Here is a 70292-nt window from a genome sequence, read left to right on the forward strand (position 1 = left end):
CTTGTCTTCTATTGTCGCCCAGGTAACCTGCCTGCGGTTTCCCAGCTCCCTGACGTCTCCCTTCTGCCATAACGGCAGTCAAAATTCTGGTCAGATTCTTATCTTTTTGTTTCTGCCTTTTCTTCTCCATCTCCTCCCTCTCATTTCTCTCCCTCTCCTGCTTCTCTTCCTCCGTTTCTCTCTTGTGATATACTTTCTCGGCCTCTTTAACCACATCCGGAGGGTATAATCTTGTAACCCCTCGATGTGTTGTAATTTTCTTTTTGTATCCGAGGCCGATTGTCCAATGAAGGACATGATAGCAGATGCCCTCTGTCCCTCTGACGTTGGGTCAAAGGGAGTGTATATTCGATAGGCTTCCATAAGCCGTTCGAGAAATACAGAGGGGGGCTCGTTCGACCCTTGCATAATTTCTCTTACCTTTGCCAAATTTGTGGGTTTCCTTGCCGCCCCTCTAAGTCCCGCTACCAGAGCCCGGCAGTAGATGGACAGCCGTTCCCTACCTGCTGTAGTATTATAGTCCCATTGTGGTTGCGTTATGGGGAACAGCTCATCGACTTCCGCAGCCGTCAGCGCCGGTTGCCCAGCGGGTTCACGAACTGTCTTTCTTGCCTCTGTGACAATCCGCTCTCTCTCCTCGGTAGTAAAAAGGGTGTTTAGAAGTTGCTGGCAATCATCCCATGTGGGCTGGTGTGAGTACATTAGTGACTCGACCAAACCTGTAAGGGCGGCAGAATTCTCCGAAAAAGAGGGGTTATTAGCTTTCCAATTATATAGATCAGACGAAGAGAAAGGCCAATATTGCAATACCTGCAACTCATTTTGATCGGCTGGAGGGGGCCCGACCGCCCGAAGGGGTAAGGCCACAGTTGAATCAGGCCCGTCTGCTGATGCCCCCCTACGACTCCGGGTGCCGGCAGACGGCCCTGCAGTAGGCGCTTGTGGAGGGGGGTGGTGGTAAGGAGGAGGTTGGTCAGGTTCTGCTGGTAGGGGCCGTTCGAGGGCCGCCGGCTCCGGTTGTGGTGTCGTTGGCCATTCGGGGGGTCCCTCTGTTTCAGGATATATATGTGTCTGCTCTTTTTCTTTCAACTTTTCATAGTCTCGGTCCCCCCCTTCTCCCTCAGTTAGCGTTAGAGTACGGGTCTCTACCTGTGATTCGATTAATCCCCGGGATGGGAGAAAAGGTCTGATCCAGATAGGGGGGTATTGAGCCAGAACCTCCCATACTGAGATATAGGGTTCCTGGTCCGGATGACCCCCTCTGATTTTCGTATAGATAATGGCGCGTACGGCCCGGATAGTGTGGATATCGAAGGTACCAGTCCGCGGCCATCCCACCTTAAACATGGGCCATTCACAATAAATTTGCCACTTTCCTCTTTTAACAATTAGTGACAAATTCTGCCCTCTGGCCTTAACTTCTGACCAGTGGTCTAAAGTCAGGGAGAGGGGGGTTGATGTCGTTTGTCCCATTATGCTCAAATAAAACTCGATGCTCCCTACCAGTAAAAAAAATGACAATAGCCGCTGTTCCTATTTCTAAGTGCCCTCTTTTTTCCCTAAACGGCAAGGACCGATACAACACTCCAGATGGCAAAAGACTCCTCCTACCCATCCACTCTCATACTCTCACTATCTTAATGGCAACGTCCGCGATAGAGACACACTTGAAACCTCCGCAACCCGTGACCACAGGTTCACTGATCCTTGGGCAATCAGACTCCGCCGATTCCCGTCCACCCTGGAGGCGTCCCTTCAGGGCTGCAGTTTGTGGTTCAGGGCACGTCTGCCCCCACAGGGACTGCCAATTTAGTGGGACTGGAACCCACGCGTGAACCTCACAACTCGAATGGGACTCTAACCCACGCAGGTAACTAGTTTGTTATGGTTTCAGTGTTTTCCCTACAACGCTCTTGACGCAATATCACTCGTATCAACCACCAAATTACTTGCAACATCCAGATGATACCCTCAATTAGGCATTCACACAAACACGACTGGTCCTCTAACACCAACACAAAACAGACGCCTAAATTAAAACCCGACAAAAATGCTTATTGACACAGAAATGGCACAAATCAGGCTTCCAGAACTTATAAAGGCACTAAAAGACACTTATAGCGACAGCAAAACTTACAAGGATACTGAGAAAGACACTAATAGCGTTTGTAATATAACTCTTATTGTTTAGCAGCATTAATTAAACCGCATTCACTCATGTGGCGCCACTCAATCTCTCACTCACACATACAATAGCTCACCTCCAAGGGGTCGTCGTTTCCTGAGGTGGTCGTCGTATCCCGGACGAGCCCCCAAATGAAAGCTGCAGGCTTTCGCTCCAAGCCCAGACGGCGATCACCCCAAGGAAGACGAGAGACCGGCTTGTTGCAAAAGCAAGAGGTGAGCTTTATTGCGGAGCTCCGGGCCGTCTCGTATCTCACGCAGGAGATAGAGGAGGCGGCCCCGAGGCTTTGCAGGTAGGGGTTTATATATGCTGGGGATGAGGGACGGAAAATTCCAACACACGCACACAACTTCCCCTTAACCCAGGTGCCCTGCTGGCAAGGTGGGGACAATGGATCCAATTTTCTGAGAAATGTTTCTCAGCCCCTGCGGTTTCTGATGCAATGGCCAGGGTTGGTTTCATCATCCTTTCTCGTGGCCTAGTCGGCCTTGCTGTGACTTAGCCTCACCGACTCCATTTTATTTCATTTTATTCTTTCAGCTGTGCCTTGGGAGCTCTGGCAGCTGCTCCAGGCCTGTTGTAACGGTGCAAGCAATATTCATCCAAAGATGTAGAGAAGCCAGGTAATGCACGTGCAGAGACACACAGGCAATGTAATGCCACCAACAGTGTTGACTCAAACCCTTCCTTTGCCAGCTACTTCCTTAGATGCTGCTTTCACCCCTGTGATCACCCAGGGCCCAATTGATTACCTTGCAGCAGCTGTTTCTGATAATTGGAAGTAGCTTGCCAGCTGCATTAACTTGTCCCTACCATCTTTATTCAAGCTGGCTGGTCCATGTCACATTTGTGCCTACAAACCCGCTGCTGAGCTGCTGTTCCCACCACGCTAAAGAAAAAGAATATGATTTCTATTTGCTGGTGAAAGCAACACAGGGAATGGGTTTGTCTGTGTTGGGTTCCCTTGGTCAAATCCCTTCCTTCGGATTCCCCGGAGTTGGGCAGAGAGGAACCTCCTGAGGTTCAACAAGGACAAGTGCAGATTTCTGTAGCTGGGAAGGAACAACCCCCTGCACCAGATCAGGCTGAGGATTGACCTGCTGGAGAGCAGCTCTGCAGAGAGAGACCTGACAGTGCTGGCTGGTAAGAATCTGAATATGAGCCATCAGCATGCCCTCGTAGAGAAGAAGCCAATGGCAGCCTGGGGGCATCAAGCAGAGTGTGGGCAGCAGGGTGAGGGAGGTTCTGCTCCCCCTCTACTCTGCCGTGCTGAGGCCTCATCTGTAGTCCTGTGTCCAGGTCTGGGCTCCTCAGCTCCAGGGAACTTCTGGAGAGAGGCCAGTACAGGGACCACAAAATGATCAGGGAACTGGAACATCTTCCTCGTGAGGAAAGGCTGCGGGACCTGGGGCTGTTTAGGCTGGAGAAGAGGAGACTGAAGGGAGACCTTGTTAACATTTACAAGTATCTAAAGGATGGGTGTCAGGAGGTCAGGACGTCTCTTTTCTCTGTTGTGGCTAGCAACAGGACAAGGAGTAATGGGATGAAGCTGCAACACAACAAGTTCCATTGAAACAAAAGAAAAAACTCTTTTACTGAGAGGTGAGGGAGCCCTGGCCCAGGCTGCCCAGGGAGGGTGGGGAGGCTCCTTCCTTGGAGGGCTTCAAGACCCACCTGGACACGTTCCTGTGTGACCTGATCTAGGTGGGAGCTGCTTCTGCAGGGGATTGGACTGGATGATTTCTAAAGACTCCTTCCAACCCCACCATTCTCTGATTCGATTCTATGATTCTGTGAAATCTCTCAAGTCTGGTACCTGGTTCAGGCATTAAAGGTGTCCCACCTGGGAAGCCTGCTTCCCTTTTCCTTGCAGCTGGTATTTAGAACATAGACAGTTGCTTTTTGAAAGCAAAACCATCACAATAAAACCCCAAAGAAACAGCTGGGTGATTTCCCTTCCCCAGGGCTGGCCACTGGACAAGGTGCTGGTCGGCAGCACTCTCAGGGTGCAGGGCTGGGCCCAGGACACGCCTTTTGCAGGCACCACACTTCTGGAGGCTCCTGCTAATGCAGTTCCTGGGCAGTGCTCAAGAAATGAGGGCAGTTGTCCATAATTGCTAGTTTTGGTGTCCCCCTGTCACTCGGTCTGGCTCCCTGCCCTCATCTTTCACCTTCTCCCTCTCGGTCTTTAGCCCATCACTGTTTTTTCTTTCTCTTTCTCTGTAGGACTCCTTGTCTGTATTTTCTAACCCCTCCCTGTGTGTCCTACATCCTGTTGCTGTTTTTCCTTTCCCCTCTCCTGCTCCCTGTCCTTTGCCTTTTTCTATCACCATGTTGTGATTCCTGGCCTTATTTTCCCTCTCTCCCCCACAGCCTGTCCCCACTTTCCTTTCTATTTCTCTTGCTCAGCTGGCTGGAACTTGTCTCTTCTCTCCGGGCCTCCATCCTGCTCCTCACCCCCTTTTAGCTCTTCCACTGACTCTCTCAGGCCATCCCTGTTCCACCCTCTTGAGCCTCCTTCTGCTGATCCACATCTCTCTGGTCCTTGCTCTCTCTGGATTTTGCTTTTCCTCCCCTCCCTTTCTCTGTCCTTCCCTTTTCCCTTCTGTCCTAATCCCTGTCCCAATTCTCTGGCACTCCACTCTCCTGCTGCCTTTTCTGTCTCTCTGCCCCCCTGTCCCTCTCCCTGCCTGTGTCTGTGTATCACATGTCCTCCTTTCTGCCCTTCCAATCCTCTCTCTGTCCCTCTTTCCTGCTCTTTAGTGTTCTTTTTCCTCCTGCACTCCCTGTCTCCTTAAGCTCCATCCCTTTCCTGCTCTGTCCCTCTGCCCTGCTCCTCCCCCGTATTTTCCTCCTCCTCCGGGGAGGAGGCCATGGGGCTGCAGGGTCAGGCAGCAGGAAGGAGGCCCCGGGGCACGTGGGAGCTGTAGGCCTGGGGCACTGGCTACCGGCCAGCCATGTTGGCTCCTGGGCCATGTGGGAGCTGTAGCCCTGGGCAGGGGCTGCCAGCCGTCCCGGTTCATTGCTGGGCACTCTGGGAGCTGCCGCTGCCCCCTCAGCTGCCCACAGCCGTGTCGGTGCTGTGAGGCACAGGCTGTGCTGCAGCTGTGGCCTGGCTGAGGTGAGGGCTCAGGCCAGCCAGGCCCTTGGGCAGCTGTGGGGGTGTCTCCTGCCTGCTGCCCATCCAGGGCTGGTGATGGGAGCTCCAGGCTGGAGCTGGGCCTGGCTGGGGCAGCCCCTTGGTGACCCGAGAGCTGAGGAGGGGCAGGAGATGGAGACAAGGCCCCGGGCACAGGCCCCGGGTGCCCCAGCTGCCAGAGCCCCCGGAGCCACCCCAGCATTTCAGTCTGACAGCAGCAGTGTGTGGTGCTGCTCACTCTGGCAGGGCTTTCACTCCATTTCCGTTCTCCCCACAGGTGCTGCACCAGAGGTTTCGCAGGCACAGCCCGGCCAGGAGCTCGCCGTCCTGGCTGTGCCGCTGCTTTGGCAGCCGCCGCGGGGTAGGAGGGGACAAAACTCTGCCTTGCTGGCTGCAGAGGGGCAAGTTGACAGACCCAGGTAGGGACCCTGGCTGTGACGCCAACCTGATGTTCTTCAGGAGTGAAAAACACAGTGTAGTGTTGGCTGGGGATTGTTGTTGTATCTCTGGGATTGATGTGACCTTTCAGAGGCAGTTGTTGGGATTTCAGCAGACATTTCCAGTTCAGCCCATGCTGACTGCTGCCCTGAGGTGCAGCTGCTGAATATGAATATGATTTCTATTTGCTGGTGAAAGCAACACAGGGGATGTTTTTGTCTGTGTTGGGTTCCCTTGGTCTAATCCCTTCCTTCGGATGCCTTCGTTTCCCTCAGTCTTGTGTGTGACTGATCCCAGCAGCCCAGTGACTCTCCTGAGTGGTGTGTGGAATCCAGCTGTGCATTTGCGGAAGGGAGATGGGGGACACATGCCCTTGTAAACACGGTCATAAGAGGCATCAGGAGTTGATTTTCGGAAGTGATCTTTACAACTTTCCTGTTGTTCCTTTTTGGATCTTTTTCTCATGATCACTGTTCACGTGTATTCGACATGGCATTTGTAGTGCTGCGTCTCTTCCTAACCTTGGGGAATTTCAGTCAGCTCTGTTGGGAGTGTTTTGTTTGTGTTCCATTGACCTTGTGCAGGAAATCTCAGGTGATTTTTTTTTTTTCATATTACCATCTATAATTACATTTCCAACTTCTACAACAAATTAGTAGCTTCTACTCACTGTAGCAGCCATTCTGGCTCTTTTCTATGGCTCAGGAAAGGAGAGGTGAGTTACCACAATTAAAACAGTCAGAAGTGCTTGATGTATTCACAGGATGGACTTCCTGGGGTGTTTGCACAGCCTGTTTGAGTTTATCTCTGACTGGGACGTATAGTCTTGGAGAAAGGAGCATGGCTCAGAAATGTGTTTCCACCTGAACTCACTTGGATCATTGGTGCTGCAGAGCCCAGGTTGTGGTTTTTGGGTCAGTCCAGTTCCTGTGTGTGTGAGCCAACATCCAGGCCTGACAAGGTCGTAGTGGTGAGGCACAGTGCAGCTGGAGCTCTTAGCCAGGCTGGTAATTCATCTGCAGAGCCAAGTCTAAACTACCAAGGTGTAATACAGAGCACTGTGTGGAGAACTACTGCAAATGCCTTCCAAAGCCCATGACTGAGCAGCAGTCTGAAGTACTTTTGGGTTACTGTTTGTGTGTTGGCAGTCTCCACCTGTCGTTTTGTGATTGCCTCTTCTCTCCATTTCTCTACAAAGAGGGTGTTTCTGCTGAGAGTGCCCCGGTGGTGAAGCACTCCGGGCCTGGCAAAGATCTAGCTCAATGCCGTCATGACATTCAGCTCAAAGTCAGCAGCAGCCTTGCTATTTTCTGTCTAGTGCATCTAAATCCCCTGGCATCTCTTGTGTCAGCTTGTTGTATGAAGGTGAATTTAAAACAGGGACGCTATTTTCTTTACTTTTCCCGCTACTGGGTGTTTAGTCAGTGTGTGTAAACCATTAGAATTAAATGCAGGGCTTCAGGAGCAGGGATTTGACCCATGGTGGAAATGAGTTTCTGGAGAGCTTTTCCTAAGGATTTCAAATACATGATTTTCCTCTCAGAGACAGAGGTGTCACAGATGCATTACCAGCCGTTGTCCTCAAGATGCACTTGTGATCCTTGTAATGTGGTCTGCTGTCCTCAGCAAGACACCCGCTTGCTCTTGGTTTCCCTTCTTCAGTTGGTAATGCACAAGACAGTAATCTCCTGTTCTGAGGAACCTTTCCTGTGCAACAGCAGTGCTTTAGTATCTGTGAAATGAGCTCATAGTTCTAGTCTAGTTCAATTCTCCTCAGTACCTGTTTGTATGACAACAACCTGTTCTATTGCAGGTCTGGTTTAGGGTGCACCCCTCTAAGTGGGATTGCAGTCAGCTGCTCTTGCCACACGTGGGTGTGTGAGGCTTTTGGGTCTGTTGCAGTTTTGTTCTCTTTCTATTCTAGTGAGTGCTTTGGGGGCGGCGGGCGCGGGACCTCAGGGCCCTGCTCTTTGGGGCTCATCTCTTGGGACAAATGAAGGTTTTGCTGCTTGTGTTTGATTCCCAGACCTGAAGATGTCTTGCAGCCTGCAGCTCGTGTGTTGAGATGAGGAGTGCACGATGTTAGATGTAACATGGGGCTGTCCTGTCTGTAGCAGGGTTCTCTGAAGGGCTCTGACACTCCACATTCAGCCACTTGCTCACAAACTGACTGATAGTTTTTTCTGTGCTGACTTTGCTTTCAGAATACACCAATGAGAATGCCTTGATCCCTAAGAACTCATCGGTTATAGACAGAAGAATCCCGCCTGCAGGAGTTAAAGCCACCAGCCAAACGTCTGCTCTGTGAATATCCAAGAAACGTCACGTTCTTTGGGAGAGGTTTCAGTATGTTCACCTTTCTTCCTGGCTGTTGGTTTGCAGAGGCATTCAGATTCTGTCTGTCTCCTTACAGCTGCTGTTAGCTTTTCTTACCATGGAGTAGATGTGAATGGAGCTGACCCACAGCAGAGTTACACTTTTAGGCCTGCCGGGACGTAGGGTGCAAACCACAGCAATGGGAAGCTTTCAGATGATGCGCTTGGGCTTGTTCTTGCTGGTTTTCAAGACAGCAGCCTGATGAGTTGTTCTGGTTTTTCTTTACAGGGCTCCCGAGTCCCAGGACTTTGGGCTGAAAGCCTTTCAGCTGCACTGAATGTACCACGAGAGAGCAGTGTCTGTGCACAGAGAGATTTCCACAGTCACTGGACTCTGAGAACACAGCATTTTGATGTTCAGGCTTTAGAGTCTAGCTGCAAGTGCTTCATTTGAAGTTCTGATCCCTTGTGATGCTGTTCCCAGAATGAAAAGGAGCACTGGAATTCCCAGGAGTTCCATGGTGGAGGTGGATGATCCCAACACGAAGGGCGCGATGCTGACAAGCGACGGGAAATACGCCATCCCAGCCAGTAATGCGTAAGTGGGGAGCTAATTGGACTGGCCAGAGAGTGAGCGAGAGGAACCATGTGTGTGTGTGAGAGAGAGACGGGCCAGCATCTGTCCTTCTGAGGGAGGCAGCAGTGTCAATGTATCTCAACCTTCCCATCTGTCGTCCGTTCCAATATGAAGACAGTGCAGTCCTGCTGTTGGTGCCCCTGGAAGTTGCTTCATCTTGTAGTGTGCCAAGAACCTGCATTTCTGACCAAGAGTTCAGCGCTGTTCCTGGGGAGTCTTTCTCTTGGAAAGCTCCTTTTGCCTCTGGTTTAAGTTTCAAAGGCTTCTTGTCAACTTTCACCACTGGCCGCTGGCTGGAGATTTCCTCTGCCTTTGATCAGATGGCACGTGTGAAACAGGCTGAAGTTGTGCTGTTGCTCTGAACTGAGCAGGTGCTGCTGTGTGCTGACAAGAGTGGCTGTTTGAGAAAGGGATTGGGAGCACTTGTGGTTTTCTGTCATAGGGCTCCTTTTGCAGAAGCTGTTACAAAGACTTCCTCCTTCTCTAAAATGTGATGACTCGGAGACTAAACTCCTCGTGAGCCTGCATTTTGCACTGACCCTCTTCCAGAGCAGAGGTGGGATTCATTCCATGCATTTCCAGCTGTCAGAAAGGGATTTGACTAGTCTGAGAGGATGACTTTTCCTTTCCCAGTCTTTAATGTTTCTCTTTCCCCACTCTCCCTCCCCCCAGGGCAGCTTAGGCTCGGAAGAAGAAGGAAAAGCCTCCCTTCTTGCCACAGGAGCCATCCTCCTCCTCCTCCTCTTCAGATGTTCCTGTTCCTGAGGAGCTGTTATGTCCCCTGTGTAAAGAGTTAATCACGGATGCAGCTGTTATTCCCTGCTGTCAAAACGGTGACTGTGATGACTGTAAGCGTTACTGCCGTGTTTGTTAACTCCAAACATCACATCTGATCTTGTGAAAGCTGAAATAGATGACACAGCGACTCTGTTACCTGTTCTACTGAAAACTGAAGTACCCTCAGAACAGCAAAGGGCTCTTCTCGTGCTAAAGACAGAAACAAAAGGCAGCCAGCTCTTTTTTTCCCTTGGAACGTCTCTGCTTAAATGATCTCTACAGGCAGAAGGTCGAGTATGAGAAGAGAGCATAATGGTGCAGGTGAATTCCAGATTGGATATGGGAGGCATTTAGGCTGCCCACAGCCCTTTTGTCTCCCACAAAACTATACAGCTATTCTGATGGTTCTAATTCATCACAGGTATTAGAACAGCACTGCTGGAATCTGAGGAACATCAGTGCCCAACGTGTCATCAGACAGACATTTCTCCTGTCTCTTAGGAGGCCAACAAGTCCTGCGCAAGGTAGCCCCATTGCTCGGGTGGAGAGGGTTTGTGAGGAAAGTCTGTTTGCAAACAGCTGGAAGGGAAGGAAATGTTCACTGAGGTCTCCTTAGGCAAGGCTCAATGGGCTGAGGCCCAACTGGCTTCTCCAGGCCATGATCTGTTGTTAGAGAAGCTGACAGCTCCTTACAGACAATGTGGCCAGTTCAGGTCACGCTTGTTCCACACAACTGCCTCCCTTTCCGATGGGCTGTTAACACTCAAGTGCTTTGAATGCAGCTGCTCTGGGTGACCAGTCATTCTTACCAGCCTTTAGTGGGATGTGCTCATGTATCTGTCTCTGGGTTGATTTTAGGATTGACAGCCCTTACAGGGATAGCCATCATTTCCCTCTATGGAGGCTTTTGTTCCCGACTCTCCTGAAGTTTCATGGTGCCTTTTTCTAACAGTGTTTCTGCCTCCAGGTTGTGAACAACTTGAGGAATGACACTGGCTGCAGTCAGCAGATTCAGCAGCAGCCTCAGCAGCAGCTGCCGCCGCCTCCACCTCCAGCCACACTCGTCAGACAAGTGAGAACACACAACCTGCAACCTCTTCTCCAGCCAACCATTTCCAGCCAGCAGGATCCACCCATCATCCCACCAGCTTCTGCAGCTTCTTGGCCTGCTGCTGCTTTGCCATTGTTGGGCCCTGGTGCAGCATCTGTGGCAGCCGGGCTGCCAGGGAACCTGTCGCCTGCTTTGGCAGGAATTTGGCAAAGGAACTGATAGATACAGAAGGGCTGAAAAGAAGCTATCCAACTGCCTGACACGTCTGTGGTGGAGAAGCAGGTTGTGTGGGGAACTCGGGAGGAGTTCCACTCCACACCTGGATCATGAGGGATGATCCAAGGTGATTGGCAGTGATAGGGGAATCTTGTGTAGGTGAGTAGCTCCAGTGTGGCAGAGGTGACAGCTGGCTGACAGTTGTAATGGGGCAGCAGTTGCTCAGGAGCAGGTGTCTCTTGACTAAATCTGCTCTGTGAAGACACCGTTCACCACCTGGCAGGCGTGAGGAGGAGAGAAAGTGAAAAGGTGTAGGTGCTGGGTTTTCTGCATCTCCCTGTTCTGATAGTAACCATTACCCCAAAGCACTTTGGAGCATATCAGTGAGAGAAATGGTCTTCATCTCCTCCTTGGTCTGTCTCGTGTAAAAGCACAGAGAGACTTTCACCCAGACTGCAGACTGGTGGCTTTTGTGAGTATTGGTCAGTTTTTGTCTCCAGAATTACAAGATCAAGGTCGTTTTTAAGGAAATCTGAAACTGATGAAAGACCTTCAGAGGGGGAATGATGCTGAAGAACGTGTGTGGAATCATGTGAAAGTTCCTTAAAAGCTAAGAAAACCCTTCGCCGCCACCCCCGTGAAGAGGCAAAGGCAGCAGCCGTGACAGTCGGCCGAGATCGAGGCCACACGGCCATCGTCGTGCAAGGTCTCGGTCTCCTGGCTGTCACCGGTCGAGGTGAAGGTGACCCCTGTAGTGGTTCTGCCTGGGCCAGATTTTAGGTAGCTGAGGCGGGGGGGGGGGGGGGGGGGGAGGTGTTTTAAGATTATTTTGTTTCTCATTTCCTTGTTCTTATCGTTTCTTAATAAATCCAACCTTTTTCTCCACAGGTTGAGTCTGTTTTGCCCATGACGGTGATTGCCGAGCCATCTCCCTGTCCCTGTCTCAATACACAAACCCACTCGTTATATTTCTCTCTCCCCTGTCCAGGTTAGGAGGGGCAGTGATGTTAGAACTTGGTGGGCACCTGGCACTCAGTCAGGGCTAAACCACCACCCTCAGGGAGTATGATGATCCCACCAAGCTGGGCAGGTGTGTAGATGTGCTTGAGGGCAGGAAGGCTCTTCAGAGGGCCCTGGCCAGGCTGGAGCCATGGGCCCAGGGCAATTGCGGTATGTCTGGTAATTCCCTGAGTGGAGATGCCCCTGGAGGTTACCCTCTGGAGCTGAGTGAAGGAGAACCACCTGCTGTCATTGATGTGGGTGAGTGACATCAGTCTCTATGAAATAAGTCATCAGTGACCTGGGCAGACTGAGGCAGGACAATGGGGGAAACTCATGAAGAAGTGCAATGAACATGCAGATCTAGTCTGGGCACATGTGGAAAGTTTTGCTCTAAGCAGGGCACACACTTGATGGAGCCATCCCCTGTGTGCCCAGCGCTGCCAAAAAGAATCCCTGCTTGAAAGTCACACTGGTTATTGAGTCCTGATTGGCACTTGGAACTCACAAGCTGTATGTTTGTGTTGTCAGGAGAGTTCTGTAGTACCATGCAGCTCCCTTCTTCTGCAAGAGCTGACAGGACCTGCCCACAGAGTCTCTGCTCTGTCCCAGCCTCCGTGCTGGTGTCTCAGGGAGCCACTGTGGAGCGGAGTTCTTGCACCCCAGCTGCCTCCTCCCTGCAGCCCTGCTCAGTGTTAGACTTTTCCTGACAGTGTGAACAATGCTGTGCCTCAAGCAGAAGTTCTAAATTATGGCCAGTAGTGATTCCAGAGGCCATCCCAGGGAAGGGGCAGCGATGTGGCTGTCACCAAGGGAGAGGGAGACCTTTGGGCAGTGCTGATGTCACACAGGGGCTGTTCCAGACCCCACCCGGCCTTGTGACCTCACCTGGCCGGGGGCTGTAGAGCCTCCCAGCGGGACAGCCAGAGCCAGTTGGGCTGAGCTGCCCTCGGGAGGACTCAGCTCCATCTGTAGCTACTTGCCTTTGTGCTTTCTTCAACGACTGCTTGTTTGCTGCCCACTTCTCCTCAACTTCCATTCCCTTCCAAAGGTAAGGATGAACCAAATCTGCACCTCCAGTTCGATCTCTAGGCTGAGCTCTTGCCCCTGCCTAGGCTGGCCACAGCTGTGGGAAGTGTTGCTCTGCTCTAGTTTAGATTGTGATCCAAAAAGGAGGCTACAGAGGAGGGTTTGTGCCCAAACAGGAGGGTTTGGAAGCTCGAGATGGTAGAGCAGAGCTGTGAGTTTCAGGAGCAGCTGGAAAACTGCTCCTGGAAATACCTCAAGGCGTTTGTGCCACTTTTGCCTTCCTGTTTCTTTCCCTGTGTCTATTTGAACGTGCTGTCTGTGTCTCCTGCTAGATCCTGCTGAGGCTGTGTGCAATGTCTCTGCGCTTCTGCAGCGTGATCCCATACGTCGTGCCCGGAGCGCTGGCACTGCTGGGCTGCTGGTGGCTCTGTTCCTCCCGAAAAGCGCAGGCCAGAGACCGTGAGGAACCGGCCACGGCTGCTGAGGAAGCGCTGGAGGAAGGAGGCACAGAGAAGGAATCGTGGCCCCAGATAGAAGCCTGTGTCCCTCAGGGACTCTCTTCCTCATTGGAAGAGGAATGCCCAGAGACTGAGCTTCCAGAAGTGTCAACACCACCAGTTGTGCCGAGCACCCAGGAGGATGACAAAGACAGAGACGAGCCAGCAGGATGTGCAGGGGAAAGCAGCGTCCCTGCTGCTGTTTCTGTCCCCGTGCAGAGCACAGAGTGTCCCGGCAGCGCTGCAGCCAGCCCCGCACAGGGCTCAGGCTCAGGCGCCGACGCAGAGCAGCGGCCGGCAGCAGCGCCGGCAGCGCCAGGAGCCGGGCAGAAGCCGAGCTATGCCCAGATAGCTGCTGCGCTGCCGCCATCCCCGCAGGCAGAGCCCCGGGCTGAGGCAGCGCTGCCGGGTGCCGCGCGGGATGTGCCCGCTGGGCTCTGCCCGGCTGCAGCCGCCCCAGCTGATGCCCCTCCGCAGGCGGCCGGCGCTGCTGCCCCTGAGCGGGGGCTGGCGGAGGCGGCGGCAGCGGCTGAGCACACGGCTGCCAGCAGGGATGCTGCGGGGCTGCTGGCGGCGGGCAGCCATGCGCGTGGCGCGGCAGGTAAGGGCTGTGCCGGGCTGCTGGGCACCTGGCTGGGCTGGGGCACCGACACAAACGGCTGCTGCTCCACTTGGGGCAGCGTTTGCTCAGCACTTCTTGGGCTGTCTTGCCTCTGTTGCTGGGGAAAGGGTCACTGGGTTTGAGGGGCTGCTGCTGAACTCGGGCCTCCTCCTGTTGCATTCCCAGAGGTGGGCTGGTTACTCCCCAGGCATCAAGGGTGTGTGATGGGACTTGACCCTTCGTGACATCCTGGGGAACCTGATGGAGGAGCATCCCCATGGAATGCGTAGCAAGTGCTCAGTGTCACCTCTCTAGGAAAGGATCTCATTGCCTGGCCTGCTGTGTGGCAGTTGCACTGTGTGGGCTGTCTGAATGCTGACCTGTGTGCCTGTCTTGCAGGTGTAAATGGCTCTGACAAGCACTCGGAGGACACAAACGGTCCCGAGTGGCAGACAGTGACCCGAAAGAAGCGCGGCCAAAGAGGAAAATCCAAGGTGGTTGTCTGGGCAATAGAGGTGCCAAAGGTAAGCAGCCACTGTCCTGCTCGTGCCTCCTGCCCTGCCCTAGAGAGACACTTTCAGCTGCCGTGGGGACCCAACAGGAATGAAGAAGAGGTGCAGAGATGGAAAGAAGAGGCATGTTAGGGCTACACCCAGGGCTGGTGGTTGGAGTCCTTCTCCAGCACCTTCCACCCTGATCTGTCAGGGTGATGCTCTGAAAGCCCTCAGAAGGCTTTGAGGGTTCACAGTCCCTGAGAGCAGGGGATGAATTGTGGTACTTTCCACTGTGCAGGAGGGTCACGGTCCTGCTGCCTGTCCAAACCCACCCTGCAAATGAGCTGCAGGAACCAGGAAGATGGGCAAAAGAAGCCCCAGGGCACAGTGGTGTTTGATGTACATTTCTGTCCTTGACTCTTGCTTTCTTGTCTTTCATCAAGGATACAGTCAGATACTTGATTGGCAAGCAAGGACAGTTTATTAACAGCTTGAGGAGAGAGTCTGGGGCCACAATTTCTCTCTCAGCGCTCCCTGATGTCGATGACTACGAAGTCTGTCACATCAAAGGTAAGAGGAATGCCTCTTTGTTCAGAGTCTAGAAAGTAGCTTGGGGGCTTTAATGAGACTAGAAATGGATTCAGTGGCTTGGCAAGGCCACGGCTTTTACCCAAGTGTTCTGCTCAGGGCTGTTCCAGCAGAGGGATGTGGCAAGTGGCCTGGGCCTGGGCACGTGCAGCCTCTGTTGTAGGGCTGGGAATGCATTTGAGCAGCTTTGGCTGCTGGAGCTGAAGCAGCCCCTTTTGCAGGATCCCTTTGTGCTTGAAGCAGCAGATAGGGGATGCTTCTCAGCATCTTGTCTGGTATCGATGTTGGAGCAATTGGGGCTGAAAAGTGTCTGTCAGTGAGTTGGGTCCCTGCTGGAGGCCAAAGCCATTCCAAGTGGGGCCTGGGGCTCTGAGTTGCTCACGTTGGTTGGATATCAGGGTCTGTGTCCAATCTGTTCCAACTGAACTTGTCAGTGCAGCTCAGGAGGCTTCTGGCAGCTGGGTTGCTTCCCATGGCAGGGCTGGAGGTGTCCTCAGCCTACCTGTGCTGCTGACCTTGGGTGGGATTCTTGTCTTCCAGGCCTCTCCCATGAAGTTGAAGGAGCGCTGAGCCTGATTGGCAGCAGGTTCAAACACCTGTATCTCGACAACATCTACCCTCTGCATCCCCCTGCACCGGTGACACGTCCTTCTGTCCCTAGGACTGCAAAGTCCCAGACGCCTCAAGCGCTTGCAGCAGAGAAAAAGAAGAGGAAATAGTAGTAAATTGTAGTAAATTGTAGTAATTGTAGTAAATACACTACAAAATAAAGTCTAATGTTGCCAAAGAAAAACACGGGAAACAAAGGAAACTTGACAGAAAGTGAAGTACAGAAACTTGAGGGAAAGCCAGAGCCCCAGGCAGCTGCTGCCACCTGGACACAGGCTCTGCTGCCCAGGGGGGCCCCTAGTGCAGGGCTTGGCAGATGGCCAGGGAGTGGCCGTAGCACATGATGGGGAGAAGATAACGCTGTCCTGAAATGAAAAGGAGACTCCTCAATGTGTGGGCAGCACATCCCAAGTAGGAGATGTCCCAATTGTCCCAGTGGGAATTGGCCATAGCTTTGGGACAGCGGTGAAGGTGACGCCCAGGTCCGAGAGGGAGAGGCTGAGGAGGAAGTCCATGGGAGTGGGGAGGGAGTGGTCAAAGGCTACGGCGCTGATGACGAGGCCGTTGGCCAGGAGGGCAGCCAAGGAGATGCCCAGGCACAGCCCAAAGGGCAGCAGCTGCAGCTGCCCCGTGTCTGCCAAGGGCAGGAGCAGGAACTGGCTGATGGAGCTGCTGTTGGGCATTTCCTGTTCCTTTGAAGGAGAGACTTTTAAAACCAGCAAAGTGCAGGGAAAATAGAAGACAGACTCCTCTGAGCAAAGCCAGTCCATTCTTCAGGTAATCACTCTCCCAATGGAATGCATTTCTCTGCTGTGCTGTGCTGTGTGTTGGCTGTGAGGGGCAGGAGCTCTGCTCCCGTGCTGCTGAGGAGTCAGCTTTTCTGTGTCAGGGGTGCTCTTTTTTCGGATAGAACTCACTTTTATCACTGAAAATTGGAGGAATCTTGGCACAGGACTTGGAAAGGTTCCTCTCTCCGTGCCTTAGTGCAGTCAGGAGAGTTGCAGTGCCCATTAGTCTTTTTCCTCTCTGCCCTGTGTTTTCCCTCATGCTGCCTTGAAGATGACTTCACACACAAGTAACTCCTCAAAAAGCATCTGGGCTGTAAGTCCAGCAGGACAGTCCTGTTGCAAAGGGCATTTCTGCAGACTCTTCTCTGTCCCACCCTGGAGACGGAGCTGTCCTGGAGAAAGCAGGACACAACTCCTGCTCCAGAGAAGCAAAGGGAACAGGATCACAACAATCAGAATATCAGACCAATCGTAATGAGGCTGAGGAAGTGACCCTGACTCTGTCTGCAAGCCAAAGTGTGCTGAGTCCTGACACTCCCTGCTTTATCCTCCTCTCAGTGGCACAAATGAGGGATTTGTCTGCTCTTCAAATGAGACGAGTTTCTATGTCCCATTGCCCAGCCAGACAACCCAGAGCTGAAGATTGTTAGAACAGGATCCTTCCCTTTCAGATAGCCCCTGCTTGAATATGTGCACTGGGAAATGTCCTGGGACTGGTCTGGAGCTCTGAATGGCTTTCAGTGCTTAACAAAGACAGAATTGGCAGGTGTAGGAGGGGAATTGCTGTGTTTCCTGAGAAATCATTGAAAAGGGGAATGAAAAACAGTTCCAACACGTCTGTGTGAAAGATTCACCGAGGAGGGCAAGGGGAGAGCTTCCCAGCATGGCCATGGCAACTCAGGATGGCTGCTGCTGCCTCACAGATCTTGCCATGGGATGTGTAGGAAAGGACCAAACCAAGGCAAAGGGTGAGATCAGGTGGTTTCTGGAGGAACAGAGGTGGGAAAACAGAGAGAAAAGGGGTTGAAAGGAGCAGGTCATATGTAAACATGGGGCTGATCAGTCCACTTCTGTGGCCTTGCCTTGCAGCTGATCACCACAGCCTGTCCTGCTTTCCCAATACCTGCACATCCAAGTGCTTTCTAGGGCAAGGGAGCTCTCTGCTCTAGGTACAGATGGAGGTCCGAATGCCAGCCCATCTGAGTGGGAACCACAAGTCGTCAGGTCTAGTGTTCTCTGTTGGGGCAACTGGTGAGAGCAGTGGGGGGGGGTGTGTGTGTGGTGGTTTGGCCCAACCAGCCCAGCAGCAGCACGACAGTCTCTTGCTCGGTGCCCACATCCACCCCCACCCTCGTTAGGATGGCAGAGGCCCCAGCGAAATGGCAGTAAAAAGATCACCAAGGTCGTTGTGGATGGAGACAAGGGCAGGGAGGGCTCGCTGCCAGTGACGGTCCTGAGCAAAACAGACTCCAGTGCTTGACTGAGAGAGGAGAGTAGGAACGCTTATTCTACAAGAAATACGAAGGTGGGAGCTCTCGTCATTCGTGTGCAGTCAGTCTGCTCAGCCCAGACTCAAATAAAGGCTGCCCTGGGACCCCTCTACAGCAGTAGGATGGACACCTTGTGACTGGGTTTGTGGTGCCAGCTTTGACGTGAACAAGCCATTCTTCAAAGCTGGCCATGGTCAGGGAATCAACGAATCACAGAACGGTGGGGTTGGAAGGGAGCTTTAGGGATCATCTAGTCCAACCCCCCTGCTAAAGCAGGTCCATCTCCATCAGGTCACACAGGAACGTGTCCATGTGGGTTCTGAGAGCTTCAAGGAAGGAGCCTCCACACCCTCCCAGGGCAGCCTGGGCCAGGGCTCCCTCACCCTTCCTCTAAAGCAGCTTCTCCTTCACTGAAACTACTACTGTTCCAGCCATTGTCAGCATTGGCTATTGAGTCCTGATTGGCACTTTCCTGGCTTCACAAACATCAGAGAGGATTTCTTGCTCCCCAGCTGCCTCCTCCCTGCAGCCCTGCTCAGTGTCAGACTTTCCCTGACAGTGTGAGCAGTGCTGTGCCTTTAGTAGAAGCTGAAGTTCTAAATTATTGCCAGGAATGATTCCAGAGGCCATCCCAGGGCAGGGGCAGCACTGTGGCCGTCACCAAGGGAGACAGAGAATGTTGGGCACTGCTGATGTCAGGGGCTGTTCCAGACCCCACCCGGCGTTTGTGACCTCACGTGCCCAGAGTCTATAAAGCCTCCCAGCGGGACAGCCAGAGCCAGTTGGGCTGAGCTGCCCTCGGGACAACTCGACTCCTTCCCTCGCTACTCGCCTTCCTGATTGCTTCCAGCCATTTCTCATTTGCTGCCCAGTTCTCAACTCCCGTTTTCTTCCAAAGGTAAGGCTGACCTAACCTCTCAGCACAGGGAAGAGGATGTAGACCGGGATGACAGGAGAGGCTGCTCTGTACCTCCCAGTCCATTTCCAGGCTGAGCTCTTCCACCTGCAGAGCCTGGCCAAGGCTATGGGTAGTGTTGCTGTCTGGTGATTCTTCTGTTGACCACAAGATGAGGCTTTGGAAGCTAAAAGCAATGCTTTGGGCCCAAACATGAGGGTTTAGAGCACAGAGCTGGTAGAGCAGAGCTGTGAATGGAAGGAGCAGTCGGAAACCTGCTCCTAGCAATAGCTCAAGCAATTCCTGTTCCCTTGCCTGGGACTACAGCTTGGCTGCAGCTTGAGGTTTTGGTGTGGTGGTTCAGCCCTGTCTGGGTGCCAGGTGCCCACCAAGTCGCTCTATCCCTCCCCCTCCTCAGCTGGATAGGGGAGAGAGAAATAAAACAAGAGGTTTGTGAGGCAAGGTAAGGACAGGGAGATCCCTCAGCAATTAATGTCTGGGGCAAAACAGACTCAGCGTGGAGAGAAAAGGTTTGATTTATTAATGAACCATTCAAAGTGATCAGGGAGAGGAGATCTCCTCTGGAGGTCTTCAAAAGCCACCTGGACATGTTCATAGAATCATAGAATCACAGACTGGTGGGGGCTGGAAGGGACCTTTAGAGATCATCCAGTGCAACCCCACTGCTTTGACAGCCAGTGTGTGTCTGTGGGAAATGTTCCACAACCAGTGTGTGAGTGTGTGTGCAAAGGTTTTATCCTTTTTAGCCCTGCTCAGTGTCAGACTTTTCCTGACAGTGTGAGCAATGCTGTGCCTCTAGCAGAAGTTCTAAATTATGGCCAGTAGTGATTCCAGAGGCCATCCCAGGGAAGGGGCAGCGCTGTGGCAGTCACCAAGGGAGAGGGAGACCTTTGGGCAGTGCTGATGTCACACAGGGGCTGTTCCAGACCCCACCCAGCGTTGTGACCTCACCTGGCCAGGGGCTGTGGAGCCTCCCAGCGGGACAGCCAGAGCCAGTTGGGCTGAGCTGCCCTCGGGAGGACTCAGCTCCATCTGTAGCTACTTGCCTTTGTGCTTTCTTCAACGACTGCTTGTTTGCTGCCCACTTCTCCTCAACTTCCATCCACTTCCAAAGGTAAGGATGAACCAAATCTGCACCTCCAGTTCGATCTCTAGGCTGAGCTCTTGCCCCTGCCTAGGCTGGCCATGGCTGTGGGAAGTGTTGCTCTGTTCTAGTTTAGATTGTGATCTAAAAAGAAGGCTACAGAGGAGGGTTTGTGCCCAAACAGGAGGGTTTGGAAGCTCGAGATGGTAGAGCAGAGCTGTGAGTTTCAGGAGCAGCTGGAAAACTGCTCCTGGAAATACCTCAAGGCATTTGTGCCACTTTTGCCTTCCTGTTTCTTTCCCTGTGTCTATTTGAACGTGCTGTCTGTGTCTCCTGCTAGATCCTGCTGAGGCTGTGTGCAATGTCTCTGCGCTTCTGCAGCGTGATCCCATACGTCGTGCCCGGAGCGCTGGCACTGCTGGGCTGCTGGTGGCTCTATTCCTCCCGAAAAGCGCAGGCCAGAGACCGTGAGGAACCGGCCACGGCTGCTGAGGAAGCGCTGGAGGAAGGAGGCACAGAGAAGGAATCGTGGCCCCAGATAGAAGCCTGTGTCCCTCAGGGACTCTCTTCCTCATTGGAAGAGGAATGCCCAGAGACTGAGCTTCCAGAAGTGTCAACACCACCAGTTGTGCCGAGCACCCAGGAGGATGACAAAGACAGAGAAGAGCCAGCAGGATGTGCAGGGGAAAGCAGCGTCCCTGCTGCTGTTTCTGTCCCCGTGCAGAGCACAGAGTGTCCCGGCAGCGCTGCAGCCAGCCCCGCACAGGGCTCAGGCTCAGGCGCCGACGCAGAGCAGCGGCCGGCAGCAGCGCCGGCAGCGCCAGGAGCCGGGCAGAAGCCGAGCTATGCCCAGATAGCTGCTGCGCTGCCGCCATCCCCGCAGGCAGAGCCCCGGGCTGAGGCAGCGCTGCCGGGTGCCGCGCGGGATGTGCCCGCTGGGCTCTGCCCGGCTGCAGCCGCCCCAGCTGATGCCCCTCCGCAGGCGGCCGGCGCTGCTGCCCCTGAGCGGGGGCTGGCGGAGGCGGCGGCAGCGGCTGAGCACACGGCTGCCAGCAGGGATGCTGCGGGGCTGCTGGCGGCGGGCAGCCATGCGCGTGGCGCGGCAGGTAAGGGCTGTGCCGGGCTGCTGGGCACCTGGCTGGGCTGGGGCACTGACACAAGCGGCTGCTGCTCCACTTGGGGCAGCGTTTGCTCAGCACTTCTTGGACTGTCTTGCCTCTGCTGCTGGGGAAAGGGTCACTGGGTTTGAGGGGCTGCTGCTGAACTCGGGCTTCCTCCTGTTGCATTCCCAGAGGTGGGTTGGTTTCTCCCCAGGCATCAAGGGTGTGTGATGGGACTTTACTCATTGCGACATCCTGGGGAACCTGATGGAGGAGCATCCCCATGGAATGCGTAGCAAGTGCTCAGTGTCACCTCTCTAGGAAAGGATCTCATTGCCTGGCCTGGTGTGTGGCAGTTGCACTGTGTGGGCTGTCTGAATGCTGACCTGTGTGCCTGTCTTGCAGGTGTAAATGGCTCTGACAAGCACTCGGAGGACACAAACGGTCCCGAGTGGCAGACAGTGACCCGAAAGAAGCGCGGCCAAAGAGGAAAATCCAAGGTGGTTGTCTGGGCAATAGAGGTGCCAAAGGTAAGCAGCCACTGTCCTGCTCGTGCCTCCTGCCCTGCCCTAGAGAGACACTTTCAGCTGCCGTGGGGACCCAACAGGAATGAAGAAGAGGTGCAGAGATGGAAAGAAGAGGCATGTTAGGGCTACACCCAGGGCTGGTGGTTGGAGTCCTTCTCCAGCACCTTCCACCCTGATCTGTCAGGGTGATGCTCTGAAAGCCCTCAGAAGGCTTTGAGGGTTCACAGTCCCTGAGAGCAGGGGATGAATTGTGGTACTTTCCACTGTGCAGGAGGGTCACGGTCCTGCTGCCTGTCCAAACCCACCCTGCAAATGAGCTGCAGGAACCAGGAAGATGGGCAAAAGAAGCCCCAGGGCACAGTGGTGTTTGATGTACATTTCTGTCCTTGACTCTTGCTTTCTTGTCTTTCATCAAGGATACAGTCAGATACTTGATTGGCAAGCAAGGACAGTTTATTAACAGCTTGAGGAGAGAGTCTGGGGCCACAATTTCTCTCTCAGCGCTCCCTGATGTCGATGACTACGAAGTCTGTCACATCAAAGGTAAGAGGAATGCCTCTTTGTTCAGAGTCTAGAAAGTAGCTTGGGGGCTTTAATGAGACTAGAAATGGATTCAGTGGCTTGGCAAGGCCACGGCTTTTACCCAAGTGTTCTGCTCAGGGCTGTTCCAGCAGAGGGATGTGGCAAGTGGCCTGGGCCTGGGCACGTGCAGCCTCTGTTGTAGGGCTGGGAATGCATTTGAGCAGCTTTGGCTGCTGGAGCTGAAGCAGCCCCTTTTGCAGGATCCCTTTGTGCTTGAAGCAGCAGATAGGGGATGCTTCTCAGCATCTTGTCTGGTATCGATGTTGGAGCAATTGGGGCTGAAAAGTGTCTGTCAGTGAGTTGGGTCCCTGCTGGAGGCCAAAGCCATTCCAAGTGGGGCCTGGGGCTCTGAGTTGCTCACGTTGGTTGGATATCAGGGTCTGTGTCCAATCTGTTCCAACTGAACTTGTCAGTGCAGCTCAGGAGGCTTCTGGCAGCTGGGTTGCTTCCCATGGCAGGGCTGGAGGTGTCCTCAGCCTACCTGTGCTGCTGACCTTGGGTGGGATTCTTGTCTTCCAGGCCTCTCCCATGAAGTCGAAGGAGCGCTGAGCCTGATTGGCAGCAGGTTCAAACACCTGTATCTCGACAACATCTACCCTCTGCATCCCCCTGCACCGGTGACACGTCCTTCTGTCCCTAGGACTGCAAAGTCCCAGACGCCTCAAGCGCTTGCAGCAGAGAAAAAGAAGAGGAAATAGTAGTAAATTGTAGTAAATTGTAGTAATTGTAGTAAATACACTACAAAATAAAGTCTAATGTTGCCAAAGAAAAACACGGGAAACAAAGGAAACTTGACAGAAAGTGAAGTACAGAAACTTGAGGGAAAGCCAGAGCCCCAGGCAGCTGCTGCCACCTGGACACAGGCTCTGCTGCCCAGGGGGGCCCCTAGTGCAGGGCTTGGCAGATGGCCAGGGAGCGGCCATAGCACATGATGGGGAGAAGATAACGCTGTCCTGAAATGAAAAGGAGACTCCTCAATGTGTGGGCAGCACATCCCAAGTAGGAGATGTCCCAATTGTCCCAGTGGGAATTGGCCATAGCTTTGGGACAGCGGTGAAGGTGACGCCCAGGTCCGAGAGGGAGAGGCTGAGGAGGAAGTCCATGGGAGTGGGGAGGGAGTGGTCAAAGGCTACGGCGCTGATGACGAGGCCGTTGGCCAGGAGGGCAGCCAAGGAGATGCCCAGGCAGAGCCCAAAAGGCAGCAGCTGCAGCTGCCCCATGTCTGCCAAGGGCAGGAGCAGGAACTGGCTGATGGAGCTGCTGTTGGGCATTTCCTGTTCCTTTGAAGGAGAGACTTTTAAAACCAGCAAAGTGCAGGGAAAATAGAAGACAGACTCCTCTGAGCAAAGCCAGTCCATTCTTCAGGTAATCACTCTCCCAATGGAATGCATTTCTCTGCTGTGCTGTGTGTTGGCTGTGAGGGGCAGGAGCTCTGCTCCCGTGCTGCTGAGGAGTCAGCTTTTCTGTGTCAGGGGTGCTCTTTTTTCGGATAGAACTCACTTTTATCACTGAAAATTGGAGGAATCTTGGCACAGGACTTGGAAAGGTTCCTCTCTCCGTGCCTTAGTGCAGTCAGGAGAGTTGCAGTGCCCATTAGTCTTTTTCCTCTCTGCCCTGTGTTTTCCCTCATGCTGCCTTGAAGATGACTTCACACACAAGTAACTCCTCAAAAAGCATCTGGGCTGTAAGTCCAGCAGGACAGTCCTGTTGCAAAGGGCATTTCTGCAGACTCTTCTCTGTCCCACCCTGGAGACGGAGCTGTCCTGGAGAAAGCAGGACACAACTCCTGCTCCAGAGAAGCAAAGGGAACAGGATCACAACAATCAGAATATCAGACCAATCGTAATGAGGCTGAGGAAGTGACCCTGACTCTGTCTGCAAGCCAAAGTGTGCTGAGTCCTGACACTCCCTGCTTTATCCTCCTCTCAGTGGCACAAATGAGGGATTTGTCTGCTCTTCAAATGAGACGAGTTTCTATGTCCCATTGCCCAGCCAGACAACCCAGAGCTGAAGATTGTTAGAACAGGATCCTTCCCTTTCAGATAGCCCCTGCTTGAATATGTGCACTGGGAAATGTCCTGGGACTGGTCTGGAGCTCTGAATGGCTTTCAGTGCTTAACAAAGACAGAATTGGCAGGTGTAGGAGGGGAATTGCTGTGTTTCCTGAGAAATCATTGAAAAGGGGAATGAAAAACAGTTCCAACACGTCTGTGTGAAAGATTCACCGAGGAGGGCAAGGGGAGAGCTTCCCAGCATGGCCATGGCAACTCAGGATGGCTGCTGCTGCCTCACAGATCTTGCCATGGGATGTGTAGGAAAGGACCAAACCAAGGCAAAGGGTGAGATCAGGTGGTTTCTGGAGGAACAGAGGTGGGAAAACAGAGAGAAAAGGGGTTGAAAGGAGCAGGTCATATGTAAACATGGGGCTGATCAGTCCACTTCTGTGGCCTTGCCTTGCAGCTGATCACCACAGCCTGTCCTGCTTTCCCAATACCTGCACATCCAAGTGCTTTCTAGGGCAAGGGAGCTCTCTGCTCTAGGTACAGATGGAGGTCCGAATGCCAGCCCATCTGAGTGGGAACCACAAGTCGTCAGGTCTAGTGTTCTCTGTTGGGGCAACTGGTGAGAGCAGTGGGGGGGGGTGTGTGTGTGGTGGTTTGGCCCAACCAGCCCAGCAGCAGCACGACAGTCTCTTGCTCGGTGCCCACATCCACCCCCACCCTCGTTAGGATGGCAGAGGCCCCAGCGAAATGGCAGTAAAAAGATCACCAAGGTCGTTGTGGATGGAGACAAGGGCAGGGAGGGCTCGCTGCCAGTGACGGTCCTGAGCAAAACAGACTCCAGTGCTTGACTGAGAGAGGAGAGTAGGAACGCTTATTCTACAAGAAATACGAAGGTGGGAGCTCTCGTCATTCGTGTGCAGTCAGTCTGCTCAGCCCAGACTCAAATAAAGGCTGCCCTGGGACCCCTCTACAGCAGTAGGATGGACACCTTGTGACTGGGTTTGTGGTGCCAGCTTTGACGTGAACAAGCCATTCTTCAAAGCTGGCCATGGTCAGGGAATCAACGAATCACAGAACGGTGGGGTTGGAAGGGAGCTTTAGGGATCATCTAGTCCAACCCCCCTGCTAAAGCAGGTCCATCTCCATCAGGTCACACAGGAACGTGTCCATGTGGGTTCTGAGAGCTTCAAGGAAGGAGCCTCCACACCCTCCCAGGGCAGCCTGGGCCAGGGCTCCCTCACCCTTCCTCTAAAGCAGCTTCTCCTTCACTGAAACTACTACTGTTCCAGCCATTGTCAGCATTGGCTATTGAGTCCTGATTGGCACTTTCCTGGCTTCACAAACATCAGAGAGGATTTCTTGCTCCCCAGCTGCCTCCTCCCTGCAGCCCTGCTCAGTGTCAGACTTTCCCTGACAGTGTGAGCAGTGCTGTGCCTTTAGTAGAAGCTGAAGTTCTAAATTATTGCCAGGAATGATTCCAGAGGCCATCCCAGGGCAGGGGCAGCACTGTGGCCGTCACCAAGGGAGACAGAGAATGTTGGGCACTGCTGATGTCAGGGGCTGTTCCAGACCCCACCCGGCGTTTGTGACCTCACCTGCCCAGAGTCTATAAAGCCTCCCAGCGGGACAGCCAGAGCCAGTTGGGCTGAGCTGCCCTCGGGACAACTCGACTCCTTCCCTCGCTACTCGCCTTCCTGATTGCTTCCAGCCATTTCTCATTTGCTGCCCAGTTCTCAACTCCCGTTTTCTTCCAAAGGTAAGGCTGACCTAACCTCTCAGCACAGGGAAGAGGATGTAGACCGGGATGACAGGAGAGGCTGCTCTGCACCTCCCAGTCCATTTCCAGGCTGAGCTCTTCCACCTGCAGAGCCTGGCCAAGGCTATGGGTAGTGTTGCTGTCTGGTGATTCTTCTGTTGACCACAAGATGAGGCTTTGGAAGCTAAAAGCAATGCTTTGGGCCCAAACATGAGGGTTTAGAGCACAGAGCTGGTAGAGCAGAGCTGTGAATGGAAGGAGCAGTCGGAAACCTGCTCCTAGCAATAGCTCAAGCAATTCCTGTTCCCTTGCCTGGGACTACAGCTTGGCTGCAGCTTGAGGTTTTGGTGTGGTGGTTCAGCCCTGTCTGGGTGCCAGGTGCCCACCAAGTCGCTCTATCCCTCCCCCTCCTCAGCTGGATAGGGGAGAGAGAAATAAAACAAGAGGTTTGTGAGGCAAGGTAAGGACAGGGAGATCCCTCAGCAATTAATGTCTGGGGCAAAACAGACTCAGCGTGGAGAGAAAAGGTTTGATTTATTAATGAACCATTCAAAGTGATCAGGGAGAGGAGATCTCCTCTGGAGGTCTTCAAAAGCCACCTGGACATGTTCATAGAATCATAGAATCACAGACTGGTGGGGGCTGGAAGGGACCTTTAGAGATCATCCAGTGCAACCCCACTGCTTTGACAGCCAGTGTGTGTCTGTGGGAAATGTTCCACAACCAGTGTGTGAGTGTGTGTGCAAAGGTTTTATCCTTTTTAGCCCTGCTCAGTGTCAGACTTTTCCTGACAGTGTGAGCAATGCTGTGCCTCTAGCAGAAGTTCTAAATTATGGCCAGTAGTGATTCCAGAGGCCATCCCAGGGAAGGGGCAGCGCTGTGGCAGTCACCAAGGGAGAGGGAGACCTTTGGGCAGTGCTGATGTCACACAGGGGCTGTTCCAGACCCCACCCAGCGTTGTGACCTCACCTGGCCAGGGGCTGTAGAGCCTCCCAGCGGGACAGCCAGAGCCAGTTGGGCTGAGCTGCCCTCGGGAGGACTCAGCTCCATCTGTAGCTACTTGCCTTTGTGCTTTCTTCAACGACTGCTTGTTTGCTGCCCACTTCTCCTCAACTTCCATCCACTTCCAAAGGTAAGGATGAACCAAATCTGCACCTCCAGTTCGATCTCTAGGCTGAGCTCTTGCCCCTGCCTAGGCTGGCCATGGCTGTGGGAAGTGTTGCTCTGTTCTAGTTTAGATTGTGATCTAAAAAGAAGGCTACAGAGGAGGGTTTGTGCCCAAACAGGAGGGTTTGGAAGCTCGAGATGGTAGAGCAGAGCTGTGAGTTTCAGGAGCAGCTGGAAAACTGCTCCTGGAAATACCTCAAGGCATTTGTGCCACTTTTGCCTTCCTGTTTCTTTCCCTGTGTCTATTTGAACGTGCTGTCTGTGTCTCCTGCTAGATCCTGCTGAGGCTGTGTGCAATGTCTCTGCGCTTCTGCAGCGTGATCCCTTACGTCGTGCCCGGAGCGCTGGCACTGCTGGGCTGCTGGTGGCTCTATTCCTCCCGAAAAGCGCAGGCCAGAGACCGTGAGGAACCGGCCACGGCTGCTGAGGAAGCGCTGGAGGAAGGAGGCACAGAGAAGGAATCGTGGCCCCAGATAGAAGCCTGTGTCCCTCAGGGACTCTCTTCCTCATTGGAAGAGGAATGCCCAGAGACTGAGCTTCCAGAAGTGTCAACACCACCAGTTGTGCCGAGCACCCAGGAGGATGACAAAGACAGAGAAGAGCCAGCAGGATGTGCAGGGGAAAGCAGCGTCCCTGCTGCTGTTTCTGTCCCCGTGCAGAGCACAGAGTGTCCCGGCAGCGCTGCAGCCAGCCCCGCACAGGGCTCAGGCTCAGGCGCCGACGCAGAGCAGCGGCCGGCAGCAGCGCCGGCAGCGCCAGGAGCCGGGCAGAAGCCGAGCTATGCCCAGATAGCTGCTGCGCTGCCGCCATCCCCGCAGGCAGAGCCCCGGGCTGAGGCAGCGCTGCCGGGTGCCGCGCGGGATGTGCCCGCTGGGCTCTGCCCGGCTGCAGCCGCCCCAGCTGATGCCCCTCCGCAGGCGGCCGGCGCTGCTGCCCCTGAGCGGGGGCTGGCGGAGGCGGCGGCAGCGGCTGAGCACACGGCTGCCAGCAGGGATGCTGCGGGGCTGCTGGCGGCGGGCAGCCATGCGCGTGGCGCGGCAGGTAAGGGCTGTGCCGGGCTGCTGGGCACCTGGCTGGGCTGGGGCACTGACACAAGCGGCTGCTGCTCCACTTGGGGCAGCGTTTGCTCAGCACTTCTTGGACTGTCTTGCCTCTGCTGCTGGGGAAAGGGTCACTGGGTTTGAGGGGCTGCTGCTGAACTCGGGCTTCCTCCTGTTGCATTCCCAGAGGTGGGTTGGTTTCTCCCCAGGCATCAAGGGTGTGTGATGGGACTTTACTCATTGCGACATCCTGGGGAACCTGATGGAGGAGCATCCCCATGGAATGCGTAGCAAGTGCTCAGTGTCACCTCTCTAGGAAAGGATCTCATTGCCTGGCCTGGTGTGTGGCAGTTGCACTGTGTGGGCTGTCTGAATGCTGACCTGTGTGCCTGTCTTGCAGGTGTAAATGGCTCTGACAAGCACTCGGAGGACACAAACGGTCCCGAGTGGCAGACAGTGACCCGAAAGAAGCGCGGCCAAAGAGGAAAATCCAAGGTGGTTGTCTGGGCAATAGAGGTGCCAAAGGTAAGCAGCCACTGTCCTGCTCGTGCCTCCTGCCCTGCCCTAGAGAGACACTTTCAGCTGCCGTGGGGACCCAACAGGAATGAAGAAGAGGTGCAGAGATGGAAAGAAGAGGCATGTTAGGGCTACACCCAGGGCTGGTGGTTGGAGTCCTTCTCCAGCACCTTCCACCCTGATCTGTCAGGGTGATGCTCTGAAAGCCCTCAGAAGGCTTTGAGGGTTCACAGTCCCTGAGAGCAGGGGATGAATTGTGGTACTTTCCACTGTGCAGGAGGGTCACGGTCCTGCTGCCTGTCCAAACCCACCCTGCAAATGAGCTGCAGGAACCAGGAAGATGGGCAAAAGAAGCCCCAGGGCACAGTGGTGTTTGATGTACATTTCTGTCCTTGACTCTTGCTTTCTTGTCTTTCATCAAGGATACAGTCAGATACTTGATTGGCAAGCAAGGACAGTTTATTAACAGCTTGAGGAGAGAGTCTGGGGCCACAATTTCTCTCTCAGCGCTCCCTGATGTCGATGACTACGAAGTCTGTCACATCAAAGGTAAGAGGAATGCCTCTTTGTTCAGAGTCTAGAAAGTAGCTTGGGGGCTTTAATGAGACTAGAAATGGATTCAGTGGCTTGGCAAGGCCACGGCTTTTACCCAAGTGTTCTGCTCAGGGCTGTTCCAGCAGAGGGATGTGGCAAGTGGCCTGGGCCTGGGCACGTGCAGCCTCTGTTGTAGGGCTGGGAATGCATTTGAGCAGCTTTGGCTGCTGGAGCTGAAGCAGCCCCTTTTGCAGGATCCCTTTGTGCTTGAAGCAGCAGATAGGGGATGCTTCGCAGCATCTTGTCTGGGAACGATGTTGGAGTAATTGGGGCTGAAAAGTGTCTGTCAGTGAGTTGGGTCCCTGCTGGAGGCCAAAGCCATTCCAAGTGGGGCCTGGGGCTCTGAGTTGCTCACGTTGGTTGGATATCAGGGTCTGTGTCCAATCTGTTCCAACTGAACTTGTCAGTGCAGCTCAGGAGGCTTCTGGCAGCTGGGTTGCTTCCCATGGCAGGGCTGGAGGTGTCCTCAGCCTACCTGTGCTGCTGACCTTGGGTGGGATTCTTGTCTTCCAGGCCTCTCCCATGAAGTTGAAGGAGCGCTGAGCCTGATTGGCAGCAGGTTCAAACACCTGTATCTCGACAACATCTACCCTCTGCATCCCCCTGCACCGGTGACACGTCCTTCTGTCCCTAGGACTGCAAAGTCCCAGACGCCTCAAGCGCTTGCAGCAGAGAAAAAGAAGAGGAAATAGTAGTAAATTGTAGTAAATAGTAGTAATTGTAGTAAATACACTACAAAATAAAGTCTAATGTTGCCAAAGAAAAACACGGGAAACAAAGGAAACTTGACAGAAAGTGAAGTACAGAAACTTGAGGGAAAGCCAGAGCCGCAGGCAGCTGCTGCCACCTGGACACAGGCTCTGCTGCCCAGGGGGGCCCCTAGTGCAGGGCTGGGCAGATGGCCAGGGAGCGGCCGTAGCACATGATGGGGAGAAGATAACGCTGTCCTGAAATGAAAAGGAGAGTCCTCAATGTGTGGGCAGCACATCCCAAGTAGGAGATGTCCCAATTGTCCCAGTGGGAATTGGCCATAGCTTTGGGGACAGTGGTGAAGGTGACGCCCAGGTCCGAGAGGGAGAGGCTGAGGAGGAAGTCCATGGGAGTGGGGAGGGAGTGGTCAAAGGCTACGGTGCTGATGACAAGGCCGTTGGCCAGGAGGGCAGCCAAGGAGATGCCCAGGCAGAGCCCAAAAGGCAGCAGCTGCAGCTGCCCCATGTCTGCCAAGGGCAGGAGCAGGAACTGGCTGATGGAGCTGCTGTTGGGCATTTGCTGTTCCTTTGAAGGAGAGCCTTTTAAAACCAGCAAAATGCAGGGAAAATAGAAGACAAGACTCCTCTGAGCAAAGCCAGCTCTGTCTCCTCACCCTCTGCAGCTCTCCGAGAGCAGCAGCTCCAGAGCCAGCCAGTACGTGCAGCAGAGGCTGTGGTGCCTGCAGAGCCGCAAGCCGTCCGTGCAAGAGGCGGCCGTCAGGTTCATGGGTGAGACACGGCCCCAGCCCCGGCTGTGCTGCTGGGGGCTCCCTGCGCCCTCTCCCAGCCCTGCCCTGGGCCTCGCGCTCGCTGGCATGGGAAGGCCCTGGGCTGGGCCCTGACAAGGTCAGGGGGGCGCGTGGCCGGGCCGGAGGGGCCGCTGTGGGGCAGCTGTGACCCGCTGTGTGTTCTCAGGGCTTGCTGGGCAGCGCCTGAAGGGTCAGCAGGAGGAGCTCCAGGCCATGCGTGAGGGTGAGTGAGGGCAGCGGGGTGTCAGCAGAGGCTGGTGGGGAGGAGGAAAGGCCCTGGGCCTGGAGCTGCAAGCGGGAGAGCTCTGCCCTTGTGCAGACAAGGGCTGGTGTGGGCAGAGCAGACAGAGGTGTCAGGGGCATGGGGGGGATTCGTGGGCAGCACCTTCTGGCTGATGCCGTTGGCCCCTGCTCCCTCCAGGCCACGGGAAGGGCTGGTGAGCTGGGTCTGGCAGGAGGGCTTGCTGGGGTGCCCGCCAGCCCGGGCTGTGAGCTCAGCTCTGCTCGTCTGTGTTTCAGCCCTTCAGAGCATGCCAGGTGACATCAGTGCTTCACTCGCGAACCTGTCGGCTCAAACGCAGCTCATCCTGACAGCTGTAGATGGAACAGCATCCTCCAGGCCCAGTCTGCTGCACCGGCTCCACGGGGCCTGGAGGAGACAGACTTCTCTCTGGGTCTCTGACTGACTGTGCAGCGGGAGCTCTGTGCAGGGCTGATCCCCCTCGTCAGTGAAACAAGGCACTCCAGCAGCCAAATCAGCCTTTCCCTTCTCTTTGCTCCTTCCTTTCCCCCTGGCTTTGTGTTTCTGTGTTTGTGTTTAGTCTTCTGTTTGAACTGGGAGTTGATCCCCTGACCCTTGAGTCCGGTTGACCAGGTTCATGGAGTTGTTTGGTGGTTTCCAGGGAAACTGAAAGGGAAAATCAAAAGACACAAGAATGAATGAGAGGATGGCCCTTGGGAAAATGTAATAAAGGAACATGTCACCAGCAGTACCTGAGTGTTTGCTGCTCTGGATATCAGTGGAGGGGAAAGGAATGCTTTCACCTGCTTGGAGAAATCAGGCTGTTGCCTGCAGGCCATAGAAAAACCGCTTCCTAAGACAAGACGAGAAGTAAAGAAAAGGTTCTGAACTGTTAGGTTTCAGTTCCTGGTCCAGGGCACGGGCTGCGGCGACTAGAGCAAAGTGGCCTGCGCGGTGTCCCAGCTGCCTGCTGGCAGTAGCGACATTCGCTCCAGCCCGCCCCAAGATGGAGTAGCTGAACTGTAGGGAATGTTCAACCTTACATTCTCCATGACTCAGACCAGAACGGCCTCATGCTGATGTTTCCCTGTGTTTCACATCACCAGTTACGACCCTACCACGGGGCTGCCCCCGATTCAGCTGTGGAGCTTGACGGGAGATGAGGTACGTGTGTGACATACCCACTGCCGCAGCTCCGTCAGCGTCCAGGATTAGGGGCTTTCTCCTGTTCATGAGGAACTTGCTGACATTTCCTGCTGGTGTTCTGATGTGCTTTTTTCTCACCTCCCTGTAGGTGGTCTCAGTAAACAGAGCGCTGGTGGAAAGACGATTTGCTCAGTGGCTGGACTACCAAAGTCCTGCCAAGCCCAAGTGCAGCTGATGTTCTTCTGTATCTAGCAACCCTGTAAATATCCTCCAGAATAAAGTCAGATATTGTCCAAAAACACCCCTGGAAGCCAAGGGAACGTTAGAGAAGCTTCTCCACCCCAAAGTGTCCTGTGTGAAGTTGTGGCTGCCGTTGCGTCAGTTGCAGATACAGCAGAGAAGTCTGCCCCCCACTATGATGTATTGATGGCCTCTTTAAAACACACTGTTGAGAATGCTGTTCAGCAGGAATTAAGGCTACTGAATGCAGCAGCCTAACTGGCCTTGCTGTTGGTAAAGCAGATGGAGCTGTGGAGGTGGTGGTCACAGGCCACAGTGCTGATGATGAGGCTGTTGGCCAGGAGGGCAGCCAGGGTGATGCCCAAGGAGATGCCCAGGGAGATGCTCAGCAAGAGCCCAAAGTGCAGAGCTGCAGCTGCCGCCTGTCTGCAAAGGGCAGGAGGAGGAAGCGGGTGATGGAGATGCTGTTGGACATCTGCTGCCTCTGGGCATGGGGCACTTTTGGGGTTCTGGGCTTTGTCCAGCTCCTTCCCGTTACCACAACAGGGAGTGTTCTTGGATGTCAGGAGCCCTCAGCATTTCTGCTGCCCTCAGGGAGCACAGAGCGAGGGCTGCGAGGCCAGAGGATGGGCTGTGGGTGAGAGTAGAGCCAGGGCAGCCGGGCTGTGCCCCTGCCTGGTTCCCAGCGCCCTGTTCCTGTCCCTTTCTGCCCGTCCCCTGTGAGTCTGCACAGCCCCAGCCCCTGCTGAGAGCAGAGGGATCCCCCTCACATCACTCCGTGTCTCGCCCTTGCTCAAGCTCTCAGCCCCCGACGGCCAGCCAAGGGCACTGACGGCTCATTTCCCCCACCCAGCAGCACTGTCTGTGCCTCAGTGTGTCTGTGCTCTCTGTGGGGCACCGAGATAACACACAGCTCCCAGGCAGAGAACAGACAGGACATGGACAGAGCTGCTTGTGCCTGACCCAGAGGCTCCCTCAGGCCGCAGCCCCCTGTGAGGCCAAACCCCACAGGCCCAGCTGGTTGCCAGGCTCCGGCTGCCTCACATTTTTTGAGGGGAAAAAACTGTTTTGGGGTAAGAATCACTTCTTTGAAGCAAACTAAGTTGATCTGAGAGGGGAAAAATCCCTCTGAGGCGGGAAAAGTGCCTTTCTGAGAGGGAAAACCGCTTTTTGGGTGAAAATCGCTGCTTTGAGGAAAACTGAGTTGATCCGAGGCTTTGTGTGAGGGAAGAAGCCACTTTGTGCAGGGGATAGTCACGTTTTCAGGGGGAAAAGTGCTTTTCTGGGGGAAAAATCACTGCTTTGAGGTAAATTAAGTCCATCTGACGGGGGGAGAAATCCCTTTGAGGCAGGAAAAGCGCCTTTCTGAGGGGAAAAACATCATTTTGGGGTGAAAATCACTGCTTTGAGGTAATTAAGTTGATCCCAGGCTTTATATGAAGGAAAAAGACACTTTACGTAAGGGAAAGTCACATTTTGAATGGAAAAAGCTCTGTTTAAGGGTAAAAATCATTGCTTTGATGCAAATTAAGTTCATCTGAGGGGGGAGAAATCCTTTTGAGGCCGGAAAATTGCCTTTTTGAGGGTAAAAACTGCTTTTCTGGGGGGGGAATTGCTGCTTTGAGGCAAAATTAGCTCATCTGAGGAGGAAAAGTTCCTTTCTGAGGGGGAAAAATGATTTTTGGGGTGAAAATTGCTGCTTTGAGGCAGATTAGACTCATTTGAGGAGGGAAAAATCCCTTTGAAGCAGGAAAAGCGCCTGAGGAAAAAATCAGCTTTTTGGGGTGAAAATAGATGCTTTGAGGCAAATGAAGTTGATCCCAGGCTTTGTGTGAGGAAAAAATCCAGTTTGTGTGGGGGAAAGTCACATTTTGAGTGGAAAAAACCTCTGGTTTAGGGTAAAAATCACTGCTTTGAGGCAAATTAAGTTCATCTGAGGGGGGAGAAATCCTTTTGAGGTGGGAAAATTGCCTTTTTGAGGGTAAAAACTGCTTTTTTTGGGGGGGGAATTGCTGCTTTGAGGCAAAATTAGCTCATCTGAGGGGAAAAAGTGCCTTTTAAGGTTAAAATCAGCTTTTTTAGAGGGGAAAGCACCGCTTTGAGGCAAATTGAGTTAATATGAGGGGAGAAAAGTCCCTTTAAGGAGGGAAAATTGCCTTTCTGAGGGGAAAAACTGCTTTTTGGGGTGAAAATCGCTGTTTTGAGACAAATGAAGTTGATCCCAGGCTTTGTGTGAGGGAAAAAGCCACTTTATGTGGGGGAAAGCCACATTTTGAGGGGAAAAAAACCTATGTTTTAGGGTAAAAATCACTGCTTTGAGGCAAATTAAGTGCATCTGAGGGGAGAGAAATCCTTTTGAGGCAGGAAAAGCACCTCTCTGAGGGGAAAAACCTCTTTTTTCGGTGAAAATCGCTGCTTTGAGGAAAACTGAGTTATCTGAGGGGGGAAAAATCCTTTTAAGGCAGGAAAATCGCTGTTCTGTGGGGAAAACCAGCTTTTTTTCCGGAAAATAGCTGCTTTGAGGCAAATTAAGTTAATCTGATAGGGGAAAAATCCCTTTGAGGCAGGAAAAGCGCCTTTCTGAGGCAAAAACTACTGGTTTAGGGCAAAACCGCCGCTTTAAGGGCGAAAATGGGAATCATTTGAGGTATAAAACGAAGGTGTGAGGGGAAATTTAATCTTTGAGGGCAAAACGGTCCCTCTAAGCTCAACAACCCGCCGCTTTTTGGGGTAAAATGGAGCAATTTAAACGATTCTCTCCCCGTTCCTGCCAGCCCCGCGCCTCCCAACACCTTCCTCCAGCTCCCTCTCGCGTCCCTCCTCCTCCCCGTTCCCCTCCCCGCTGTACCTCGCCCTCGCTTTTGGCGTCAAAAGCCGCTTTTTCTCCGCCTCCTCCCTCCCCTCAGCCGGGCGGAAGCGGGAAAACGCGCGCTCGGCACAAAATGGCGGCCGCCTCTGTCCTCACCCAACATGGCGGCGCCCTCACAGCACCCGCCCCCTTCACCGTAACGGCGTCCGTACAACATGGCAGCGTCCGCACAGCACCCGCCCCCTTCACCGTAACGGCGTCCGTACAACATGGCGGCGTCCGCACAGCACCCGCCCCCTTCACCGTAACGGCGTCCGTACAACATGGCGGCGTCCGCACAGCCGCCATGTTGGGTGATTTGTACCTCCCACGAGCTCCTTTTCCCACCTCACAGCAGCGGTTTTGCCCCTGAAACGGCCGTTGTCGCCTCAAACCGAACCTGTGACCAACCCGCCCTCATTTTGTGACTCGAAACCCCCATTTTGGTTGGATTTTCGGGCCATTTGGGGCGTTTGGGGCTCATTTGGGGAGGGTTCGGCTCATTTTGGGGGGGTTTGGGTACATTTTGCGGAGTTTTGGATTAATTTTGTGGGGTTTGGGGTCATTTGGGAGGTTTTGGGCTCATTTGGGGGGATTTCGGGTTCATGGGGGGGGTTGGGGCCATTTGGGGGCGTTTTGGGCACATTTTTCTGAGTTTTGGGTCATTTGGGGCTTGGGGCTCATTTTGTGGGGGTTTGGGTTCATTTTGTGGGGTTTGGGCCATTTGGAAGGTTTTGGGCTCATTTTGGGGGATTTTGAGTTGATTTGAGGGGTGTCTAAGCTCATGGGGAGACCTCTCCCCCCCCCCACCCTCCAATTCCCCTCCCAGCTTACCCCGAGGGACATTTTGGGGGCGGGAGGGGGAGTTATTGCACCATCAGGGGTTTGGAGCCCCCCTAAACCCCACCTACCCCCCCGAAAAGAGTGGGTGGGCTTCGGCTTGACCACCCCCCACGCTCTTTTCCCCTCCTCCACCCTCCCTACGTCTTTGGGGGGTATCAGGGACAGCCCCCCATCATCCGGGGCGGGGCTGAGGTGCCACAGGGAAGCAGAAACTCATCGAGAGAGGGGGGAGGTGAGTTGGGGCGGTCTTGGGGGCTTTTGAGGGGTGGTGTGGGGTTGTTTGGGGTGGTCTGGGGGCGTTTGAGGGGGTCTGTGGGGGTTTGGAGGGTTTCAGGGTCGATTGAGGGGATATGGGGTCACTTGGGGGAGTTGGAGTCTTTTGTGGGGGTTTTGGGGTCATTTGGGGGGGCTTGGGGTCGTTTGGGGGGATATGGGGTCACTTGGGAGGCCTGGGGAGATTTGGGGTCGTTTGGGGGTGTTTTGGTATCATTTGGGGGAGGTTAGGGGGGAGTTTGGGTCGTTTGAGGGCATTTGGAGTCGTTTGAGGGGGTTTGGGCTCATTTTGGGGGGTTTTGGGCTCATTTGGGTTGATTTGGGTCCATGTGGGGGCTCTGGGGGCATTTTGGGCTTTTTGGTCTCATTTGCAGGAGTTTTGGGTCATTTGTAGGGGGTTGGGGCCATTTTGAGGGGTTTTGGGATAATGTGGGGGGGTTTGGGCTCATTTGGGGGGCTTTTTGGACCATTTTGGGGGGTTTTGGGTCATTTGAGGAGGTTTCAGGTTCATTTAGGGGGGTTTGGGTCTCATTTGGGGGGATTTTTAGACCATTTTGGGGGATTTTGGGTCATTTGAGTAGGTTTTAGGTTAATTTAGGGGGGTCTTGGGCTCATTTGGGGGGATTTTGGGTCATTTGGGGAGGTTTTAGGTTCATTTAGAGGGGGTTGGGGCTCATTTGGGGGGATTTTGGGCTCATTTGGGGGGAGTTTTGGCTCATTTGGAGGGAATTGGGGTCATTTGGGTAGGTTTTGGGCTCATGTGGGAGGCTTTTGGGACAATTTGGGGGGGTCTTGGGCTCATTTGGGGGAGTTTTGGGATCATTTGGGGGTTTTTGGGTCATTTGGGGAGGTTTTGGGCTCATTTGGGGGGCTTTTGGGGCCATTTTTGGGGGTTTTGGGTCATTTGAGGAGGTTTCAGGTTCATTTAGGGTGGTTTTGGGCTCTTTTGGGGGGACTTTAGGCTCATTTGGAGGGGTTGGGGTTCATTTGGGGGCATCTTGGGTCATTTGGGGGGTTTTGTGCCCTTTGCCCTTTGCCTCTTGGCTTGGGGGGGGGATTGTTTTTTCGGGGGGAGAGGACGTCCCCTTGCCATGGTGCCCCGGGTGTAAGAAATATTGATGTTGCTTTTCAGAATTAGAACTTAAGACAAGGAGTTTCGACTGCTGTCTGTGTCTGTGTGGTGTAAATCAGGGCACTGACCATAAGACAGTTACCTGCTTGTTTGTAGCGTTAACTAGAGTTTTAAATCTCAGGCCTGTGGGGAATGGGTCATAATGTACAAAAACCAGCCATCCCCTGAGGGGATTGTAGGTGCCTGGAGAAGTTGTAAACCTTGGAGTACCTGATCAGTGGGGAAACAAGGGAGGGACCCTGGATAGGGAATAACAAGCCCAATGTTGTACCTGTCAGGTGTGCTGCTGGCTAGGACACCGCTCTTGCAAGAACGCTTCATACAAGTGCTTCCCTGCAGAGTCTGACCCGAGTCTTTCACGAGGAAGCTTGTTTTGTTTCTCACGTGGATGTTCTGTCATTTCTTTTTATGTGTTAGAGGTGTTTATACTTGTTTCATCTCAACAGTGGTCAGTAGGGATGCAGCTAAAATCTAAACTGGAAGCTGTGCAACGTAATCTTAAATACAGTGCAGTACAGTGCTAGATTCTACTCAGTTCCACAAGGCATCAGGGAAAAGTCCCTTTCCCAGAATATAGCTAGGATAGCTAACCCCAGCTGCCCAAGGGACGTTCCATACCATAGGATGATGTTCTCAGCAATAAAACCTGTGGGGAAGGAGGAGAAAAGGGGAAGCCAAATTCAATAAGTAGAGACGTTCCCAAGTCAGTGTTAATACACACTGAAGCCTTCCAGGAGATGCATAAACATCTGGCCACCAATGGGAAACGATGTATTCCTCATTTTGCTTTGCTTCTACACCTAGCTTTTGTTTTACCCCTTGAGGTGTTTACCTATTTCACCCATCAACCTAGGAGTTTTCTCACTTTAATCCTTCCAGTTCTGTTAATCATCCCACTGCAGGAGAGTTAGGAAGCAGCTGTGTGGTGTTGAACTGGGATTAACCCCTAAGAGCAGGAGACCCAGATCAGAGGAGAGACTGGGATAGAACTGGTTACAAAGGCTAAGCAGAAAGCTATGACTCTATTATAAAGAAAACAACTGTCCTGTAGACTCCTGAGCATGAAGAAAAGCCCGTTGATGGGGTTTGTTGTGTGTTCTGTGTTTTCATACATAGTTCTTGAAAACAATAGGGAAGCCTTATGTCTCTGAACTTTACACAGTGTTTGGTTGAACAAACTGTTTAGATAATAGCAATACCTTTTAGATTGTATGTGCCATTAATTACAGTGCTAAAGAAACTTGAAAGCTGAGAAGTCCTTTAATGACCTAATGGCTTGAAGTTGAAAGATGCTTTGCTTGTTGACATTCTGTATGCTCAGTATCCAGCCCCAGTACTTTTTAACGGGCCTCACTAAAGATTAAGTTTTTAGATTTGCTGCTCAGATAGCTTCTGCTCAAATAATGGGATGTTTTTAAGTCTAATATTACCTGGTTTTGTTATCTACTCCTTGCCCTAGGTTGAAAGTCCGAGTTGCTTCTGGGTTACTATGGAAGGATGTGAGCCTTACACAGTCGATGAAATAGATTATAAAAACCTGACTGCTGCAATGAATCAGCTCTACCACACACCTTACAAAGATGTGGATGAGGCAAAACCAGTCACGGTAGAAGAAGGACAGGTAAAAGCACCGTTATGTTGTGTAGATAGCAAGAGTCTTTGCATTGGTTTGGGGCTGAAGCATCCAGGGTGCTTTTTCAAAACAATATTGTCAGGCACTGGAAGCATTCATGTGGATCCCATATAGAGCAAAGAAATGTAGACTGTATCGCACACAGCCAGTGACACTGCATGTCAGCTTCTGTGGAAGTACTGCAGGAACAGTGTAAGTAGAGTTTAATAACTGTATTAGTAAGTTTCCTAAGCATGAAGTCTTGTTACATCAGTTATTTTTAGAAGAGATTGTGTTTCAAGAAGAAGGTAGGAAATCAGGTTACAAAACCTGTTTCAGAAGAGCAGTTCTTAAACAGAACCAATTGGTGATTAATGAATGTTTCTTCCTTAGTGATTCCAGTTTTATTATTGACCTGTTTTAATCCTTTGTTATGTCTCATTGGTGCACTTCTTAAGATTTATCATGACTTGAAGTAATCTCTTGACATGTATCCAAAGCTTTTTCCAAAGTTGTTAATTTTGTTGAGGTAGGATGGTTGGTTGTGTTTATTTTCCTAGAGCAGCTAAAAGATGGGATAATGCTGCTACTCAGTATTGTCTAAACCTTCTCAAAGGTAAATAAAACGTCCTGCCAAAATGGTCATTGGTATTTCTGTTTTGGGAAAAAGAAACCATTGGAGAATTGTAGTACTTGTATTTTGTATTTATTTAAGAATGTTGTATGTTAAAAATACAGAAAGAAGCTACATTAGTGGTTTCTGTGTGGACTAAGGCAAAAACATTTGTGGAGCTGCATGTTGAGTACTGCGGGCTTCCATGCTGCATCAATTTTGACAGTTGACTAGAGGGTATCTGGCTCTTGGATAGGCTAAATAACGTAGGACTCATGTGACAGTTGTTTTGAACAATGAAGCCTTTCTGTCTATTTGGTCTGAATCTTTGATTCAGCATCACAAATGTATTGTTGTAGTTTTGTGTGGAGACGTCACAATCTGGCTTACGGATTTACCCTGTCAGTTGTTGTTTGACGAGGATGTAAGCAGCAGCTCAGAAGAGGAGTATCTTTGTTACACATGTTAAAAAATAGATTGAGCTCTAAGTAGTCATTTTGTTGTCCAGAACTGCTTTCTCTTTAATCTCTTCTTGTCTTTTCCCATATTTGAAGTTTCAGTGGGTCATCCAGTCTTTTTCTGATAGCTTTTGGTCTTACTAGAAAAGCAGCTCTTCACTGAGGAATCCTAATCTTGCGTTATATTCTTCTGCCTGAAAAACTGCCTGCCCATTTACTTACCTTTTATGTGGAGTTTTCTATACTTGTATTTGGGGAGGAGAGGATGAGTTTATGAAAATGAGAAAGGGTCTTTAGGCTGATCAACTCCCCAAGGTAACCAGTAAGCAATGCTTCTCGTGATATAGAAGATACCACATCTGATGTTTTCCTTTATGTGACAATAAAAGGTGAAAAGGTAAGATATTTTTCTCTCTACAAACCTCTTTGTGCACTCTGCTATAGAAGTTATAACTTTGTGACAAATTTAAGACCGAAAAGTGTTATTTGCAAGTGAAATTTGTAATTTGCCATATACAGTAGAAGTGCAATCATTAAGTTATTAGAAGATTTATTTTCTAAATCTGTTGTTTGTGAACTTTGGAATGAATTCTGTGAGGTGGAAACTTGTGAACCGCTTTGGAAGGTATTGACAAGCAAATGAAGTCCCCCAAGTACTTCAGATGAACAACTATGTGAATTTACTGTACTCTTGTCCTTCTTTGTGATACACTTAAAGATATTTCAAGAAGGCAGTTGCATGGTGTTATGAAAATAAATACAAGTTCATATGTGCATAAGGCTGAATTCCCAAACAGTTGGGAGAAAGGAAGAAAGCTCGTTGCACTTACCAAAGTGCGTAACTCCTGCTAAATCTCTGCTGCAGCTACTGTCAGACTTAAGCAGCTGCGTAGTAGACAAAAATAAATGTGTTTGAAAACTTCTGCCATTTGGAGTATTTTACCAAGACTTTTAACATTAGAGCTGTGGTCTTCACTGTAGACAATAACTTGGATTACATCTTAATTTGAGTACCTTCTCTGTTCAGAATCACAGTTGGCAAGTGTCACTTCTCTCTGAGGCAGTAAGAACTTTTAAGTTGAATATTGTTTTTTCCTGCCAGGTTTGGATGCACTCTGAATCAAAGGGACATAAAACTAAGATAGTTTTTCTAAAAATGTTTAAAGCTCATAGAAAACTGAGCACAGAATTTTAGGCAAAAGCATGAAACTGGTAAGTAAGACCTGTTTGGAGAACATAGAGGAAGATATGACCAACTTTCCTGCCCTGGAATGAGTACTCTTCAGAAAGCATTTGTACATACTGCATATGTCTTCCTGTTGTCTCCAGCTTCAAATAAATTCTAAAGCAGTATGCGATGGTGACTTGCTTGTTGATTCTGGTCAGTCAAATACTTGGTTTTTTTAGGTATGCGTTAATGATGATCTCGTCTTAAGCAGCTTTGCTCATTTTGAGCAAGCTGAAGAGAATGCAGTGAGTTCAGCAGATTATCAGCAGACCCAAACATCATTAAATCTTGACTCTCTTCCAATGAAAGTTGTTAATCCTGCACTTGATTTGAGGACAGTGCTGCTCCAGCAGAAGGTATCAACAGATCCTGAAACAAGTGGGAACCGTGTGTGTTGGCAGCAATCATTCATGCAGTGCATCGTTTGTCTTTACCTGGATATATTGAACTACTGTATCAGTTGGAATCCAACAAGTGGAACAAATGGTATCCTAACAAACACTGCCTATGTATCAGAGTTTACAAAGAGCAATCAAATCAGCAGATGCAGGAATATTCTAAAGCATTTTGTACTTGATAAGACAAAGGTGAGTTGCAGGGTCATTTGTTGATATGCTGAAAAGCATTAGATACTGTTGAAATAACTTGTAGCATTGATCAGTGATACCTTACTGTTTGATCTGAGTTTAGAGGGCTTTCTCTACACAAAGGTAACTTGAATGTTTTCTGTGAGTTGTCTTGTTTAAAACAGACTTGAATCACTATAAAGATCCTCTGTCCTTGTTCACTCGGTTCATTTGCATATCTTTATGTAACTACAACTGTCTTTTGGTTGTTCTTTTTGCCATTAGAAAATGAGACAAGCAGAGAAAGAAGTCAGTTGCAACCAACTGTAAAAACACTGGCCTTTCATAGATTCAGATAATCACAAACGTGTTTCTGCATCTTTTAAAATTGTCCTTCTAGATCTTGCTGTATCTGGTTCTGTTCTTGAAAAGACATGACAAAGCTCCAACACAGATGACAGTGAAACTACCAGATCTGTAAGTGTTAGATTTTCTATTCAAATGTCAAAATGAATTAAGTGAAGCATCTGTAAGGCAGATTAGGAATACTGTAGTCAGCTATCACGTCCTTTTATGTAACAGATCTGGGACTAACTCTTGATCTAGTTAAAAGAGAACGTTGTCCTTCAAGTTTGTGGTTCTGGTGGTTTTGGTTTTTTAGATTGCAACGATGGACTTTGAACAGGTTGTGTCTCCTTTTGTGCCCACTTGCTCTAGTGCTGTGAAGATGTGTAGTGGTTTTGTGTGGCCAGCTTTTGGTAGTTGTTGGGGGAATACAGGGGCAGATTCTTCAAAGAAAGAGCTGCCAGAACCTATAGCTTGAGCAGTGAACATGAACCGATTCTCCTGTGTGGTTGATGTTCTTGTTGCATGCTTGATTCTTAATGAAGAAAATTCGGTTAGGTAAGAAAACCACCTTGAACTCAGTAATCTTTTTTTTCTAAAATGGTGCTCTTAAACAGTATTTTACTGCCAGAAAAGGGTTTGTCTTTTCTTGATAGATTGTCAAAACAATCCCAGGATTGCCTTTCAAGGAAAATCCAGCAGTTCACACAGACAGGTATGGTACAGTATGTTACATATTTGAAACAATTGTGTAGTCAGATAATTAGGAGCTGTAGTATGTTTCCAGTTACTCTTCTTAGACATCTAAAAGGGCAGAGGGTAAGACAAGATGTGTGCACATGGTATTGGGGAAGGAGGCCATTAGAAGCTGCTGATACTTATCCAGACCACAGTAAAAATAGCAATTCTTTCTAAACAAGGCTGTGATGAGGCAGTACGTTTCTGCACACTCAGCATATTCAGTTGCCTTCTTTTATTCTTAGTGTGATTTATAAAGTTTTCAAGCTGAATGAAATCTGACTGAGTTGACTTGTGAAAGGCTTTTATTATGCTGCAAATCACTTGCTGCATATGTAAACAACCTGAGGAGTGTTTTTAATTCAAGTTTTAACTGTTGCAAAGATACATTGTTTCATGGTTTTGCAACTTTAAGACACCTTTTTCCTGCAGTCCCATCTGATTTTCTTCTGAAGTTGAGGAACCCACCAATTGTCTTGGTTAAAAAAACCTGTGGGTTATTTTCAGATACCTAAAACCTAATAGTAAATTTTACATCCAAAATGGTACTTTTTGATTTCTTCTGTCATATTTGAGGGTTTTTGTTGGCACAGGTAATACATCAGAGATATTTTGTAGGTGAACTGTTTCGTGCCATTTTAGAAATATTGGTGATATTTATCGATTACACTTTCCTTTTGCATTTCCATTGAATTTAATATTTGTATATTTCTCAGGCTTCAGCAGTGCTTAAATTCTGATCCTTTGAAGACACATAGAACTGAAAATGAGCAACAGGTAATTCCAGGATATAACTTCCATTTAACCTCTGCAAACGTGTGTCATATATGTGGAGGTGTGGGTAGTGTTGAGGCTACAAGAGTGATCTTTGTGGAGGGACTCTGTGGAGGGACATCAGGGACTGAATCCAGCCACATCAGCAACAAGACCAGACCAAAGGTCAGCAAGCCCGCAAAGTTGGTGGTGCCTCTGTGAAAATATGAAGGGCAAAAAAAAATGCAGGGGAAGAGACAAAAGGAAAAAAAGCAAGAAACAGAGGCAATGGCCAAGTCAGGGGACAGTAGGAGTCTCAGCACTGTGCTGTGTGACGTGTCTGTGAGTTGTACTTCATTTGTGTTTAGCATTTCTTTGGCTAATTCTTCTCAAAAAAAATAGTTTTTAAGTTGGATGTAAGCTCAAACCCATCTACTAAGTATTGCCTTTGTCATCTATTTCATATGGTTTCAGAGTTTTCAAAATCTTGAAGAAGGAAACTTTGTCTTTCTTGGCAAGAAAATGAAGCCACCATCAATTCTGGAAACAGCACCACTTCTTGAAGATCTGGGAAGGGTAATGCTAATGTAATACATTACATTTAGTATTTTTAAGACTAGTATCAGACCTTAACTTTCAGATACTAAATACTATAGTAGCTAATTTTGATTGAGGAATGTGTAGGAGGTTGTTCATACGGTTGAGTAAATTATGCTTCAGAGAGACTGTAGAATTGTACAGTTTCATCTGATCTATCAACCACTGCTACAAATGATGGCATTTGAATTAGATGTAAGAATTTAACTCCTCATCCCAGAAGAACTCTTATCATATTGTGTGTTAAGGAAATGTATTATGCAGTGGGTCAAAGGCTTTTAAATTGCTCAGTGCTTTGTGTTGCCTTGTTGGTGTTTCAAGCACACGATTTTCAGGTAGAACTCTTTATTTCTCTTTCTGTAGGAACTTACTTGGAAAAAATGTTTAGGCCCTAACTCCACTGAATCTTACTGTTGGCCACCAATAGCTCAAGGATGTGATGTAGTTGCCATCTCATATCAGGGAAATAATCCTTTCTTGTATATTCCACCAATTCTTACACTTTTGCAGTCGAGCAGTTGCTACAAACCTTGAGAAACAGGAGTGGAGGATGTATATATTAGAGTACTGCAGGTTTTGTGTTCTAAGGTGCAAATGTCAATGAATGATCCAAAAGGTAGTGCATGTTGAGAATGGGTGCATCTGATGTAATCTTAGAGTATCTTCATGATGCTTCCCAGGTTATTTAGGCCATCTGCTTAGACATTGACAGAGATGGACTGCATGAGTGTGGGAGTCTGTAACTTATTTATCAAGTAATATCTAACAAGTGGTTAATGTCATATCACTTTGATACTCGATGAAGCTTGATTTTTAAGGGGCTGTTACACAGTGAAATGGAAATGTCTGGTTTGATTTTTAAAACATTGTCATTCATTTTCTAATGCATTAGATCACAGAAACATAGACTTACTGAGGCTGTAAGGGACCACTGAAAATGGCTCACACAGCTCCAAGTAAGACAAGATGTTTCTGCTTCTATGAAACTTTGGGACCTTTTACTGAATATTTGTGTCTAAACTCCTTTACCAAGAGCACCTGTTCTTTTCTTTGCTTCTGTCCGTTCCAAGTTCAATTTGATTCCACACGGTATTCAGGTAATACCGTTGGATAATTTACTGTGGTGGTGTCTGACCCCTGGAACAGGTTTCTCAGAGACTGTAGATTCTCTGTCCTTGGAAATAAGCAGAAGCAACCAGCATGTGGTCCTGGGCACGTGATTCTAGGTGTCCCTGCTTGAGCAGGGAGTTTGGATGAAATTATCTCCAGAGGGCCATTCCAGCCACAGACATTCTGTGGTAAACTGAGATAACTTCTCATGGCAATAATCTCAGGCATGGGATGAAATTGTTTCAATTATTGGTTTTCTCAGAGTCAACTCTTCAGGTTTTCCTGAAATGAAAATATTACAGCCAGTGCCATGTTTGTATTGTTCTGTCAGTTCCCTGGCCTGTAATAAAGGCACTGGCAAATATTCTTCTGGGTAAGACTGACTAGAAGGTAACAGCCCTCCATGCAGTGAGTGTTTCCTCTCAGCATTCTCCTATTCTCCCAAAACATTGTTGGTAGGAGATTGACTTAGAGATGGGTTTTGCTTAAAGAGTTGGTTATTTTTTAATTGTCTGGACAAGTTCATCAGAAAGGCCACCCCTCCATCTCAGGATCGTGACGTGCCTCTTGTGGCTGCTTGGTCCTGTCCAAGAGTACAGTTAGTTAGTGTTTTGGAATGTGTGATGCTGTATTCCATCTGAGCATTCAGTCAATTTCAGATGAAAAATAAAGTGGAAACGGGGAATTACTGGAAGTAATTCTCTTTAACAGCTTCCTTTTCTATATGGCACATCTCAGTCTTTTTCTGATTGCTCTGCTTTTGTTCTTGTTTAGAGTTTTTCTAACTGTGTCCCCCCAGCAGTTTTCTTCTTCTATTTTGGTCTAGGAAGTTATTCTGTGTGGTGTGTATTTCAGCTGTAACTTGTGTAATCAGGGCTCAGATTGTTTACTTGGTTGCTCTCTTGGTTGTGTTACATGGAGTTGACTACGAGTTCCTTACGACACTATTATGATGAAAAAGATGGCAGTATCTGGAGAAGAATTAAACATGGGAACGTGCCTGTTGGGACATTGGGAGAAAACCAATTCCTTACAGGTATAAATAAATGGATACATGTTTAATGTTTTACTTAGAGCAGCTTAGAGTTAGAGAGAGACTACTGATGAGTTGATGATAAAAATATGGAGCCCAAATTCAAACTGTGTCACCTTGTATTGTGATCTTTGGCTTTTTTGAATGCTTACCACTAGGTGCATCGCACCAGGCAGTACAGCAGAGCATATTCGTAGAATCGTAGATTGATGGGGTTTGGAAGGGACGTTCAGAGCTCATCCAGTCCAACCCCCCTGCAGAAGCAGGTCCACCTAGATCAGGTTGCATAGGAACATGTCCAGGAGAGTCCTGAAGACCTCCAAGGAAGGAGCCTCCACAAGCCCTCTTGGCAGCCTGTGCCAGGACTCCCTCACCTGAACAGGGAAACAGCTTTTTCGTATGTTTAAGTGGAACTGTTTGTGTTCCAGCTTCATCCCATCACCCCTTGTCCTGTTGCTGGCTACTATAGAAAAAAGGGATGTCCCAGCCTCCTGACACCCACCCTTGAGATATTTGTAAATATTAAGAAGATTCCCCCCCAGTCTCCTCTTTTCTAGACTAAACTCTAACTAGACTAAATTCATATTGTAATGAAAAAGAATATAACAAAAAGAAGGAAACCCAAGAAAGACAAGTGCAGGTGCTCAAAGCAGTTGCTCACTACCCGCTGACTGATGCCCAAGCTGCAATCTGTCCTTCCCGGCACAGCATCCTACAGTATGGAGTAGCCCTTTGGCTAGTTCAGATCGGCTGTCCTCCCTTCCAGCTTGTTGTGCATTCCCTTGCTGGCACAGCAGGCTAAACTGGAAAAGACTTAACTTAAGAAAAGTGCTACTGAGCAACAACTAAACCATCATTGTGTTATCAACATCATTCTGAAACAAAATCCAAAACACAACCTTGTACCAGCTACTAGGGAGGAATTTAACTACCCCAGCCAAAACCAGGACACCTTGTCAACTTTCAGAAGTGAGGAAATATCCAGTGTAGTGGAAGCACACGTCTCACTGGGGTTTGTCTCTGGATCCTAGCACCCTTGATTTAAAGTGCTTATGAGCCAGACATCTGTAGGTGTTTTGTTCCGGCCTCTGATGAGTGGCACCTTGTTCAGGAGGTTTTTTAGACAATTTTCAGTTTGACAATCTGTCCTTGGAAATATCATTTCAATGTCTGTGACCAAGGGTTTGTTTACTAATATTTACAAGGAAGAGAGAAATCTCAACTGTGCTCTTTCAAAGAGTAAGTGTTGTTTCATACACAAAAAAGGTCCCTGGAGTACCAGCATGGGCCTCGCCGGGTTGTCTCAGAGCTGGGCAAGTTAGTTAAAGCTGTTGTTTCTGTGATGCCAAACGTATTTAAACCATTTCTTTAAAAATTGTCTCTTTGGTGTTCAGAAGCATGAAGGAGGATGTAGCTGGTGCAGAGAATGTGTCCAGTCCCAAGGAAGTGTTAATACAAGAAAATTCTACTGAGAACTCTGATTCTTCTACAATTACTTCTGGGAATTATCCATGTGGCAAACGTTTTCATGAGTCTAAAAACTCCAAAACATGAAAGGTACTAAAATGTCAACCTAGAGGTGATTTTAGCAAAGGCAGACTTCTCTTGAGTATACAGAATAGCACCATATAGCTCGTGTTTACAGTAAGCCACAAACACCTTATGATTAGCACCCTGGACATGTTGCCAGAGGAAGCCACCTTAATGTAAATTTTTGTCAGCTAAATCATCTCTAGCTCACATATAGTGCAGCCAAGTCCCCAGACAGCTGAGAGTCTTTGCAGCTGTCCTTTTCCTTCGCGTTCCTCAAAGACGGTATCACAGCCAGAACAAGAGTCTAAGGGTGGGTTTTTCATTGGAGCTTCTGATCCCTTGGGCTCTGCAGTTTCTTTTTACCAGAACTCATGTATATTAGTGATTTCCTGCGAGCTGCTGTTGGACATCTGCTGCCTCAGGGCATGGGGCAGTTCTGGGCTTCTGGGTTCTGTTTCCACAGAGCGCTGGTGGAAAGAGGATTTGCTCAGTGGCTGGACTACCAGCCGTGTCCCGGATGGCTCCGCAAGTCTCTACAGAGGCAAACAGGAGCAAATCCTGCCAAGCCCAACTGCAGTTGATGTTTTTCTGTATCTAGCAACCCTGTAAATATCCTCCAGAATAAAGTCAGATATTGTCCAAAAACACCTCTGGAAGCCAAGGGAGCTTTAGAGAAGCTTTTCCACCCCAGCATGTCCCGTGTGAAGTTGTGGCTGCCGTTGCATCAGTTGCAGATACAGCAGAGGAGAAGTCTGCCCCCCACTGTGATGTACTGATGGCCTCTTTAAAACACATTGTTGAGAATGCTGTTCAGCAGGAATTAAGGCTACTGAATGCACCAGCCTAATTGGCCTTGCTGTTGGTAAAGCAGTTCACTAGCCCCAACCCTGTGAGCTACAGGGGAAGCTTCTGGAAACTCTTTGTGTTTAAAGAAGCCACCCCTGTACCTCTCCCCCTACCAAAAAACCTGGCCCAGGCAAAACTACTCTAAACCCCAACGGAAGGAGTTCAGAGGGCAGCAGGACAGAAAGAGGTGAGGGTAGGACACGGTCAACCAAACCCAGTGTGAAGAGGAGCAAAGAGCTGAGCCCACCATGTGAACCCAAGGAGCAGACAGCGCTGACCAAGAGCCCCCTCCCACTGACGGCCCTCACGGGGCCTCCTTTAGGGAATCCAAAGCCCTTTATACCACTAAAAAACACCCGACTCAGATGACAACCCATGGGGCTCCCAACTCTGCACCACAGCTCTGCGTTTGCTCCTCCCAGACGTGCTCACACCACCCGTGAGGGAGAGGCGGCAGAGACACGGAGCCAAGGTGGCAACGTCCCGCCCCAGAAGGAAGCCAGGCCAGAGGCAGCCGCCCCACAGCCCCGTGGCTCCCTCCTGAGCTGCAGCCACCGTCCCCTGCGCAGAGATGGCTCCAGCAGCAAGGCCCAAGTCAGCAGCAGGAGAGAGGGACCCGGCCCTGCCGCAGCAATTCCTGACCCGGGAGGGCTCTGGGAGCCCTTCGAGCTGCTGTCACCCCTCTCTGGGGCTGGACTCGCTCCCCTCTTCCCGGGGGGGGTTGGAGCAGGACACGAAGTTTTGGGGTGACCGAACGACCCCCGCGAGCGCGAGCGACAGCGCGAGCAGGGCACGAGCGCGGGCTCCCGTGGGGCACGCTGGGAAGCCGAGGCCCTGCCCCCTCCGCCGCACGGCGCCGCACGGCAGGACCAGGACGGTCAGTTGAACTTCTGCTGTTAACCACCCAAGTGGCTTCTGCTACATTTTTATCCCACTGCTCCCATGCCCCATTGCCCAGTGCTCTGCACAGAGAATCATGGAATCACAGCATGGTGGGGTTTGGAAGGGACCTTTAGAGCTCATCCAGTCCAACCCCCCTGCAGAAGCAGCTCCCACCTAGATCAGGTCACACAGGAACGTGTCCAGGCGGGTCTTGATGACCTCCCAGCACGGGGCATCCACACGGTCCCTGGGCAGCCTGAGCCAGGGCTCCCTCACCTCACTGTAATATAGTTTTTTCGTATGTCTCAATGGAACTTTTTGTGTTCCAGCTTCATCCCATCACCCCTTGTCCTGTTACTATCTACTATAGAAAAGAGGGATGTCCCAGCCTTCTGACACCCACCCTTTAGATATGTATAAATGTTAATAAGGTCTCCCCTCAGTCTCCTCTTCTCCAGACTAAACAGCCCCAGGTCCCACAGCCTTTCCTCATATGAAAGATGTTCCATTCCCCTGATCATCATGGTGGCTCTGCACTGGCCTCTCTCCAGCTGTTCTCTGTCCCTCTTAAGCTGAGGAGCCCAGAACTGGACACAGGACTCCAGATGAGGCCTCACCAGGGAAGAGTAGAGAGGGATAAGAACCTTGACCTGCCGCCCACACTCTCCTTGGTGCATCCCAGGATGCTTTTTCTTCACCTTCAAGGTGGAGTTTGAGTGACTTTAGTCACATAAACACACAATAACCTCCAAAGCTTATTAGGATTGGTGTAAAATTCTCTTGCCTTGCATTTAAAGCTGTGAGTTACAAAGAATTCAGGGCACAGGCTCAAGGAGTGGTGGCACCTCAGAGGCCGGTGGCCTTCAGGACAGAGGTGTATTTTGGTATTATAATGACATTATCATGAGCAAAGTGCACCCAAAGGGCAGGTTTGACAGACCTTTGGCTCAGGGTACTAAAATGCTGCTTATCAGCTCTAGAGGAGCATCTCCTTCCCATGTATCGTCGCAGAGTCTGACCACAGAGCCTCCCCTCTGCTCCACACTCCATGGAGTATTTGCAGGGAATTACTGTGCTGTGGATTCCTCACTGACCAGCAGCAGCTGTATCCACCCTGTGAGCCTACTTCATTTTATCCCTTTCCTTAACTGGTGAGCAATGCTGATGTTTAATGTGTGCTTTAATACCAGTTTCAATGTAAGTTTTCATTTCCAGGGCACTTCAGTAATCATGCCACACCCCCCCTTTAGCTGGACTCCCCCTTGGTGCCCCACACGGAATCCCCCACGCCCAGCATCCGTAACCAGCGGCTCTGTGACATCAGCCCCGGGGCCGAGGTGCTGTGGGCAGCGTGAGCACTGCAGGCACAGCATGGGCCCCGCTGTTGGTGGTCACCAGCACTTTCTGGCCACGTGCTACTAGACATGATGAAGCTCCTGCTCATCCTCACCCTGCTGGCTCTGTACTGCAGGCCTGCAAGCGGCTCATGGGAAGGCTGTGGGTAAGTGGCTCTAGGAGGGAGCTTGGGCAGCCCTTACAGCGTCCACTGGTGCCCCGTGGCCACGCCACAGCTCCCCAAACCCCACGGTGTGGGAGCCAGGCTACGGGGCTAAGGCAGGAGCCAGGGCTAAGGGCTCCCTGCCCCGCTGTCCACGCAGCACCCGGTGTGGAGGGCAGACGGCTGCCCTGCAGCCCGAGCAGCAGCGAGCCCTGGAGCAGGACACTCGTGACTTTCTGCTTCCAGGGCGAGCTGCGGGCGCCAGCTCAAGGCTTCTTCCTCTGGGCTGTTGCGCGTCGTGGGTGGCACAAATGCGGCTCCGGGGACCTGGCCCTGGATCGTCAGCCTCCAGCGCCCCTGGGGAAAACGCACCAAGCATTTCTGTGGAGGGTCCCTCATCAACCCACAGTGGGTGCTCACAGCAGCCCACTGCTTTGACAAGTTCAGGTGAGGAGGAGCAGGGAAGGGGCATCCCTACACCACTGCTGCCACTCCTGTCCCGTTCCCACGCAGCAGCCAGCGCCGGGGCGCTGCCCAGCCCAGCACAGAGCCGTGCTCGGCACACGCTGGGCTGGTGCTGCTGCTCGCCAGCGGCCTGGGGCTGGCCATTCCTGGAGCCCTTGGTGAGCAGGAGGCAGGCAAGTGCTCCCTCTGAGCCCTCTGCTCTCCATCTGCCCTCCAGGAAAATCGCCAAGTGGCGCGTGGTGATCGGGACCACAAAGTTGTCTCAGCTGGGCCCCGAGGCCCAAGTGCGACGCATCAAGCGGCTGCTGCGTCACGAGGCCTACTGGCAGGTCACAGCTGAGAATGACATTGCTGTGCTGGAACTGGACCAGCCCATCCAGTGCAATGAGCACGTCCAGCTGGCCTGTTTGCCTCAACCCGATGACGTGAAGCTGTCGGAGCTGAAAAACTGCCAGGTGGCTGGTTGGGGATCCACAGTTGCACGATGTGAGTTCCCCTTGTAAAAGCATTTGTGTCCCGAGGCCTGGCACGCTGGGGAGACGGGTTTGGCGTGAGGAGAGCCAAGGCGAGAGCCACAGTCAGGCTGTGGGGACATCAGGCTGCAGACGGGGGTCTGAGCCACTGTCCAAAGCCAGACTGAAGGGAAAGACGTGTCTGGTGTCTCTTGGGGTAGGTGCAAAGCCGAGGCCCAGGGAAGGGCTTTGCCAGACAGGGGAGGGCAAGTGGCCCAGAGCTGCTGGGGGCTAATTCCTTGCTGTGCTCACAGCCACAGAACCAGAAATATCCGATGTGCTGCAGGAGGCCAAGGTTCACCTCATCGATACCAAGCTCTGTAACAGCAGCCAGTGGTACACAGGGGCTGTGCACAGCTACAACCTGTGTGCCGGGTACCCACAGGGTGGTATCGACACCTGCCAGGTAGGAGCAGCTACGAGTCACCCCCTGCAGCACCCACAGCCCTGTCCCAACACTGCTGGGGCTTCCCTCCCCTTCCCCATCATCATCTCCTTGCCCAGGGCCCCTTGCCTTGTCCCACACACCCATCCCGTGTAAGTGGCAGCCCTTAGGTCCAGAGCCCAGTGCTAGAACCTCTGTCTTCCACACATCCAGGATCCCTGTGCTGACAGCAGCCACCCAACACTCCCTTCCTCCTCTCTGCTCTGCTGTAGGGTGACAGTGGTGGTCCCCTCGCCTGCCAAGACAGCCACGCTGACTACTACTGGGTCGTTGGACTGACCAGCTGGGGGAAAGGCTGTGCAAGAGAAAAACAGCCTGGCATCTACACCAGCACTCAGCACTTTTATAACTGGATCCTGGAGCACATGGGACGGCACCAAGAAGAGGCAGCAGCTCCTCCACTGTCACAGCCTGTGTCCACCTCAGCCCCCTCTCAGACACCAAGGCCAGGTGCAACACAACCAGGCAGCTCCACGTCCTGTGCCTTTGCATGCCGGAAGGCGTTGAAGTTCCTCAGTTTGCTGTGGGGGCTCCTGCGGTTCCTGATGGGAAAAGGGGCTTGAGCAGCAGCGTGGCCAGGACCCAGCGCAGGCTGCGCTGTGCCACCACCATTTCCCCCTGGGGCACTGCCCGCTGCTCCAAGGGCAGCCCCTGTGTCCCACACCTGCTCTGTCCTCCCCACGCTCCTCTCAGCACACACAAAGGCTGAAGGAGACTTAGTGTAGTCAATAAAGCTGCCTGTTTGCACAGCACGTTGTGCCTCAGTCCATTGCTCAGTCCCTGTGGAGCTGGGCTCATTTACAGCTGCATTAAAGTTGGTGTGTTGGAATCACAAGAAATTTTAGCAGCAACCTGTCATCAGCACAAAAGAGACACAGAACTTGTGGAGAGTGGCCAGCGCAGGGCCACCAAGATGCTCAGGGGACTGGAACATCTTCCATACGAGGAAAGGCTGCGGGAACTGGGGCTGTTTAGTCTGGAGGAGAGTGAGGGGAGAGCTCATTAACATTTACAAATACCTCACTGCTGGGTGTCAGGAGGTCGGGACATCCCTTTTCCTATGGTACGTAGCAACAGGACAAGCTGCTGCTCGGGGCTGGTTTGTTCTCCCCCAGCACTGCCAGGCCCCTCTCCTGGAGCTGCTCTCCAGCAGCTCAGCCCCAGCCTGGGCTGGTGCTGGGCTTGTTCCTGCCCAGCTGCACCACTCTGCCCTTGCTGCCCCTCAGCAGGTTCCTCTGTGCCCAGCTCTCCCTGCCGGGCAGCTCAGGCTCTGGGCACTCAGCCAGTGCTCCCAGTTTGGTGCCAGCAGGGAACTCGCTGAGGGTCCCTCTGGGCCCTCCCCCAGCTCCCTGACGGAGCTGTTGAACCAGAGCGGCCCCAGCGCCCATCCCTGCGGAACTCCGCTGCCCACAGGCCGCACACTGGGCTCTGTGCCGCTGAGCACTGTGAATCTTCTCCTTCCAGGGCGAGAATCCTTTCACAGAGACCCTGAGGACAAAGAGGAGCCCGAGGGAGGAGGAGGAGGAGCCGGCACGCGAGCAGGGCACGAGCGCGGGCTCCGCGCGGGGCACGCTGGGAACCCGAGGCCCCCCACCCCCCCCCCCGCCGCACGGCGCCTCCTGCCAGGCGCCGCCGCACAACTACAACTCCCGGCAGGCACCGCGGCTCCCGCCCGCAGCTTTGGCCGGCAGCGAGGCGCTGGGGGTGATGGGAAATGGAGGCTGCGGAGCGCCAACGAGCCTCCACACCTCGTTCTTCATCAGCTCAGCCTGTTCCTGCCGCGGTACTTCCTACAACACACAGCTCACATCACACGTTACTTGTCCACAAGGTTCAGTCTCCTCGAGGCACACATCGAGTCTCCCCATCCTTTCTCATCACCCACCAAGCACAGCCAGGCTCCTGGGCACAGACCATCCCACCAGTGGCTTTGCCCTTTCCCATGGGAGCTGCAGCCCATCCTGCCTTCCCCAGCCACTGCCCTGGCTGCACTCCAGGGACCTCTTCTCCTCCCACAGCGTGCAGGGGTTTTGTTTGGGCAGGACCAGGACGGTCAGTGGAAGCTCTGCTGTCAACCACCCAAGTGCAGAAGCAGCTCCCACCTAGATCAGGTCACACAGGAACGTGTCCAGGCGGGTCTTGATGACCTCCCAGCACGGGGCATCCACACCGTCCCTGGGCAGCCTGAGCCAGGGCTCCCTCACTGAAACACTGGAAGAGTTTTTTCCTATGTTGAAATGGAACTTTTTGTGTTCCAGCTTGATCCCATCACCCCTTGTCCTGTTGCTAGATACCATGGGAAAAAGTGCTGCCCCAGCGTCCTGACACCCACCATTGAGACAGTTGTCAATATTCATAAGATCTCTCCTCAGTCTCCTCTTCTCCAGACTAAACAGCCCCAGGTCCCGCAGCCTCTCCTCATATGAAAGATGCTCCAGTCCCCTTGTTAGCATTACTGTATATGGAAAGTTAGAAGTAGTTAGGCTAAGGTCTGTATCGAGGCCTAGTGAGCAGTGTGGGATGTTGATGTAACCTAGCAGTCTAGGGAACTAGTGGGGCATGCTGAGCTTGTGCATTCTTGCTTAAACAAAGCAAAGAGATTAGTGAAGAATGCTGAACCTGAATCTTGTTTTTCTCAAAGAAATCGTTATCTCGAATGTTTACCTGTTTGTTATCTATGGAAATTTCTGGCTGTGGATTCAGATAAGCGTTGTCTCAAGTAACTACATGAAAGAGCACGACATAATCCTAAAGTCTAAGAAAACTGGTAAACATCACGGGGACCTGATGAAGTAATCATTTGTGGAAAGTATATAAACTCTGTGAAATTTTCTGTTAGTGGGGGCTCTGACTTTGGACACTAGTCCTCAGGTCCCCAGGGCCCTCAATAAAGCACCGCATGAAACGACCTCGGTTGTTTTGTGTTTTCCTTTGGGAACGGGCAGCACAGTTCTGGGCTCCTTAGTTCCAGAAGGACAGGGAGCTCCTGGAGACAGTTCAGCACAGGGCCACAGAGATGATGGAGTGGAGCATCTCCCTTGTGATGAAAGGCTGAGGGAGCTGGGGCTCTTGAGCTTGGAGGAGACTGAGCAGTGACCTCATTCATGTTGACAAAGCCATAAAGGCTGCGTGTGAGGAGGATAGAGCCAGGCTGTGCTCTAGGACAAGGGGCAATGGGTACAAGCTGGAACGTAAGAGCTTCCAAAGAAACACACCTCTTCAGTGTTCAGGTGAGGTCGCACTGGCAGGGGCTGCCCAGATGGGCTGTGGACTCTCCTCTGGAAACATTCCAAACCCATCTGGATCAGTTCCTGTGTGACCTACTCTAGGTGGTCCTGCTCTGGCAGGGGGGTTGCACTGGATGAGCTTTCCAGGTCCCTTCCAACCCTTAAAATGACGTGACTTACCTAGATCTTGTGAAATGTATTAATAGCCTTGTAAAAACTTGAAGCAAGGTACGTACAAAGAGTGTGATGGGGTAGCCAATGAACTGAGAGTGCTTCTTCACAATCTCCTTGATTTGCCGCTCTTCCAGGTATTCAGTCTGATCTTCCTTCAGATGCAGGATGACTTTTGTTCCAGGGCCCAAAGGTTCACCTAGAACGGTGTTGACAGCTTTAATTTGTGCAGCAGAAGCCTACACTTTGACTTTGGAATGAATATTAAAGCAGATTTTCTTTGACTAAGTCCTGCAGTATCTTTACTGGGAGAAGGGAAACTTCTGGGCACAGGAACAGCCTCACAGACACTTCCTCGGGCTGACCGTACCTAGAAGGTACTTCAGGCAAGTCTAAGAGATTTGAAACTCATTAATCTACTCACATGGTCTCTTTCAAGTTTCTGTAGATAAACTGTAGGAACCTACAGAAATATTGATATCTACAAGCTTTGAAAGCTTACTGTTCATTATGAAGCATTCCCTTTGGTACCAACAGCTACTCAAACAGGAATGGTATGAGAACAACTGGGCCTGGGCTTCACCTGACACATGACTAGTCCCAGTTCCTTTCATTTTCAATGAATACATTAGGTATCCCAGTACCAAAAACCTTCTAGAAAGCATACTTGAGCAGAGACATTTCATACTCACCATTATCAAGTCTGACAGTGAAAGATCCTCCAGCTGACCACTCCCAAGCGTCCTGCTCATCATCATTGTGCTTGGTGATCACTGGCACTTTTTCTGCAACCAAGTAGGCCGAGTAGAAAGCAACACCCAACCGCCCAATCATGGACATATCAGCTCCTGCCTGCAGTGCTTCCATGAAAGCCTTAGTACCACATTTGGCAATAGTACCAAGGTTGTTGACCAGGTCAGCTTTGGTCATCCCTATGCCTGTATCCACAGTGGGCGATCGTGCTTGTTTGGAACCAAGTCAATTTTCAGGTCTTTTCCAGAATCCCGCTTGCTTGGGTCTGTCAAGCTCTCGTACCTTATCTTGTCCAGAGCCTTTAAAAGAAGACGCAGGCTTTAGCATTGCCTGGTTTTTAACATTATAGCAGCTTTATTGACATGAATGAGGGCAGACCTTAAAGGACTTACCTCTGATCAGTTGGAAATCAGCTCCCTCAGAAAGATTTCCTGATTGGAATAGAAAGTGTTGATCATCAGAGACATCAACTGAGCAATCTCTGCCTGGAAGGCAAAGGTCTCCACCTCCTCCTCCATTGGTTGATCTTGAGTCTGCACAGCTTCCGCCATCTGCAACAAGAGAAGGAGTTCAAATCCCACCTCCAGCAGCTCTGGGCACATTATCTTCTTGCAGGCAGCAACAATGGCCTTACCAGATAAAGGTACTTAACTATGTGCTTGACTACACACAGGATCCTCTTTCTCAAGATGAGAGGACACAAGGATATCTTTGCTTTAGAATTAAAGCAAAACGAGGATTGATTTTTAGATACCAACCCACTCCTCTCCACCCTTCAGATGCTTCATGCAGAGCAACGTTGGAGACGTGAAGCGAGATCAGGAAGCAACAGGTTTTGCTGCCTTCCAAAGACACCTTGCAACTGTTTGCGCATGACGGGCACCTTATGCCTTGGCAATAAACGTGAAAGCCTTTGCTGGACAGAAAGACGTAGCCTTCCTTGGCAGCAGCAGCTTGCCTGTTCTTCCCAGTCACTCTCTGCGGGGGACTCTTTTCAGTCTTGCTACAGCACAAACACTGATGCTTTCTGATAGTGCCAGAGGATCAGAACCACCTTGCTCCTGCCTGAAAAATGCCAGCCTGCTCCCAGTCTGCAGAGCCAACAGGATGCAGCCAATGGAAGGCAGGAGCCTTGAACTCACAACATCCTGATGCTGACAGACAAGCAGCCAAAGCTCCCTGCCTTTGAGAGAAGGCAACCAACGGCACGGCTTCACATCCATGAGATCCAGTGCAGCTTAGAAGGCACTTCTGGGGCTTGACAAGCCCACTCGGAAGGGCTCTGGCCCAAAGTCAGGAAAGTAGGGCTGCAAAGCACCACTTGGACAAGAAGCATCAGCCCACTGGCACTTCTCAGCAGCCAAGAAAGGCATATTTTGGAGCACTGTGGAGGCCACCCACTCGGCAATCCCATCCAAGCCCTCTCTACAAGATCAAGGTGCCTAAGTCACAAATCCAGTTCAAGGGTAGCTTTGAAAGCCGCAGCAGCCTTGCCTTGTGACGTGCTGTGTTTCTCCTACTTAACACCCAGAAACCACAGGTCAGACCCAATCCCTGCTACGGCCCTCCTTTAGCAATGGACACAGAGGGGACACTCCCAGGAAGGGGCCCTCTGCCCCTTCACAGCCCTCCTCTTCCTCCCACACCACGCTACCTTTCATCAAATCATAGCATTAGTTTGCTTGGAAAAGGCCTTGACCATCATCTAGTCCTAAGCTCACGCTGCCAAGCCAACACACACGGGAGCCAATCACAGTCGTCCGCGTGGACATTTGCATTCACCCCAGCATGTGCTGCTGACATCACGCTGTCTCCTGCCATGTCCGTTAACCCCATTAGCATACCAACCGACACACGGCACTTGACTCTCAGCTGCAGAGCTCCTGGCGTCGTGACCTCCACACACTTGGACGGGGATCCTTAGCACCAAAGACAGCAGTTGCTCATCTCTGCCTGGCCAAGAAGGGAAGAAGTTCAGGAGGGTGAAGATGTGGCTTCAGAGACTTCTCAAGATCAACAAAGCAGCAGCAACACCTGCCTTTCCTCCTCCAGCAGCACCTGCCTTTCCGCCAGCTTTTCCCCCTGCACCAATGGCTTTTCCTGTACCACCAACGTTCACCTTTCCTCCTCCAGCACCTCCTGCCTTTCCTCCAGCAATGCCTGCAACAACGACTTGCCCCCCTGCACCGATGGCTGCCTTTCCCCTCCCTTTTCCTCCTCCCGCACCATTTTTTCCTCCTCCCGCACCATTTTTTCCTCCTCCCGCACCATTTTTTCCTCCTCCCGCAACTCTTCTTGCTCCTGCTGCAATGGCTTTTCCTCCAGCAGCTGACAGGGTGGAGCCAATGGAAGTGGATCCACCAAAGGATCAGGAGGAGCCCATGGAGGTGGATCCACCTCAGGATCGGGAAGAGCCCATGGAGGTCGATCCACCACAGTATGGGTCCCGGCACTACAAACGAATGCCAAGGCTCCTCTTTGCAACACCACGGAAATATTGATGTCAGAGTGCCGCTCTAGTGTCAGAATCCATTGCAGCACAAGACCTTGGACCCTCCGCTTCGTGACCCTCTCTGCTTTACGACTCTCCCCACTTCCCGACTCCCCACTTCATGACTCTAAGGTAAACGACCCTCCCCACTTCCCCACTCCCCACTCCGGGACTCTAAGGTACATGACTCTCTCCACCACTCTCCGCTTCGCGACCCTCTTCACTATTTCAGCTTCGTGACTGTCTCCACGACTCTCTCCACCACTCTCCGCTTCGCGTCCCTCTTCACTATTTCAGCTTCATGACTGTCTCCACGACTCTCTCCACCACTCTCCGCTTCGCGACCCTCTTCACTATTTCAGCTTCGTGACTGTCTCCACGACTCTCTCCACCACTCTCCGCTTCGCGTCCCTCTCCACTTCACCACTCTGTGCTTCCCACCACCTGCACTTCACGACTCTCCAAGACTCTCTACACTTCACAAACTTCTCAACTTCACAACTCTCCACTTCACGACCCTCTCCACTTCCAAGACTCGATGCTTCCGACCCTCTCCACGACCCTCCACCACTTCAGGACCTTCTCCACGATCCTTTCAGTTTCACAACCCTCTCTACTTCACGACTCTCTGCTTCTCGACACTCTATAGTTCACAAACATCTCAAGGTCACGACTCTCTGCTTCATGACCCTTTCCACTTCAAGACTCTGCACTTCGGGCACCCTCCACAACTCTGCGCTTCATGACTCACCACTTCAAGACCCTCTCCAAGAGCCTTGCAGCTTTACAACTTTCTCCACTTCAAGACTGTCTCCACGACTCACGCTTAACGACCCTCTCCACTTCAAGACCCTCCAGTTCACGACCCCCTCCATGACCCTCTACACTTCACGACTCTCTCTACTATGTGACCCTCTCCACTTCAAGACTCCCCGCTTCAGGACTCCAGCTTCAGGACTCACCGCTTCAGGACTCCAGCTTCAGGACTCCAGCTTCAGGACTCCCCGCTTAAGGACTCCGCGCATCAGGACTCCAGCTTCAGGACTCCAGCTTCAGGACTCCAGCTTCAAGACTCCCTGCTTCAGGACTCCCCGCTTCAGGACTCCAGCTTCAGGGCTCCCCGCTTCAGGACTCCAGCTTCAGGACTCCAGCTTCAAGACTCCCCGCTTCAGGACTCCAGCTTCAGGACTCCAGCTTCAGGACTCCAGCTTCAGGACTCCCCGCTTCAAGACTCCCCGCTTCAGGACTCCCCGCTTCAGGACTCACCGCTTCAGGACTCCCCGCTTCAGGACTCCAGCTTCAGGACTCCCCGCTTCAAGACTCCCCGCTTCAGGACTCCCCGCTTCAGGACTCACCGCTTCAGGACTCACCGCTTCAGGACTCCAGCTTCAGGACTCCAGCTTCAGGACTCCCCGCTTCAAGACTCCCCGCTTCAGGACTCCCCGCTTCAGGACTCACCGCTTCAGGACTCACCGCTTCAGGACTCCAGCTTCAGGACTCCCCGCTTCAGGACTCCCTCTTCAGGACTCCCCGCTTCAGGACTCCCCGCTTCAGGACTCACCGCTTCAGGACTCACCGCTTCACAAGGCTCTCTATGTTCATGACACTCTCCACGTCCCTCTCCACTTCAAGACTCTCTCCGCATCGCGACCCTCTCCCCTCTCCGCTTTGCCACTCTCTGGTACACGACCCTCTCCCCTTCGTGACCCTCCCTCCCGTGTTCCAATAAATTATATCTTTGTAGCTCTAATAAATGTGGTCATGAATGAACACGGTCTGGGTGGGCAAATCTCAACAACCAATACACCACCAACTGTGCCCCTGGCAACAGGCCCTGTAAAAAGCAAGGGCTGCTCCTTGGGGGTGACTCACTGTGAAGAGGCATCGAGACACCCGTCCGTAGATGGGATAAGGAGTGGGGAAAGGTGTGGCCTGCCAGGGGCCAGGGAAACCCATCTGCTGGAGGGAGCCCCTGTGTTGCCTGTACACCAACGCACACAGCCTGGGGAGTGAGCAGGGGGAACTAGAGATGTGGGTGCAGAGATAGGGCGCCCATGATCTCACGCCAGTGACACGGACGTGCTGGGCCAGCTCACGGGGCTGGAGCACAGCCAGCCATGGCTACGTGCTGTTTAGGAAACACAGGCAACTGGGCCGAGGGGCTGGAGTTGTTCTCTAGGTGAGAGAGCAGTTAGAGCACATTGAGCTCTGCCTGGGTGGGGATGAGGGCTGGGGTGAGTGCTTCTGGGTGAAAACAAAGGGACAAGCTAGTGTGGGTGATCCTACTATGGCACTTTACTCTAGGCCACTGAGCAGGAAGAAGAAGTGCATCGGGCCTTCGAAGAAACGGCTCAGAGCTGCCTCACAATCATCATCCCCGGTCCTCACGGGGACCTCAACACCCCTGATATTTGCTGGCAAAGCCACTCAGCCAAGCACACACAGGCCAGGAGCTTCCTGCACAGTGCTCGTGACAACCAACTCTCACAAGTGGTCAAGGAGCCAAGGAGAAGGGGAAAGCTCCCTTCCAATCCCTACCATTCTATCATTCTATGATTTAACCCTAAGGAAAAACTAGTTCACTGTCAGGGTGACGGAGCATGGGCACAGGCTGCCCAGGGAGGGTGGGGAGTAGCCTTCTCTGGGGGGCTTCCCAACACACCTGGACATGTTCCTGTGTGACCTGATCTAGGTGGACCTGCTTTGCCATGGGAGGTTGGACTAGATCATCTCTAAAGGTCCCTTCTTCTTGCACACACACAATTATTTTAGTGAACCACTTATCACCACCAGAAGCACTTGTTAAGCACCTAGTTAGTAAGAGACCAATCAGTTAGCTCAGCACTTCAAATAACTCACACACCTATGGATTAAGTAAGTATTCCTTTGAATCACATAAGGATCAAACTGCAAGAGTTACATACCACACCTGATGGGGACGTGTTACCTTAGCCACAAGACCCTGGTCAACGTATTCCTTAGGTTACCTTGGCTGTTACCTGAACTACAAGACCCTGGTCAACGTATTCCTTAGGTTACCTTGGCTGTTACCTGAACTACAAGACCCTGGTCAACGTATTCCTTAGGTTACCTTGGCTGTTACCTTAACTACAAGACCCTGGTCAACGTATTCCTTAGGTTACCTTGGCTGTTACCTTAACTACAAGACCCTGGTCAACGTATTCCTTAGGTTACCTTGGCTGTTACCTGAACTACAAGACCCTGGTCAATGTATTCCTTAGGTTACCTTGGCTGTTACATTAACTACAAGACCCTGGTCAACGTATTCCTTAGGTTACCTTGGCTGTTACCTTAACTACAAGACCCTGGTCAACGTATTCCTTAGGTTACCTTGGCTGTTACCTGAACTACAAGACCCTGGTCAACGTATTCCTTAGGTTACCTTGGCTGTTACCTTAACTACAAGACCCTGGTCAACGTATTCCTTAGGTTACCTTGGCTGTTACCTGAACTACAAGACCCTGGTCAACGTATTCCTTAGGTTACCTTGGCTGTTACCTTAACTACAAGACCCTGGTCAACGTATTCCTTAGGTTACCTTGGCTGTTACCTGAACTACAAGACCCTGGTCAACGTATTCCTTCGGTTACCTTGGCTGTTACCTTAACTACAAGACCCTGGTCAATGTATTCCTTAGGTTACCTTGGCTGTTACCTTAACTACAAGACCCTGGTCAATGTATTCCTTAGGTTACCTTGGCTGTTACCTTAACTACAAGACCCTGGTCAATGTATTCCTTAGGTTACCTTGGCTGTTACCTTAGTTGTTACTAAAACAAAGGGACTGATATCTTTCTTTGACCAATCACTGTGGTTTTGGAAATTTTGTGTTTGTTGGGAACCAATCAAGGTGAAGGGCTAAACTGACAGATGGACATTTTATGCATGCTTGTGTTGGCAAATGTGATCCTTTTCTTTCAGCTCTGTAAAAACCCTGAAAATGGTAACTAACAAGGAAGCACCTATGGAGGAGCTATCCCTCGTGTCTTCCCAGCGCTGCATAATAAAGAAGTGCCTGCTTCTCTGCATTCCTGTGTAGGGAAGTTTTTCATGGATTGCGGATCCGTCAACAATCCAACCCCTACCATTCTATGATTCTAGGATTCTATTTGAAAACAAGGGTTTGCAACTGGTTGAATAACAAGACAAACAAACACAAACACACACAAGGAACAACATTAGCTAACGTCTTGGCTCTGTGTAGAGCTGGTTCTGATCCCAGGGAAGGAGCTGTAATATTGGTCCTTATGGTAATGCTAAGTTGCTCAAAAATTTCCCTGTCTCTAAGTAAGACCCACCTCTGGGGCTGAGCCAATTGGGCACCCTCCACAACCCCTTTGTCAGAGGAAGAAAGTAGAGGAAGCTTATTTTTCTGGGAAGTGGAAGGAGTTGCATGAGGGACAAGTGTCTACGCAGACCCCAAGGTAAGTGAGAAGAGGAAGTGAATGATGGAATATTTCAAGTGAACATTTGGTGACGAGCACAGCTGAGAACCTGAGCACGCACAGCTCTATCTCAACTCACCTCAAAAGATGGTTGAGGTTACCAACACCACCAGCTGAGTCTTAAGAGGGCAAAACCCAGTGGTTTTTCCCGAGTGGTCTGGCACATCTAGAACACCTTGAATTTCAATGTAAACACCTTGAAGGGAAATGTTTCTAAAGATGAAACTCACAGCAATGACATCCTGTGTCCAGTTCTGGGCTCCTCAGCTCTAGAGGGACAGAGAACTTCTGGAGACAGTCCCGCGCAGGGCCACCAAGAAGATCAGGGGACTGGAGCATCTCTCATACCAGGAAAGGCTGCGGGAACTGGGGCTGTTTAGTCTAGAAAAGAGAAGACTGAGTAGGGACCTTATTAATAGTTACAAATATCTCTCTGTCTGTATTACTCATTTCATTACAGGGTCCTTATATTATATGCTGGAATTCTAACAGACTCCGGGTTTATTACACAGACCTCAAGACTACATCAGACTAGCAGGAAAACAGCCTTTGTCCCCGTCTTATTTCATACGCACAACAATGGTCTTCAGGGAAAACTACAGGGATAGGAGGAAGGAGACTTGAGGTCTCTTGCCAGCTGTCTCATCCATGCTCCTCCTCCCCTCCAGCAAGTCTCTTGACCTCTTTGTGCATTCCTTACTGGTCTGGAAACACAAGCAATAACACTAAGCTGTTGCACTGGACAAATGTTGTGAGCCAAGGAGGAGGGGTGTGCTGCTGCACCTTGTGCTGACCAAGAAAGAAGGGCTGCTTGGGGATGTGGAGGTTGGAGGCAGCCTTGGCTGCAGTGACCATGAAATGGTGCAGTTCCAGCTGCTATGGAGAAGCAGCAAGATGCCAAACTGGCTTGCAAGCCTGGGCTTCGGCCAGCCGACTTGGGCCTCTTCAAAGACCTGCTTGGACAAATCTCCTGGGATAACGAGGCCGCTTTCTCTTCTTTGGCCTGAAAATGGCACCAGGGAAACGGTACTTTCCTCCTTGCATTCTGCGTGCCCAGGCACAAGTGCTGGTGTATTTCCATGTGCTGATGTAATTTATACTGTCTCGTTTCAATTACACTCAACTACCACTGACAACACATCAAGATGTGTTTCATTTTTCTCAGTGATTTGGAGACTGTGATCCTGAGCTTCTGCTCCCCCTCCACTCTGCCCTCGTGAGACAACATCTGGAATAGTGTCCAGTCGTTAGCATTACTGTATATGGAAAGTTAGAAGTAGTTAGGCTAAGGTCTGTATCGAGGCCTAGTGAGCAGTGAGCTCCCTGACGGAGCTGTTGAACCAGAGCGGCCCCAGCGCCCATCCCTGCGGAACTCCGCTGCCCACAGGCCGCACACTGGGCTCTGTGCCGCTGAGCACTGTGAATCTTCTCCTTCCAGGGCGAGAATCCTTTCACAGAGACCCTGAGGACAAAGAGGAGCCCGAGGGAGGAGGAGGAGGAGCCGGCACGCGAGCAGGGCACGAGCGCGGGCTCCGCGCGGGGCACGCTGGGAACCCGAGGCCCCCCACCCCCCCCCCCGCCGCACGGCGCCTCCTGCCAGGCGCCGCCGCACAACTACAACTCCCGGCAGGCACCGCGGCTCCCGCCCGCAGCTTTGGCCGGCAGCGAGGCGCTGGGGGTGATGGGAAATGGAGGCTGCGGAGCGCCAACGAGCCTCCACACCTCGTTCTTCATCAGCTCAGCCTGTTCCTGCCGCGGTACTTCCTACAACACACAGCTCACATCACACGTTACTTGTCCACAAGGTTCAGTCTCCTCGAGGCACACATCGAGTCTCCCCATCCTTTCTCATCACCCACCAAGCACAGCCAGGCTCCTGGGCACAGACCATCCCACCAGTGGCTTTGCCCTTTCCCATGGGAGCTGCAGCCCATCCTGCCTTCCCCAGCCACTGCCCTGGCTGCACTCCAGGGACCTCTTCTCCTCCCACAGCGTGCAGGGGTTTTGTTTGGGCAGGACCAGGACGGTCAGTGGAAGCTCTGCTGTCAACCACCCAAGTGCAGAAGCAGCTCCCACCTAGATCAGGTCACACAGGAACGTGTCCAGGCGGGTCTTGATGACCTCCCAGCACGGGGCATCCACACCGTCCCTGGGCAGCCTGAGCCAGGGCTCCCTCACTGAAACACTGGAAGAGTTTTTTCCTATGTTGAAATGGAACTTTTTGTGTTCCAGCTTGATCCCATCACCCCTTGTCCTGTTGCTAGATACCATGGGAAAAAGTGCTGCCCCAGCGTCCTGACACCCACCATTGAGACAGTTGTCAATATTCATAAGATCTCTCCTCAGTCTCCTCTTCTCCAGACTAAACAGCCCCAGGTCCCGCAGCCTCTCCTCATATGAAAGATGCTCCAGTCCCCTTGTTAGCATTACTGTATATGGAAAGTTAGAAGTAGTTAGGCTAAGGTCTGTATCGAGGCCTAGTGAGCAGTGTGGGATGTTGATGTAACCTAGCAGTCTAGGGAACTAGTGGGGCATGCTGAGCTTGTGCATTCTTGCTTAAACAAAGCAAAGAGATTAGTGAAGAATGCTGAACCTGAATCTTGTTTTTCTCAAAGAAATCGTTATCTCGAATGTTTACCTGTTTGTTATCTATGGAAATTTCTGGCTGTGGATTCAGATAAGCGTTGTCTCAAGTAACTACATGAAAGAGCACGACATAATCCTAAAGTCTAAGAAAACTGGTAAACATCACGGGGACCTGATGAAGTAATCATTTGTGGAAAGTATATAAACTCTGTGAAATTTTCTGTTAGTGTGGGCTCTGACTTTGGACACTAGTCCTCAGGTCCCCAGGGCCCTCAATAAAGCACCGCATGAAACGACCTCGGTTGTTTTGTGTTTTCCTTTGGGAACGGGCAGCACAGTTCTGGGCTCCTTAGTTCCAGAAGGACAGGGAGCTCCTGGAGACAGTTCAGCACAGGGCCACAGAGATGATGGAGTGGAGCATCTCCCTTGTGATGAAAGGCTGAGGGAGCTGGGGCTCTTGAGCTTGGAGGAGACTGAGCAGTGACCTCATTCATGTTGACAAAGCCATAAAGGCTGCGTGTGAGGAGGATAGAGCCAGGCTGTGCTCTAGGACAAGGGGCAATGGGTACAAGCTGGAACGTAAGAGCTTCCAAAGAAACACACCTCTTCAGTGTTCAGGTGAGGTCGCACTGGCAGGGGCTGCCCAGATGGGCTGTGGACTCTCCTCTGGAAACATTCCAAACCCATCTGGATCAGTTCCTGTGTGACCTACTCTAGGTGGTCCTGCTCTGGCAGGGGGGTTGCACTGGATGAGCTTTCCAGGTCCCTTCCAACCCTTAAAATGACGTGACTTACCTAGATCTTGTGAAATGTATTAATAGCCTTGTAAAAACTTGAAGCAAGGTACGTACAAAGAGTGTGATGGGGTAGCCAATGAACTGAGAGTGCTTCTTCACAATCTCCTTGATTTGCCGCTCTTCCAGGTATTCAGTCTGATCTTCCTTCAGATGCAGGATGACTTTTGTTCCAGGGCCCAAAGGTTCACCTAGAACGGTGTTGACGGCTTTAATCTGTGCAGCAGAAGCCTACACTTTGACTTTGGAATGAATATTAAAGCAGATTTTCTTTGACTAAGTCCTGCAGTATCTTTACTGGGAGAAGGGAAACTTCTGGGCACAGGAACAGCCTCACAGACACTTCCTCGGGCTGACCGTACCTAGAAGGTACTTCAGGCAAGTCTAAGAGATTTGAAACTCATTAATCTACTCACATGGTCTCTTTCAAGTTTCTGTAGATAAACTGTAGGAACCTACAGAAATATTGATATCTACAAGCTTTGAAAGCTTACTGTTCATTATGAAGCATTCCCTTTGGTACCAACAGCTACTCAAACAGGAATGGTATGAGAACAACTGGGCCTGGGCTTCACCTGACACATGACTAGTCCCAGTTCCTTTCATTTTCAATGAATACATTAGGTATCCCAGTACCAAAAACCTTCTAGAAAGCATACTTGAGCAGAGACATTTCATACTCACCATTATCAAGTCTGACAGTGAAAGATCCTCCAGCTGACCACTCCCAAGCGTCCTGCTCATCATCATTGTGCTTGGTGATCACTGGCACTTTTTCTGCAACCAAGTAGGCCGAGTAGAAAGCAACACCCAACCGCCCAATCATGGACATATCAGCTCCTGCCTGCAGTGCTTCCATGAAAGCCTTAGTACCACATTTGGCAATAGTACCAAGGTTGTTGACCAGGTCAGCTTTGGTCATCCCTATGCCTGTATCCACAGTGGGCGATCGTGCTTGTTTGGAACCAAGTCAATTTTCAGGTCTTTTCCAGAATCCCGCTTGCTTGGGTCTGTCAAGCTCTCGTACCTTATCTTGTCCAGAGCCTTTAAAAGAAGACGCAGGCTTTAGCATTGCCTGGTTTTTAACATTATAGCAGCTTTATTGACATGAATGAGGGCAGACCTTAAAGGACTTACCTCTGATCAGTTGGAAATCAGCTCCCTCAGAAAGATTTCCTGATTGGAATAGAAAGTGTTGATCATCAGAGACATCAACTGAGCAATCTCTGCCTGGAAGGCAAAGGTCTCCACCTCCTCCTCCATTGGTTGATCTTGAGTCTGCACAGCTTCCGCCATCTGCAACAAGAGAAGGAGTTCAAATCCCACCTCCAGCAGCTCTGGGCACATTATCTTCTTGCAGGCAGCAACAATGGCCTTACCAGATAAAGGTACTTAACTATGTGCTTGACTACACACAGGATCCTCTTTCTCAAGATGAGAGGACACAAGGATATCTTTGCTTTAGAATTAAAGCAAAACGAGGATTGATTTTTAGATACCAACCCACTCCTCTCCACCCTTCAGATGCTTCATGCAGAGCAACGTTGGAGACGTGAAGCGAGATCAGGAAGCAACAGGTTTTGCTGCCTTCCAAAGACACCTTGCAACTGTTTGCGCATGACGGGCACCTTATGCCTTGGCAATAAACGTGAAAGCCTTTGCTGGACAGAAAGACGTAGCCTTCCTTGGCAGCAGCAGCTTGCCTGTTCTTCCCAGTCACTCTCTGCGGGGGACTCTTTTCAGTCTTGCTACAGCACAAACACTGATGCTTTCTGATAGTGCCAGAGGATCAGAACCACCTTGCTCCTGCCTGAAAAATGCCAGCCTGCTCCCAGTCTGCAGAGCCAACAGGATGCAGCCAATGGAAGGCAGGAGCCTTGAACTCACAACATCCTGATGCTGACAGACAAGCAGCCAAAGCTCCCTGCCTTTGAGAGAAGGCAACCAACGGCACGGCTTCACATCCATGAGATCCAGTGCAGCTTAGAAGGCACTTCTGGGGCTTGACAAGCCCACTCGGAAGGGCTCTGGCCCAAAGTCAGGAAAGTAGGGCTGCAAAGCACCACTTGGACAAGAAGCATCAGCCCACTGGCACTTCTCAGCAGCCAAGAAAGGCATATTTTGGAGCACTGTGGAGGCCACCCACTCGGCAATCCCATCCAAGCCCTCTCTACAAGATCAAGGTGCCTAAGTCACAAATCCAGTTCAAGGGTAGCTTTGAAAGCCGCAGCAGCCTTGCCTTGTGACGTGCTGTGTTTCTCCTACTTAACACCCAGAAACCACAGGTCAGACCCAATCCCTGCTACGGCCCTCCTTTAGCAATGGACACAGAGGGGACACTCCCAGGAAGGGGCCCTCTGCCCCTTCACAGCCCTCCTCTTCCTCCCACACCACGCTACCTTTCATCAAATCATAGCATTAGTTTGCTTGGAAAAGGCCTTGACCATCATCTAGTCCTAAGCTCACGCTGCCAAGCCAACACACACGGGAGCCAATCACAGTCGTCCGCGTGGACATTTGCATTCACCCCAGCATGTGCTGCTGACATCACGCTGTCTCCTGCCATGTCCGTTAACCCCATTAGCATACCAACCGACACACGGCACTTGACTCTCAGCTGCAGAGCTCCTGGCGTCGTGACCTCCACACACTTGGACGGGGATCCTTAGCACCAAAGACAGCAGTTGCTCATCTCTGCCTGGCCAAGAAGGGAAGAAGTTCAGGAGGGTGAAGATGTGGCTTCAGAGACTTCTCAAGATCAACAAAGCAGCAGCAACACCTGCCTTTCCTCCTCCAGCAGCACCTGCCTTTCCGCCAGCTTTTCCCCCTGCACCAATGGCTTTTCCTGTACCACCAACGTTCACCTTTCCTCCTCCAGCACCTCCTGCCTTTCCTCCAGCAATGCCTGCAACAACGACTTGCCCCCCTGCACTGATGGCTGCCTTTCCCCTCCCTTTTCCTCCTCCCGCACCATTTTTTCCTCCTCCCGCACCATTTTTTCCTCCTCCCGCACCATTTTTTCCTCCTCCCGCAACTCTTCTTGCTCCTGCTGCAATGGCTTTTCCTCCAGCAGCTGACAGGGTGGAGCCAATGGAAGTGGATCCACCAAAGGATCAGGAGGAGCCCATGGAGGTGGATCCACCTCAGGATCGGGAAGAGCCCATGGAGGTGGATCCACCACAGTATGGGTCCCGGCACTACAAACGAATGCC

At 51.4% G+C, this 70292-nt stretch overlaps 1 protein-coding gene across 1 annotated transcript; it reads left to right on the forward strand.

Moving 5' to 3' along the window:
* The first annotated feature begins 35205 nt into the window (after positions 1-35205).
* On the forward strand, positions 35206-53156 carry LOC133629263 (acrosin-like). The gene is made up of 7 exons (XM_062019918.1): positions 35206-35322; positions 38819-38980; positions 50924-51024; positions 51418-51618; positions 51854-52122; positions 52403-52554; positions 52806-53156. The coding sequence occupies exons 1-7, from the start codon at positions 35206-35208 to the stop codon at positions 53154-53156; spliced, it is 1353 nt and encodes a 450-aa protein (XP_061875902.1).
* Positions 53157-70292: the final 17136 nt, after the last annotated feature.

Source organism: Colius striatus, unplaced genomic scaffold, assembly GCF_028858725.1.
Source record: "Colius striatus isolate bColStr4 unplaced genomic scaffold, bColStr4.1.hap1 scaffold_35, whole genome shotgun sequence".
In the NCBI taxonomy this organism is placed as follows: domain Eukaryota; kingdom Metazoa; phylum Chordata; class Aves; order Coliiformes; family Coliidae; genus Colius; species Colius striatus.

Bases quoted from the DNA above. Each gene is read 5' to 3' on its own strand.
- LOC133629263 (XM_062019918.1), top strand. From the start codon at position 35,206: ATGGCGGCCGCCTCTGTCCTCACCCAACATGGCGGCGCCCTCACAGCA. The intron at 38,981-50,923 runs GTAAAAGCACCG...CCCCCCCTTTAG, and splicing joins TCACGGTAGAAGAAGGACAG to CTGGACTCCCCCTTGGTGCC. The intron at 51,619-51,853 runs GTGAGGAGGAGC...TCTGCCCTCCAG, and splicing joins CACTGCTTTGACAAGTTCAG to GAAAATCGCCAAGTGGCGCG.